The sequence below is a fragment of the Tasmannia lanceolata genome, unplaced genomic scaffold, assembly GCF_043159265.1.
Source record: "Tasmannia lanceolata isolate RefF3 unplaced genomic scaffold, GAP_Taslan_0.1 ptg000037l, whole genome shotgun sequence".
NCBI lineage: Eukaryota > Viridiplantae > Streptophyta > Magnoliopsida > Canellales > Winteraceae > Tasmannia > Tasmannia lanceolata.
In genome coordinates, this window is record NW_027518714.1 from 59,116,790 (window position 1) to 59,169,201 (window position 52,412).

The 52,412-nt window shown below is 39.6% G+C and overlaps 3 protein-coding genes across 4 annotated transcripts; 2 read left to right on the forward strand and 1 right to left on the reverse strand.

Annotated features, from left to right (window-relative positions):
- The first annotated feature begins 1,746 nt into the window (after nt 1-1,746).
- On the forward strand, nt 1,747-32,953 carry LOC143861157 (uncharacterized). Of its 2 annotated transcripts, XM_077372084.1 has the most exons (27): nt 1,747-1,939; nt 2,054-2,222; nt 2,351-2,454; nt 3,287-3,412; nt 3,576-3,716; nt 3,849-4,558; nt 8,174-8,295; nt 8,402-8,493; nt 8,953-9,181; nt 9,315-9,375; nt 14,802-14,950; nt 15,075-15,145; nt 15,242-15,415; nt 15,651-15,722; nt 20,431-20,532; nt 20,618-20,707; nt 25,743-25,818; nt 25,920-26,016; nt 27,119-27,188; nt 27,384-27,563; nt 30,692-30,814; nt 30,898-30,981; nt 31,055-31,239; nt 31,393-31,531; nt 31,624-31,683; nt 32,227-32,331; nt 32,434-32,953. In XM_077372084.1, exons 1-27 carry the CDS (start codon nt 1,838-1,840, stop codon nt 32,545-32,547), a joined length of 3,747 nt encoding a protein of 1,248 aa, XP_077228199.1. In that variant the 5' UTR covers nt 1,747-1,837; the 3' UTR covers nt 32,548-32,953. The 2 variants fall into 2 exon arrangements, with proteins under 2 accessions (XP_077228199.1, XP_077228200.1); XM_077372085.1 differs by lacking the exons at nt 1,747-1,939; nt 2,054-2,222 and having other exon boundaries at nt 3,545-3,716.
- A 3,550-nt stretch (nt 32,954-36,503) lies between these two features.
- LOC143861640 (uncharacterized) lies at nt 36,504-37,145 on the reverse strand. Its single transcript, XM_077372528.1, has one exon. It carries the CDS (start codon nt 37,143-37,145, stop codon nt 36,504-36,506), a length of 642 nt encoding a protein of 213 aa, XP_077228643.1.
- A 5,143-nt stretch (nt 37,146-42,288) lies between these two features.
- Nucleotides 42,289-50,207, forward strand: TOC90 (Avirulence induced gene (AIG1) family protein). The gene is made up of 4 exons (XM_077370445.1): nt 42,289-42,399; nt 42,511-42,555; nt 46,638-46,756; nt 47,599-50,207. The coding sequence occupies exons 3-4, from the start codon at nt 46,639-46,641 to the stop codon at nt 49,860-49,862; spliced, it is 2,382 nt and encodes a 793-aa protein (XP_077226560.1). The 5' UTR covers nt 42,289-42,399; nt 42,511-42,555; nt 46,638; the 3' UTR covers nt 49,863-50,207.
- Nucleotides 50,208-52,412: the final 2,205 nt, after the last annotated feature.

The following is a 52,412-nucleotide window of genomic DNA, read 5'->3' on the forward strand; positions in this document are numbered from 1 at the left end:
GTGCAGATTCGGTTCGGTTCTGGGTTTCGGATTCCGGAACCGAAAACCGAACCGAGAACCGACTCTCACCTTAAGTTCTTAAAATCACCCCCTGCCAATTTGATAAAATCACCTCACTATCTATATAAAGTTATAAACACTCTGGACTGCCAGAAAAATGGAAAATGGTACAATAAAAAAGTGCATGAGAGGCCTGATATGCGCCCACCCATGTCAGATAGTGTGATCTGAACCCTTTATTTGGTAGATCCTGTTGTGAACATGACATGATCAGAAAGTTAGTCTCACCGGATGATCCCAAACATCCAATCAATGCCTACAAACAGACAGCTGCAAAAACAGAGTAATATCCACAATCAGGTTGTATGAATGAATTGTTAGAAATTAGGGGTGGACATGGCCTAATAAACAGGGCCATTGGTGAAGGTTGGGTAAACCCAGAACCGAACCGAACCGAACCGATTATATATGGTTCTGGTTCGGTTCGGTTCCATACATATATGGTTCGGTTCTGGTTCCAATTTCAGGGAACCGATTATATATGGTTCGGTTCTGGGTTTAGCCCAAAACCGAACCGAACCGAACCATGTCCACCCCTAATAGCAACATCCTAATCTAACCTCATCACTATGTCTGGTTTAGTTGCTTAATCGAACCAATTACCTAATCTACCACCCTTACAATCAACGTTCAAGTTCTCTTCTATTCTAAACCCGGCTTGTTATTTACAGGGCATATAGTAGAAACACAGTACGCATCGGACTCATACAAAAGCATCTGTTAGACCGAGAAATCGGTAATAGGTACGACAGTGACGTAAGAGCTGAGCTGGATGACCAGAGGAGCTGAGTCATGAAGGACCGGAGTGAAGGGGAGCGAAGTGGCTGAGTCCTGCTACGAGGGATGAGTCCTGCACAAAGGCAAGCGAGGTCAGAAGACCAACCTGGGTTTTACTCCGGACAGGCCTTTCGACACTCAAGTCAGTATGAGCAGGAGTGCAGAGCTAGTCTAAGAGTGAGGGTGGAGAGGGTTTTTCGTATTATCCGTTGTTTTGAGCTTTGAACCCCATTTTATAGAGGGAAACTAAGTGACGTGTCCAGGACAGGTGGCGGCCTGTGATAGGCTGGAGTTCACCTACTCCAGGACAGGTGGCGGCCTGTGAGAGGCTGGAGTTCACCTACTCCAGGACAGGTGGCGGCCTGTGAGAGGCCGGAGTTTTTACACCCCATCAGCATCTAACCTAATTACCATGTATGGCTTAGTTGCCTAATCTGCCACCTCAACAATCAACGGTCAATATTTCTCGAGATCAAAGATCTCATCTATTCTAACACTATCCAAGGATGAAATAAACCCCTTGGCTTCCTATACAGGGAGTGTATTAATAGAATACCCATCGGACTAACCTACCCACTAAGGATACAAAAAGAATCCTAATCTAACCTAATTACCATATATGGCTTAGTTGCCTAATCCAACCGATTACCTAATCTACCACCCCCAACAATCAACGGTCAAGATTTCTAAAAGATAAATATCTCATCTATTCTAACACCATCCAAGTATGAAATAAGCCCAGTGCCTTGCTATGCACGGCGTATATTAGAAATACAGCACCTATATAACTAACCTACGCACTATGCCTACAAAATCACGTTGGAAGATGGCAGTAATAATTTTTACCAATTAACATACCAAACCGGGCAAAAAACATAAAAAAAACAAAGGAAACTCCCTTTATATCATCTCTTCTCCTGTCCCCTCTCTCTTATATCTCTCTCTCTCAAAGGAAAATCGGATCGGTGAAAAGAGACGAACAAAGAACAAAAAAGCAGCAATGGTTTCCACAAGGAGAAGCGGATCTATCTCCAGTAACCCTAACCCTAGCAAAAGATCTCCTACTTCTCCTGACAAATCCTCTCCCCCCAAACGCCAAAAGGTCTCAGCTTTTTTTTTTCTTTTTTCTTTTTTCTTTTCTGTTTTTTCCCCAAATTGAATTATTTTATAGGGTTTTCATCTTTTAGGGTTTTCATATTTTTTATTTGATTTCTAGGCTGAGAAAAAGACAAATTCGTTAGAATCTGTCGATAATACAAAGGAAATCCCTTCTCCTATTGTATCGGATCGTGTGGAATCTACTCCTCTCGATCCTCCGATCTCTGATTCCGTCAAAGGAGAGAAAGTTGGAACCCTAATTCCCTTACCCACGCCTTCTGTTGATGGTAAGTGTTTTTTTTTTTTTTTGGGATCTCTAGTTTATCAATTTCTGGATTTTTTGTGGGGTTTTTTGTTCTTGGATTTGGATTTTTTTGAATTAGGGTTTTGTTTTGTTGGTTTTTTTCTTTTGAAGGATCGGTGGAGAAGCCGAAGAGTTCTTTCTCTTCATGGTGTTTTCATCAGAGTAAGGCGGTTGGATTGAATGCATGGTGCAGACTTTTGTCACAGTACTCGCAGGTAATTTTGGTGAATTTGGTATTTTGCATGCAATTTCTGCTGAATTATTGTATATAACTAAGATGGCATCTGTTTTTTATTTATTTTCAAGGAGTTACAGATACCCGTTTACTAACTAGATTCTTACTGTTGATTTCTTTAGGCCCTGTTCGTTTAACATTACGTTTAAGATTGCGGCAACTGATTGTAAGTGCCGAACCGAGTCCAATAATCAGTTCGGCACTTACAATCAGTTGTCATAATCTTAAACGAACAGGGCCTTAATGGTTATGGTGTCAACACATCTCTTTGTTGTGTTTATATGAAAACCCGCATGTTTCTGTTTGCAGCTCTGAGTTATTGTTTACAATTGTGATGGCATCTTTTTTTTGGGTTCAAGAAGTAATTATAGATTTGCAGGAAAATTATATTGAATTTACTTGTTGTTAGCTCTCGCCTTGTTTTTTGTCTGCTTCCAAGGAGTTAGGGATACCCATTTATGATTTAGATTCCTACTGTTGATTTCTTAATGGTCAGAGTGTCAACACATCTCTTTGTTTGGTTGTCATGATGGGTATTTTTCATGCAATTTCTGCTGAATTATTGTATACAATTGAGATGGATCTCTTTTTTTTTGTTCAAGAAGTAATTACGTATTTCCATGAAAATTCTACTGAATTTGCTTGTTGTTGGCTCTTGCCTTGTTTCTACTGAATTTTCTTGTTGTTAGCTCTTGTATTGTTTTTTGTCTGCTTCCAAGGAGTTATGGATACCCATTTACAATTTTGATTCTTATTGTTGATTTGTTAATGGTTAGGGTGTCAACACATCTCTTTTGTTGTGTTTATTGCAGAACCCGCATGTTTCTGTTTGCAGCTCTGTTTTCACGATCGGCGGGAGCAGACAATGCGACTTGTCTTTAAGGGATGGAAGGGATCCAACCGTAAATGGAGTCCTTTGCAAACTCAGGCGTACACAGGTATTATTTGGACTTTGTTTTTTTGTAGTCTAGGTTGTCATCGTCAATGGGTCGGAGTATAAACCACGGGGCAGTCTACTTAGATGCTGTTTCCTGTATTGTAGACGTAAACTTTCTAATGTGTATATGCAGTATAATACTCATTGTTTGTCGACATGGTCAGCGTGATGGCAATGTTGTAGCCGTGCTAGAGAGCACAGGGAGCAAGGGTTCTGTGCAAGTGAATGGGAAGGCTATCAAGAAGAACACAAGCACTACACTTACAGCCGGGGATGAGGTCATTTTCAGTTCGTGCCATGCTTACGTATCCTTGTGTCAATTTCACTGTGGTCCATTTCATCACATGAATCCTTTAAAATAAAAATAAAAATTCATCACATGAATACTTTCCTCGACAGTAATTCAGGAACTTTCCTTAATTTAATCTCATTTATAGATTTATCAGCAACTTGTGAACGAACATTTATCTGCATCCGGTGTACCTTCAGTTGGCATGGCAGAAGGTCAAATAAATTCAGTTAAAGGCCTGCACTTTGAAACAAGGTCTGGAGATCCATCAGCTGTAGATGGAGCGTCCATATTGGCATCTCTATCCAGTCTAAGGCAAGATTTATCAGCTTTGCCACCTCCAGCTCGAAATTCAGACGAAACCCAACAAGGAACAGATATGACCCCTCTGCATCCTGCTTGTGACGACGTATCAGATGGATGTATTGAGGCGATGGATCTTGATGGCCAGGAAAGAAAATGCGGGTCTGATCCAAGTCCAGTGTCTGATGAACCATTGGGTGAGAAAGCTGCTGCTGTGCTTTCTACTGACGTTGGAGCTACCGGAGAAGACCTTCATCTCGACAGTGCCATCCCAGATTCTACAGTAGAGGCAGACATTGTAAAAATTTCTGGAGTGAATGATTCACTAAGGCCTTTTTTACGGATGTTGGCTGGCTCAACTAGTTGTGACCTTGATTTGGGTAAAACTATCATTAAACAGGTGTTAGAGGAAAGAAAGGAATTGACAAAGGATTCCCAGTCAACAACTTCAGGTATGTCTGCCAAGTGTGCGGCATTTAAGGAAGAACTTCAAGCAGGAATTCTTGATGGAAGAGATATCCAAGTCTCTTTTGACAAATTTCCTTATTATTTGAGGTACAAATATCCATTTTTGATGATTACCGCTCTCTTTTGTATCTTTTTCTATTGTTGATGAGTTGCATAGCATCTGTCTTGCTAGAATGGATTGAGTATGTGATAGTATTTTCCAGCGCCTGAAATCACTCACTGCTGGTGCATGCTATGCTGTCTTGTTCATGGTTTCCAAAAATATTCTTTTCCTTTTTTTCAACTATTCTCACTCCAATGCTGTATTTGTTTTCAGAGCCCTTGCTTCTTGAGCTTTAGGCCTAATGTTTGTCTATGTACTTCTGAGAATGGACTTGAAATTCTTCTATGTTTATGTTAGCTCTTGTTAAATACTTGAATATATAGATTTAAAATGTTTTCTGTTGAACTTCAAACTTGAGGACATTTGGGTGAAGAAGGGAACTTGAGTATGGAATTCCATCTGAGAGTAGTAACACTGGGTAGAAAGAAACTCAATAGCCTATCAAAATTGATGGTCACTAAAGTGTTTCTCAACGGGAGAAACATTATTGAGGTGGTCATTACCAACCTTCTTGAAGGAGGTTTGGGTGCCTTTTGAGTTTTGATCACTTCCATTGGCAGCTTTTGCTCGTATTAATGGCTGGAGTCTTGGAGAGACACTGCTCAAAAGAGTGTTCAAATCTCAAAGTGTTCGGCTCTTTGTGGGTGGACCTCATAGGCCATGATGGATTATTGTCTCACTTCTTGGAGTCTTTATATGTGTTTTGAAATGACCTGCGACTTGTCAGATTCCTCAAGGACTTTGTAAAATATTTGTTTATAGGTTGAAGGCTTTGAATTTGCGACCTTTATTTTTCTAGTTCCTTATGGAAATTTCTTTGTATAACTCTCTTTAGCTCCATGCATTTTCTCTTCAAATCAACTTGCGAGTCCTCAGTCCATCATCTTTAACTACTTTGGCTTTGTTGACACAATTTGAACTTTATGAAAAGTAAGGATACAAAAGCATTCGTAGGTGGTGATACAAACTTCCCATTCTTTCATGTTACTATCCCAACTTGTGGAGAAGAATTTTTTTTTTTTCTAAACTTATTGTTGACAACCAAGAATTAAAAGCTAGACACGACTTGGAGGTGGCCATCTTCAACTAGTGTAGGAAACTTGACCCAAGTAGAATGTTACACTGAGCTTATAAATATAAACTAGTAATTTTCTTCTTTTCAATGCTGGTTGGAGACGAAACCTTGAGGTGAATTTAGGCTAGGGTGAGTTCCATAGCGATTTTCATGGAAACATTCTCACCTTGGCTCACTCTAGGATTGCTGAGTTGTGTTTTACTTGAGGTTCATGTTTCCATTTTATATCATTACTCTATTTAAGACATGATGCAGCAATCACTTCAGGAATATAACTCTAATTGCTCTTTTAATTGTAGAGAAACTTAAGAACCTGAAAATTCCAGCGATGAATGAGAGATCTTACTTGATTAAGAGATCTAATAGCATCACCTATTCATATGCAACATCATACCACAAAAAGTTGATAAACTCTCAAAAGAAGTTTGATTCATCAAAGCAGTAAAAACTAAAAAACTATCAAAACTACAATAAAAGAACAGTTTGTGAGCAAATTGTCAGCGGAAAACATTATCTACATTATCTCTAAATCCGCGGATTTGGGCTTCATTTATGGTGCGACACCCTAATTTCTCACCTTCAATATGTACATGATTCCATTATATTGTCATAGGTGTCAATGGCCCATGCTGCTTCGATTAGTGTCTCATATCCCTTATGAAGGAAGGACCGAATTGTTGTGTTTGACATCAATTTGGAGTTCCACAAGGTGGGATCTATTGCATCTATTCTTCAATTAAGTGCGTTTTCTCTTAGTCAGCTTGATTGGGACTCGGTACTCGAGAGAATTGAATCTTGCCTTGATTCTTGGGAATGTAGGTACCTATCTGTCCCTGTCAGGATTACCTTATTGAAGTGTCTCCATCTAATATTCCCAAATACTATCTTGTATACGGTTCCATCCCCTCTGGCAAATATAACAGAAATTATTGTTCACAACTTCTTGTGGAATGATGATTCTTTTGTTAAGAAAATTCATCTAATCGATTGGGAGATGGGCAGCTGTACTAAAAGTGTGGGTAATCTTGGTATTAAAAAGATCAAAGCCCAAAATGATGCCCTTTTCATTAGATGGTGGTGGAGAATTCTAAAAAAAATAAGGGAGAGCGTTGTGCTAGGGTGGTCAGCACAAAATATAAAAAACTGGGCTTGTGCCGAAGACTTGGGGAATGGGTGGAGGATGACTCCCTGTTATGAAATTGGAAGATGGTGTTCCAATCTTTGTTTTCCCACCTCTCATCGAGTGTCGGTAACAAGTATAATACTTTCTTTTGGTTGGATAGTTGGTGTGGGGAGTCGCTAGGATGGGTTTGGTCCTAGGAGTGTAATTACCCCACTTCAGAGGGAAGGTTTTTCCCTTAGAATCTTCGATTAGTTCATAGGTTGATTTGCAATCATTATTTCTCTTTGGTTGATTACAGGGATGAATTGATTTGGCATCCTGAGAAAAATGATTCATTCTCGATGAAGTCCTTTTATGCTTTATCCAGTGTTAGTCTGGTCCTGGATTTCCTAACATTTGGAGGTCACATGCATACCCTGGAGCGACAACTTTTTTGTAGTGTGTCCTCGAAGGAAAAATGTTCACAGTGGATCTGAAGAGGAGTATTTGTGATGATTGTGATTGTGTCCTCTATGGTGTGACTAGTGTCACTATGGAAACTGCCACTCATCACTTCATCCAACGCCCAATTTTAGGTAGCCTTTTTTTCGGGCTATTTAATGCGAGTCCGGGCGAATCTGATTGTTCATTGGTCTTATCCGTATGGAAATGGTGGTGTAAAAAGCTACCTTAGAGTCTTGGATGAGTTCTTAGGTCTCTCGATGAGTATTTGCAATCATTATTTCTCTTCGGTTGATTACGAGGATGAACTGATTAGGCATTAAAAAAAAATAATTCATTCTTGGTGAAGTCCTTTTATGTTTTATCGAGTGTTAGTCCTACCGGTCCTAGATTTCCCAACATTTAGAGATCACATGCATAGCCTAGAGCCACAACTTTTTTCTGGTGTGTCCTCCATGGAAAAATATTCACAGGGGATCAACTCTTTTTCTTTTTTTTGAAAGTTTCAGAGGGGATCAACTCTTGAAGAGAAGTATTTGTAATGATTGTGATCTTGTCCTCCGTGGTGTGATTGGAGTCACTATGGAAACTACTACTCATCTGTTCATCCAATGCCTGAATGCGGTTCAATTATGGAGCCTTTTTTCGGGTTATTAATGCGAGTCCAGGTGGATCTGATTGTTCACCGGTCTTAGACCTTGCAAATGCATTATCTAAATGGTTTTTGTCACTGGTAATTCCAAATGTATTGCCTAATTAGCCTTGGTCATTGGTAATTTTCTTTTCGTTTCTTATGGCATTTAATTTGGAGTCCTGAATGTTGCTGACTGTGTTTCTTTTGTGTAACATTTTCACTTGATATTCTACTGTTCCCTACTTCTCTCTCTCTAGGCTAGCAAAATTATATGATTAATTTGTTGATGCAAGCCAGAATGGCATTTGTTGATTCTTTTGTCACAGTGAGAGCACGAAAAATGTGTTGAACTCTGCTGTATTTATACACTTGAAGAAGAGAGAATTTGTACAATTTACGTCAGAACTACCTACTGTAAGCCCACGAATTTTACTGTCTGGTCCAGCTGGTGAGTTACGACAATCCACCTCAAGCTTTCTCTAGGAAATGCTAACTCTTTTTTTGAACTTATACCAAGTGCAGGGCTTATTTATTGTTTGTAATCATCTGTGCAGGATCCGAGATATATCAAGAGATGTTGTCAAAGGCACTTGCTAATCACTTTGGTGCTAAATTGCTTATATTCGACACTAACTCATTTCTGGGTGTAAGATTCAAAGCATCCCAAGTCAATCTTTTCTTCATGATAGTGAAGCGCTTTCAGCTTTTATTTATTAACTTGTTCTGTGGTCTGAGCTCTTCCTGTTATATTTGCTTGACTGCTGATAGATAAATCATTTGCCCTATGTCACAGATATCTCTGATATTTTCAAAATATCATGTTTTTATCCTGAGATTTTAAAAATGTAGCGATATTTTCATTTTTATCATAAAATATCGTGACAATATTACGATATTTTTATGACATTTTTATTTTATATATTTTTCTTAAATTTTATATATTTATGTATTTTTAAATAATTTTTTATCATTTTCCAGATTTAAAGCCTAAAAAATAAAAATAAAATTAATGTATCCCGAGATTTTCCCTTGCCAACAAATTCCTGAGAACGATATTTGTGACATAGCATTTGCAAATCAGTCACTAATTAAAAATATGTTGCAGGGTTTATCTACAAAGGAAATAGAATTTCTTAAGGATGGATTACGAGCAGAAAAATCCTGCATTTGTGCCAAGCAACAACGTTCAGGACATGGTGGCACAATCGGGTCAGCCACAGAAGCTGATATACCTGGCCCTTCAAATCCTCTTTCTTCTTGTGGTATGGAATCTCAAGCAAAACTAGAGGGACCTTCATCTACTGGGCAATCTAAGAATCATCTATTTAAAATAGGTAGATCAAGCTATGTGCTACTGTGAAAGGCTTTTTCACTGACTTTGTCCATTTACTTTAACTTTTAATTTTGGGGTATCAATGTTTTTGGGATTTGAAATTTAGCTAAAGTTTTGAAATTTGAAATATTCAGGTGACAGGGTGAGATTTGTGGGTTTAGTTCCTGGTGTGTATACAACATCATCTCCTTCAAGGTAACATTCTAAAATTTGGAAACCTTAGCAGTACTTTTCTCAATTGTTTCATCTTATTCAACATTTCCATGTAGATGCTGATAATTTGTTGTGAGTAGTTTCTATAATCATTGTAAATAGTCAGATGAGTTTTATAGTTCTCCATTGAGTTTTGATTGTGTAGATGGTTTTATATTGCTTCTCAAGTATACTGTTATTTGACATAATTTTAACAATGAAATTTTCCTACTTCTAAGATGCTAATAAGCCTTAAACTAGAGATATTTTAGATTTCCCAACCCTAGAGGAAATTGAGAGATATCTTAGATTTCCCAACCCCAAAGGAGGGACTTCTCATGTTATAGAGGCCCGGTCATCTCGATTCAATTTGTCTCAAAGGACAAGTTGAGTTCATCAGTCTGGTCCAGTTGCATCTAGGAGTAACAATAGTGCCTCTAGATATAGTAACAACCCTAGTCAGGCAGTTACCACTAGTAGGAACAAGGTTTCAAATTTCGGTTTCGGAATGCGTTTTGGTCCTCACTGAAACCGAAATTTCGGCCAAAATCCCACGGAATCTGCTCGACAGCTATTTTTTCTCCAACTTTATTTCAACCGAAATTTCGGAAATTTCGGCTGAAATTTTGGGATATTATTAAATAGTTATAAAAAATCCATAGTTTGAGTGAAATCCCTTAAATTTCGGACGAAATTTCGGGGTAAACGAATTTCCGATCGAAATTCAAAATTTCGGCCGAAATAAGCTACAGTTCGGGTATAATCGATTTTGGTTTCGTTTTCGACCGAAACCCGAAATTTTGAGTTTCGGTCGAAGTTTAAAACCTTTAGTAGGAATATGGTACGTGCACCTACTAATTCACGTTAATCTCATCTGGGTCCAGAGTGCTTCAACTGCCACATTAAGGGTCATAAAGTTTCCTGTTGCCCACACCGCATTGTGACCACCGATGAGGAACAAGGTAACCTGTTTGAGGTTAAAGATGACGAGCAAGACATTGTGCTGTTAGACCTTGTAGATTTGGCAGAGGATGATGATGTTGATGGTACACATGCTGATTTGCATGTTACTGTAGTAAGGTGTGTTTTTTACACGCCTGCAGAGAAAGAGGATTGGCATCACAATAACATTTTTCACACTTATCCTAAATGCAGAGACAATGTGTAAGATCGTCATCGACAGAAGGAGTTCAATGAATGTTCTATCCTAAGCGGGTGTTGCTAGAATTGAACTCAAACCCAAACTGCACCCGCAACCGTATAAGGTCGCCTGGGTCGATATGAATCCCTGCCAGTCTCACATATGTGTCTTGTCTCCAGTCAAATGGGTGAGTACTCAAACAATATATGGTGTGATGTCCCCCATGAATGTTGCCCACATCTTACTTGGCTGCTCGTTGATTTATGATATGGACGTAGTTCATTACGGGCGATAAAATATGTATGTCTTTAAGCAGATAGGATAGAATGGAAGAAAATGATCCACGTAGAAGAACCCAACTAGAGCCGGGTAGATTCCTTTCACCTTCATGAAATTTTTCTAAAGGATTCATTTTAGCCGACCCCAACTAGTTTGGGACAAAGGCTTTGTTGAGTTGAGTTGAGTCTTTAAGCATATAAGAATCCCTGCTAGTCTCACAATCTCACAAATGTGTCTTCTCCCCATTCAAATGGGCGATTACTCAGACAAGATATGGTGTGATGTCCTGCCCATGGATGTTGCCCACATCTTACTTGGCCGCTCGTGGATTTATGATACGGACGTAATTCATTACGGGCGAGAAAATACGTATGTCTTTAAGCATTGTGCTAAAACAATTAGGCTAAAACTTGCCCGACCTACGGATAAAGATAAGGGTTCCAAGCCTAGTTCATCTTCAAAGCCAACTAAACAAAAGAGGAGCAGCATTGCCTTTTGGACCCCGTCATATCGGAGCAACACCACACTCTTCACTCTCCGGAGGAGTGCTTTTTTCAACAGGGGGAGTTGATGGGGATCATAAACGTCCATTGTGGACTTATTCTAGGCGGGGCCGCACTCAGAGGCCCTATAGGGATATTTTTGGTATTTAATTGTTTGTAGGGATAATTTGGGGATATTTTGGGATTATTAGGGTTATTTTGGTCTTTTAGGGATTTTAGGGGTACTTTAGTCTCTTAGGATTGTCATTTGCCTATATATAGGCTAATGTATGACTTTTTGATTAATTTTATGATTAATTAAATGATTATTGACTTTTAGTTCTCCTTCCCCTTGCAACTTATTCTTCCTCTGTAAAATAAAATTGTAAAATACTTGCTCCTCATTATGAATATTTCCAGATCAGCTATCAAGGATAAAACTACAAAACTCGTTGGACTTTGATCTGTTTCTCTTGGATGGATGTGTGGAATCACAACAAGCCTCGTAAATTCATGATATAGAGTTTCTCTTGTGAAGATTGGGAGAGGATTGGACAAAATTTCTCTTTTAATCTGGTCAGTATATAGGTCACCTCTCTCCAAAAGTGACTGTTGAGAGTCGGCCTGATTTCCGGCATAGACATGACCTCTCCGGCTTCTTTGTATAACCTTCTTCGAGTTACCCCGCGCTTCATTTCCTCGACCTCATAGCTTGTATTGTGGTAGCCCAAACCAGTGGTACCAACATTAGGCGGGAATAGAATATTCTATATAATTCTAGAAACTGTTAGATATCTCTAGAGCCTCCTACCTATCTACTGGTACTCTTTACATTCCACATAATTCTAGAATCTTTTAGACATCTTTAGAGACATGTACATGATACTCAGATTCCATTCCCTCTCGTTTTGGTTCAGATCCAAAACTAAGTTTATTATATTCATGTAGACCCTATTGAGAATCAACCTAAGTTGTAAAATTCGTTTTGTTCGCCGTTTCGTTTTGGCGACCGGAACGGAACGCTTCGGTGTTTCGGCCGTTTCGTTCCTCATTTCGGTCGAAACTTTTCATTTTGCTTTCCAAAGGGAATTTTTTTTAAATAGTTAAAAATATGAAACAATGCAAAAAAAATCAGAAATTGTTAGAAAATTAGAGAAGCTTGAAGAGTTTAAAAGAAGATTAGAGTATATCTTAGTTGGTGGGAAAGTGTGTAAATGAAGTTTGTAAGAGAATGGTGAAAGAGAAGAGTGTGGAAAAACAATGGTTAATGGGGTATATATAGTGGTGTGAATACTTGTGGATATGGAAAGACGGAAAATACCCTTCCAACGGCTATAAAATTGTCATAAACAGTCATAAAATGAGGGTAGAATGGTACAAAATCAGTCCCAACGGCTATAATGGCATTCCCTTATTTTATTTTAAATTAAAAAATTTCCGCCCTTTCAGTCAATTTCAGCCGAAACGGAGCGAAATCCGGAATGAAATGAATTCCGACCGGATTTTGTTCCTGTTTCCAAACCGAAACCGAAATCGAAATTTCAGCCCGTTTCGGCTGAAACGAAACGAAATATACAACTTAGGAATCAACTCAAAAATATATCAAAGTGGCTGCTTGAGCTTCAGATCCAAGAATTTGAGTTAGAAGAAACGGCCTAAATAGACGATCCTTGATTAAGTAGCTGCAAATGATGTAATGAGACAAGCCATTGCTAGAGAGGGCTCTTGCTCCATTTTCTAAAAGATCTTGGCTTTCGTGCTTTGGTGGGTCGTCCGAGATCCTTTCGATGACCTATGTTGTGTTGAAGGGATATCTATATGATCCGATCGATTGCGTAAGGCCCGCGGTAGCAATGGAACTGGGGAAAGTATACAGAAAAGACAGTTATCCACCAGCCAATCTCTATGAAATCTTATAGATCTTAAAAGTTAAAAGGCTACAGCTTAAAAGCTCATTAAAAGCAGATCCAATAGACATTTAATGTAGCACCTACACACAGCTCACTGTCCACACGGATCAAGGTAAAGTGCTACACTCATTCCTTCAGATCTTGCATAATGGCTTAATTTCAGCTTTAAAACTCATATAAAATGAAACATAAGATATTTGAGGATCGTTTACTTACACAGATGGAGTTTCAACCGTAAATTCTCACAAAAACTCACTGGCTTTTTTTGAATTCCAGCAACTTGCTCATTCAACACATATTCTTGCAATCAGCACCTTCTTCGTTGAATTCAATCCAAAGCTTTTGATGGAACTTGGTGTGGTGACACCAAGGCTCAGATCTGGTGAACTTCCTTGCAATTTAAGGATAGATGAAGAAACCAAGCTCAAGAAACCTTCCTTTAATTGCTTGAAATTTCCCTTCGAAGGGAAAATTTCCCTCCAAAAGAGCTCTAGATCTAGATCTAGATTCAAAATCAAACAAAAGAAATCTCAGCAAAAATTTACAAAAAAAAAAAAAGAAAAAAAAGAGGGAAAGGGCTTTATATAGCCAGCCCATACAAAGTGAAATGACAACATACTATGTGAAATGACAACATTACCCCTATTTATGCCAAATGACTAAAAAGGGCATGTAAAAAGACCAAATGACTAAACTACCCTACATGCTCAATACTAATAAAGCAAAAGGGAAACTTCAGTAATCCTAAACTAACAGGCTATCAATGGGCCGATGTAAAGTGTTCAGGGGATGCTCCTGCATCAGGAAATCACTTCCTTTGAAGCTTCTTCTTCTGATAATCCCCTGTCCGATTCCTGGATTTGCAATTTTCTTTTGAGGAGTTTTGGCTCTTCCTCTGCAATCTTTGATGAAACTCGTCTGTTTGGGATATTGTTAGTTACTCAATTGCTTCTTTCTTATCTCCCTCAGCTAGTGATGTTTGCATTCTTGGCGGGTCAATTTATTTTATTTTATTTTTTACAACGCCAGCACTCCAATCTCCTCTTAAAGTTCACCGATTTGCAGCAGGAGCATAGCCAGTCTCTAACTTTCTCTCTCTCCTTACCTTCGTCGCTTTCTCCTAACAATTTCCTCTTCCAATCCTCACATCTACTTCCCTCGCTATCAGAATTCTTTTCTGGTCCCTTTCTGTTCGAGCAATCGCCTCTTGCTCCGTTAACATCTTCCTTCAAAGTAACACACAACATAAAAATCGTTCAACTATCACTGCCTTGTCTTCTATTGCAACGTTGGAGCTTGCTACTTTTCTTTAACAAGCACACACAATCTTCTTTCTTAGCTTTTGAAGTACTTTTTTTCAACTATATATCTAGCCTCTTTTGCCCAATTTTTGCATCCATGCTCACTTTGTTTGGGGTTGGCTCAGCCTAGATTTTTGACTGCATCACTTTATCTCTTATGGATATATGTAGCTACCTATCTTAAATGTGGATATTTTGGGATTTCTTTATTTTTTCTGATGGCTTACTACTTTTCATAGTGAATCTTATGCCTTAAGATCTTTATTGGAGTTCTCATTATTTGATTATCGTGTTGTCTTTCTAATTACATACTTAGAGGACCAAGTTTTGGGTATCGAGGCAAAGTTCTCCTACCTTTTGAGGACAATCTTTCAGCTAAAATTGGCGTGCGATTTGATAAACCTGTTCCTGAAGGTGTTGACCTCGGGGGCTTATGTGAAGGAAATCATGGATTCTTTTGCAATGGTGATTTTCTAACTTATTACCTGTTATCTTAAAACTTTGAAACTTGTAGAATCATTAATTTAATCTCTATGTTTATCGCCATAGTCTTTTATGTTGAGTTGCTCGAGTTTCTTTTCTTTTGTAGTTGCTGATCTTTGTTTGGAAACTACTGTTGGAGAGGATATGGACAAATTACTCATAAACACATTGTTTGAGGTGGGCACATTTCTATTTTTAGTCAAGTGAACATCTAGGACTCAGGTGAGAACTTTCTAGTAAATGCATTAATTACATTCTATTTGTTGTTCCCAGGTTGTATGTAGTGAAAGCAAAAATGGCCCTTTCATATTGTTTATGAAAGACGTTGAGAAATCTATTATAGGCAACTCGGATTCTTATCCAACATTTAAGAGCAAGCTTGAAAAGCTTCCTGATAATGTTGTCGTAATCGGCTCACATACCCAGATTGACGGCCGGAAAGAAAAGGTAATATTATAGTTCAACTGCTTTGGGGAGCTTGGTTTGTACCTCGTTACATTTTTAGATACATTCATAGCTACAAGATGAAGATAATGCTGTTTTTTTCTTTCTATAGTTTAGCTGCTATTGTTGGTGCTTTATTTGTACTTCAGTTGTTTTTTATTTGTCTTGTGAATGAATTTTGCTATTATTACAGAAATTTTTTCCTTTACTTGATTTCTGTACACTGTTTACCATGCAGTCACATCCTGGAGGTCTCCTTTTTACAAAATTCGGAAGCAATCAAACAGCTCTACTTGACTTTGCTTTCCCGGTAACAAAATTTCTATTATGACTTCGATTTTCCATGGTATTTATAGTTGCCGAGTTTGCGTGTTGCCTTGTTTCTGCTTATATGGTCTAGCTAATGGGTGTTCAAACTCGTAGTGTTGTCAGTAATCTCAATTTTTTTTGTTTAGTTTAATTATGGATTAATGTTCTGATTTTTGCCTTCTTTTTATTGGCTTTTCATATGGGACATCGAAAACTATTGGTTGGTGACGTGTGCTCCAATTAAATAAAAACTGATCTTCTAACCTTGACTGATATTTTTCTGTTATAGTATAATTTTTGAGACGGATGTTGATGCACCAAGCTGTGATAAAGCTGTAAAGGCATTTTGTCCCTTGATCAGTGAATATTTGGGTTTCACTTGGAATATTCATTGAAATACATAGGGCTTACTAATATAAGGCCAACATGAAAAAGTTGGGAATAACTAACTATATAGTTTCACAGCCGCACAACTATTCGCTAACTCATTTACATATTGCTCACAACTCTTTGGACTATATAGTCTATAAGATCTTCATGTAAGTAGCAGATTTGAAAGAAATCATGGGTTCTTGGATGGCCTTATGCTTTTTCTTTTTTCGATGAGAAACCTTTTATAGGTCTTGCACGAATTTTGACAAATTTTCTTCTCCTTTTTTCGTTTAATGATCCAACAATTTGAAAAGATTGTTCAACAGTAACATAAAAGTTTCCTTTCATTATTGATTTTTGGGAGAGTGTTGTGTCACCGGCAGTAATGGGTACGACAAAACTATTGCTTCAAGGAGTGTTTTGGTTTTGGTGTCAAAAAAGAGTTGCGGGGTTGGAAGAAGGGCAAAAGCATGAATACTAATGATTCTAGAAATGTGAACAAAACTAATGCCATCATAATGAGAATATTTTCTCCTGTGATCCTTCCAAATTTGATCATGCCTGAAATTCTTTTGGCCTGCTTTTTCTTCCAAGTTTCTATGGGACATCTGTAAGGCAATTTAGACCATTTCTTTTATGTATCTGTTTTGTTACATGTAAAATCCCTAGCCCACGAGGCCCAAACTCTCCTTGGGAAGGTGTCAACACGACTTTTGTTGACCCATGACTGTGGGAACTAATTTTGTTGCTCTTGGTAGACATAAATGTAGGACCGGGAAGAGAAATAGAAGACAGAGGAGAAAGAAGAAGAAGAAGAAGAGAAGAATATAGGTAGAAGTAGAAGAAGAATAGGAGGAGGAGAAGATGAAATTAGGGGAGAATAGAAGAGGGAAGAAGAAGAATAGAATTAGAGGAGGAAGAAGAAACCTGTAGAGGGGAGAAGCCAATCAATTAATCATCCAAAACTTAAAATCTCTACTACATAAGGCCTATTTATAGGCAAATAAATTCCATGGAAAATAAAAGCCCTAAAACTAACATGGAAAACTAAAAAAAGTAAATAAATATTAATTGGCAAATATGCCACTTATTTGGCCTATTATCTGCATCAGTATGGTTGGTTTGGGGAGGAGAGATAAGCCTCCAATTAAATTTGAAAGGCTTATGCAAGCCCGAACTACTATGGGAACTAATATTGTTGCTTATGGTTGGGTATGGTTGGGTTGTGGAGGAGAGATAAGCCTCCAATTAAATTTGAGATGGTTATGCAAATATGCATTATAATGCATGCAAGTCCGAACTCTCGAGGTCCTTTCCGGGCTTGTGATTCAATTTTATGCTCATGACTTGGTGACTCTTTAGTGTTCCGCTAAAATTTTCTTCAGTCATTTTGGCATGACTGGGCCATGTGCATGTTGTGTATGCCTTCAATTCTAAGGTTAAGCTTGCTTAAAGATATGAATGTTGGTAATTTTTGCCATCGTAACATCGGTCACCATATGAGTGAGATCAGCAAATGACTATGATTATACATAAATGAAAATCTTATTACAAATTTGGATGGGGCTAATATAATCTTGAATACCCAATCTGGTTTCCTGGAGATCCTTAGCTATTGTCTTAGTGGCTCGAAGCCCTTAATGGAGATACACGATGGAAGTTAGCATCTCTCCCACTAATTCGATCAAAACTCATCCTATTCATTCTCGGAAGATGGCATGTCATTTGGTTCGAGTGAGGAGAAAATCTGCTTTCCTTTAACCTTGCTTTCTTAGCTTTATCTTGGTTTCTTTCTTTTATATCTTCTAATCTGTTTTTCTCTCTCTTAGATTGAATCGAAAAAGGGATAAGATCACTCGATCTTCTCTCTGTGATTTTTCTCCTCGGGTTGAGGAGGTATTGATTAAATTGGTCGTGTCTAAGTCTGTGTTGACGTGTCCACAGCTGTGTCTGCGTAGCCACGTATCGACATGGAAAAAAGTGTGCATCACATGTCTACAAATCATAGCAAATTTGAATAGGCAAAAACCATATGAAATTGCACACATCACATTGGACCCCTAAATCATCCATTTCTTTTTCAATGAAGCTTAAAGAGAAGGAAAATTGGACTCTTCCCAAGGAAATAGCCTACAGACAATTATCTCAAGAACCACGGAATCTTCCTAAAATGTCCGATTAGACATGTATCCCAGGAACCATGGACTCTTCTCAAGAAAATAAACAATTAGACGGGTATCTCAGTAACTTATCTTTTTTCACTCTCATCTTCTGGGAAAACTACAATCTTAATCCCATTTAGGATTTAAATACAGTTTTTGCTGAAAGTAATGAAGCTGGGAATGATCATTAAAGATGGAAGCAGGTTAAATAGATTTCTCCAAGAGAAGGATCCATTTGGGATCAATTTAGATGCGTAACTCGCCACAGAAAAGTTGAGGAAAGGGCCTTCTTTTCGACAAAATCTGTGTTGACCGAACGTTCTGTTGCATTCCCAGCGCCAACGTGGATTCCTGCCATTTTTGTCATGGTTTCGTAAAATCTGACAGCCTCCATCTGTCCTCTCTCTCTCTCTCTCTCTCTCTCTCTCTCGTGGATTTTGGTGAGAAAACAAAAGGAAAACGAATGGCCACTGCTGCTCACTGCCCTCTCTCTGTCTCTGTCTCTGTCTCTCTGTCTCTCTGTCTCTCTCTCTCTCAGCCCGTCCCTGGTTTTTTGTTCTGTTTTTTTAATTTCCGACAACAGAAAACCCTAGTAGTTTTCCTTTTCTTTTTTACTACATCTGACCCGAGGAACGCAGCTGAACTGAGTCTTGGAGTTTCGGCTTGCATAGAAATCTTATTCTAGGAATAATATGATCCATTAGTTTTTTGGATCAATCTTGAATCGGATCTGAAGCAGAAGAAGTGCTTTGAAAGGAGTCTCCTAAACAGAGCATTGAACATTAGCAATGTTTCCAAGCATTCCATGCAAAGTTGGCAATGGCAGAAAACTAGCACAGTTAGTCATTCTGTGATTTGAGATTTTATGAGCAATCCATTTTAAATGAGGTCAATAGTGGATAGCAAGGAAGATGAAACTCGTGAGTTAAGAAGCAACAATGTTCCAGAAGAATAAAACAAGAAACTCGAGTAGCAGAAACCAGTGTGAAGGAAGGCGAGAATCAGAAGATTCAGAAGAAGCTGAAATAAAAGAGAAGAAGCTAAGAAAATTGATCAGAAAAAATGAAGTAAGAGAAAATAAAAGGAGGGAAAGTGAATAGGAAACAAAACAGAGCCAGTAATGATCCAAGAAGAGACGAAAAAAAACTGTAACTAGAGACCTTAATACGTCTGTTTATGGTGGATCCCATGGATGGAATTGTTCAAAATTGATCCATCAATCAGATTAAAAAGCTGAAGTGAGATGTGCTTTCCTAGATCCAAATAAGATCATCATCAACATCACAAAGTCTCTCCTCATGGCTCTTGAATATTTTGTTGAAATCCTGGCAACTACCATAACCGCCGCAGAGCGAAAAACCTAGGTTATTAATGGGGTGATGATATCCAAAGCATTAATGCTGCTGTGTTCGCACCCTTCAAACTGTTTGGTGAAATGCCATAGAGATGTGATATTGAACATTGTTCCCTGTATGGTACATTGACCAGTGAGTCAAAGCTATTCTGCAACTTGCCGGGGGGGGGGGGGGGGCAATAATAGTGGCGAGCCTTCTGATTGGTGCTATGGTGGAAATTCATGCCCCTGTACTTAAAAATCAGTAATATCTAAGGGAGGTTAATAAAACAGTTCAGGACGACAGCCATGTCAAATCACAATTTCTTAGGATATTCAAGTGGCTATTTTCAATTTCATTTAGTTTTAGCAATTTATAAATTTACATCCACACGCAGCCTTAATGATAAATGTATGTTGAGCTAGCTAATGCATTCATCATTAAGGGAGAAGTCTCTGGTTTTGTTGCAACGTGATGTTGATCGAAGTTACATCTTTTGTTGGCATCAAAGATTTCAGTCTACTTTTCTGTAGATTGCATCCATATTGAGTAATGTATGCATGCCCAGAAACTTCATATTATTTAAGGGGCATAGCATAAATTTGTCTTGCTATCAACTTTTAGTTAGTCTGCATGGTACTCTGCTAAGAAAGTTTCTTCGATACACCATCTCTACAGACTCTATGTTCATAGTTTAAATTGTGGATTTTACAGAGGGAAGGAACTTCTCTCGTTTCCTGTACATGCTTGATCACCAGGTTAAAAAATGAAATGTGTTCAGCTTGTGCCTAACCATTTTGTAAATGGTAGATACATGACATCATTTGTTGAACTTTCTCAGGATAGTTTTGGGAGACTACATGAAAGAGGGAAGGAAGTTCCAAAGACAGCAAAGCTATTGTGTAAACTTTTTCCTAATAAAGTCACCATACACATGCCACAGGTGCTTAATGTGTAAATTACATGGTTGGTCTCTGTTATTGATATATTTGTTACAATATCTGATGGTTGCTCATGAAATAATGCAGGATGAGGCCCTTCTTGTTGATTGGAAGAATCAGTTGGATCGGGATGTTGAAACCCTTAAAGCAAAGGGAAATCTGAATAATATTCGTTCGGTAAGTTCAAAAGGGAAAATTCTCTACACGCATGTACCATTATTACTTTTGAGCATATTATGTATGTCTCACACACACACACACACACACATATGGAAATGGTTTGTGATTAGCTGCTCAGACAATCAGATCAATAGGATCATCCTAACCCAATCAAAGGTGGAGGGGCAAATGGACAGACTTTGTGTGTCCATGTTTCTGCCCATTTTTCCCTCCACAAATGGCAGGGTTAGGATGATCCTATAGGGATGATTTTTGGTACACACCCTATCCATGGAAGGGCCTCCCAAATGAATGCTTTGGACCACCCCAAAAATGTGGGGCCGCATTTGTTTGTGAGCTCCTGCTCAGATAAGTTAATCTGAGCAGCTGCTCACAAACCATTTCCTCATATATATATATATATATATATATATATATATTTGAATGTAGATATATCTATCTATTGTGTTCTTTATCACTGTTTCTTGTGATTTCTCATACATAGATATGCTACTTCCTAGGGATGTCAATGGGCTGGCTCCCAACTTATTGGAGCCAAAATTTACCTTGTATTTGGGCCAGTCCTGGATTAGAGTTGTTCATTATTTTGACCAAACCAGTGATCAAGTCTGGCACATGGACACACTACTGCTTTGCTTGTAGTCGGTGATTTCTTTTTCATGTTTTTTTTCTTGTGGGTTCTCCTCGTCCCCATTTTTTTTTTAATTATCTTTTGACCCCCTTAATAAGGTTCTTTATTGTAAATCTCACTCTAAAAAAACAGAAAAAGAAAAAAGAAAAAGTTGCCTCGTCGGATGTGCTCATTTTCTCTTAGGAATCCATTTAACTAGAGGATAGTTGAGACATTGATAACTGAAGAGGCACTGACATCCACCCTCACTTGTTTTAATATTGACACTATTTTAAACTTCTCCTATTGTTTGTTCATAACTTTTCGGGAACATTACACCCGATGGAAACGTTTTAAAAATAATGAGTGCCAATATCAAGACAAGGGAGTGTAGTTTTCCTCTCTCTTGGAGAGGAAACCATTAGATGCCTCTTTGGTTGATGGGATCGCTTAAGAACAATCCCAAGCCACTGGTAGAAATGGTAACATTAGATATGCACTAAGTAGGGTGTTTGTTAAATCTATGCAAGGACTAAGCAGATAAGGCATGTAATTGTAAGAATTGAAAGCTTGTGCTGTGAGTCAGTGAAAAGTGGGGGATAGGGATCATCTATGATTTGTTGCTTTCAAGCACCACTCATGTAGAGCAGTAGAGGTAATTAGGTAAATTGGAAATTAAGGAACTTTCAGCAGAATATAATTGAATTAAGTATGGAATGGGGCTTTTGTTCACGGTAGTTTATAGCAGTGTTTAAAAACAAGGCTGCGGCGCGGAACGCGGCCGAAGAAAATCCTGGTCGACTCGGCACGACGTGGTCGAGTACTTGGTTGATGCGGCTGAGTACTTGGTTGACGCTGTCATAATTCGGGAGAGTCAAAGGAGTTTTTACTGACTCTGTAGGGAGAGTCAAATGAGTTTTTATTGACTTTGTGTCCAACAAGTTGCATGTCCAACCAATGTTACCGAAGTCGCCATCCACACTCTGAAAAATATGATGAAACACTATCCCAGACTAGGGTCAGACCTGGATCGCCAAAAATGCCGACACGAAGGTTCGTACTATTACAAAAAAAAATTATGAAGATGTTGGCTTCTAGCACAAGACCCTCTCCTCCAAGTTCAAGCAGGCCATCAATTCGTCAACCCGGACTACAACAAACTCGCATATCCAGTTTTGCAATAGCGAACACTTCGGTGGACCAGTGAAAGAATGCCACATAATAGTTTGTTAGGTTGATCATTTATCATGTTTTTATTTCAGATTTGGATAGTTATTTTCATTTTCTTTCATTTAAGATTGAGAATGCAATATATGCTGATACTTAATTTAGTTATACTTGGAGATCTTCAAATTTTATATATTTTAGGTTTGGATTGGAACTAGAATTTTCATTTTGAATAAATATGAATGACATCCACGAGGTTTTGTGTGTGTGTGTGTGTGTGTGTGCATACATATGAGAAAAGAGTTCCTACACCCTAGTGTAGATAACTTATCTACACCCTAGGCTTAAAATACAGTGGGGCCACTTTGTTTGGGTGATCCAAAGCATTCATTTGATGGGCCCTCACAGAGATAGGGTGTGCCAAAAAAATCACCTCCCTAGGATCATCCCAACCCTACGATTTGTGGAGGTAAAAATGGACGTGTATAAACCTTCACAAATCTGTCTATTTTTTGCCCCCATAGTTTGAAGGGTTAGGATGATCCTATGGAGCTGATTTTTTGGGCACACCCCATCTATGTGAGGGCCCATCAAATGAATGCTTTGGATCACCCAAACAATGTGCCCCCACTGTATTTTAAGCCTAGGGTGTAGATAAATTATCTACACTAGGCATGGTTTTAAAAACGTTTCGGCCGAAATATTTCGGTTTTGGTGGAAAACGAAACGAAATTCACAGTGAGTCAGAAAAGTACCAAACTTCGCCGAAACGTTTCGGAAATTTTGGAACGTTTCGGTAAAATTTCGAAAATTTCGGTGAAACGTTTCGGAAATTTCGGTGAAACGTTTGGAAATTTCTGAAATTTCTCGGTGAAATTTTTACAAGATTTTGTCCGAAATTTCGTACCGAAACCCAAACGTTTCGATTTCGCTGATGACCGAAACCGAAACCGAGATTTAAAACCTTGACACTAGGGTGTATGAACTTCTCTCTCTCTCTCTCTCTATATATATATATATATATATATATATATATATGTGTGTGTGTGTGTGTGTGTGTGTGTGGAGAGAGTGAGAGAGTACCGAAGCGACCCAAATTACCACTCCAAACTGGCGCACAATCCCAAATAATGAACCACCTTAGCCTACCCTTATTGTACCAACCAAAAAATCACCTCCATAGGACCATCGCAACCCTACGATTTGTGGAGGTAAAAATGGACGTGTATAAACCTTCACAGATCTGTCCATTTTTTGCCTCCATAGTTCGAAGGGTTAGGATGATCCTATGGAGCTGATTTTTTGGGCACACCCCATCTATGTGAGGACCCATCAAATGAATGCTTTGGGTCACCCAAACAATGTGCCACCACTATATTTTAAGCCTAGGGTGTAGATAAGTTATCTACTCTAGGGTGTAGGAACTCTTCTCTCTCTCTCTCTCTCTCTCTCTCTCTCTATATATATATATATATATATATATATATATATATATATATATATATATATATATATCGGAAAAGTGTTTCTACTCGGTCTTGTAGCTAAGCTTATCTACTCGGTCGGGTTAAATACAGTGGGGGCCCACATTGTTTGGGTGATCCAAACCATTCATTTGAAAGTCCCTTACTTAGATAGGGTGTCCACAAAAAATCAGACCCATAGGATGATCCTAACCCATCCAACAATGGAGGGGAAAATGGGCAGATTTGTGGACAAACTGTGTCTGTCCATTTTTTCCCATTTTTCCCTCCACTGTTGGATGGGTTAGGATCATCCTATGGGTCTGATTTTTTGTGCACACCCTATCTAGGTAAGGGACTCTCAGATGAATGGTTTGGATCACCCAAACAATGTGGGCCTCCACTGTATTTAACCCGACCGAGTAGATAAGCTTAGCTACAAGACCGAGTAGCAACACTTTTCATATATATATATATATATATATATATATATATATATATATATATATATATATATATATAGAGAGAGAGAGAGAGAGAGAGAGAGAGAGAGAGAGAGAGAGAGAGAGAGTTAAGTGAAGCTACACATACGTGCAGCTAACTTAGCTACACCGACGGCTTAAAATACAGTGGGCCCACATTGTTTGGGTGATCCAAACCATTCATTTGATAGGCCCTCACATTGGTAGGGTGTGCCCAAAAAATCAGCTCCATTGGATGATCCCAACCCTTCAAACTGTGGAGGCAAAAATGGACAGATTTGTGAAGGTTTTTACATGTCCATTTTTGCCTCCACAAATCGTAGGGTGGGATGATCCTATGGAGCTGATTTTTGGGCACACCCTATCTATGTGAGGGCCCATCAAATGAATGGTTTGCATCACCCAAACAATGTGGGGCCCACTGTTTTGTAAGCCGTCGGTGTAGCTAAGTTAGCTACACTTTTCTCATACACACACACACACACACACACACACACACACACACACACACATATATATATATATATATATGGAGAGAGTGAGAGTACCGAAGCGACCCAAATTAGCGCTCCAAACTGACCCGCGACCCCAAATAGTGAACCAACTTAGCCTACCCTTATCGTACCACCTACCGGGCTACCATCGTACCCTGTACCCGTTTCCGCACCGCGTACCAGAACAGACTGCATTCCAGGTAACATTTGTGTCCAACTTGTTCAATCTTTGAATTGATCAAAACAGACAAGTTTTAGCCCAACTCTGCCAAGAACTGGCATGTTTCCTTTTTTTCCCCCCTATTGATTGCTATGGTCCTCCATTGAAGTTGGTGTGGCTTGATTCCTGTAGAGGCAGTGGGTCTTTATCATGTCTGTCTTTTTGTGCCTCTCGAGTCATGATTATTTTATGGAAGGGATTCCCCTAAGGTGATTTGTCAGGCTACTTATGATGCCGAACCACCTTGGAGGATTCACAGATGTAGTTGATGATGTTAGTATTACTTGCATGTTTGGGGAGACATTCAATTATCCCACGTTCATAAGGAAGCCAATACTATGGCTTATAGGCTAGCACATATGTTTGTCAGTTCTAACATAGTTGGTGCATAGATATTCTTGTAATTTTCTGCCTATTTTTATCAATAGCTCTTCCCTTATTGTTAAAATGGTCACTAACATGTTTATAACTTCACCCATATTTTACAAGGTTGCTTTGTATTCATTTATTCATTTGTACTTGTAATTGAACTTACAGGCATGGATAATGATTGCCGTACTTCTAATCGTAATACATTTTGGTTTATTTATATGCAGGTTTTGACTCGCAGTGGGCTGGATTGTGATGGACTTGAAACAGTGTGTCTCAAGGATCATGCACTAACCAAAGAAAGTGCGTGCTATTTCTATGATACAATAAAATGGAAAAATCCTCCTTTGTGAAATAATTATTTTCTAAAATATTTACATATTACATGATTGCATATATTGCAGGTGCCGAGAGGCTTGTTGGATGGGCATTGAGTTACCATCTCATGCAGAGCACAGAAGCTGATGCAAAAGATGCAAAGCTTGTTTTGTCAAATGAGAGGTATTTGGCCTTGATGCTAGTGTGTGCTGTCTTTTTTTTTTTCACCACACACACACACACACACACACACACACACACACACACATATATATATATATATATATATGGGGAAAGTGATTGTGAGCGGCTCCTCATATAAGCTTATATGAGGTGACTGCTAAAAACATGGTGGGCCCACATTTTTGGGGTGATCCGAACCGGTCATTTGATAGGCCCTGACGTAGATAAGGGGTGCCCAAAAAATAAGCTCCATAGGATCATCCCAACCCTTCGTACCGTGGAGGTGAAAGAGGGGAAAATGGACGGGTAAGTGGGCAAATTTATACCCACCCATTTCCCTCTCTTTCACCTCCACAGTTTGTAGGGTTGGGATGATCCTATGTAGCTGATTTTTTGGTCACTCCATATCTATGTCAGGGCCTATAAAATGACTAGCTCGGATCACCCCAAAAATGTGGGCCCACCATGTTTTTAGCAGTCACCTCATATAAGCTTATATGAGGGTGCCGCTCACAATCACTTTCCCCTATATATATATATATATATATATATATATATATATATATATATATGAGGAATATGATTGTGAGCTCGAGCGCATATAGCTTATATGCTCTCGAGGGCACAAAACTCATGTGGGCCCACATTGTTAGGATGATCCAAAGCATTCATTTGAAAGACCCTTACATAGATAGGGTGTGTACAAAAAATCAGCTCCATAGGATCATCCCAACCCATCCAAAAGTGGAGGGCAAAATGGACAGACACCGTTTGCCACAAATCTGCCCATTTTTGCCCTCCACTTTTGGAGGGGTTAGCATGATCCAATGGAGCTGATTTTTTGTACACACCCTATCTATGATGGGGCCTTGCAAATGAATGGTTTGGATCACCACAAAAAATGTGGGACCCATGTGTTTGGGCCCTCGAGCGCATATAAGCTTATATGCACACAATCATTTTCCTCTCTCTCTCTCTCTCTATATATATATATATATATATATATATGTGTGTGTGTGTGTGTGTGTGTGTGTGTGTGTGTGTACATAGGAAGTAACTGTTAGTGACAAGAAGAATAAGATTGGAAATGCATTTCTGGCAGCATCCAGTATGGAATTGGAATCATGCAGGGTATCCAGAATGAGTCTAAAAGCTTGAAGAAGTCACTTAAGGTAATTTGATTTGGTTGCTTGTCTAAGAGCTTCACAAAACGCGGTATTCATTTTATCAGTTTCTGAAGGAATAAATGTTGGTCACTGAGTGCAAAATATTTTGAAGAAAGAATTCAAAATTTAGGGTAGAAATATTTCTTATTGAAAAGCTATTTATCGAACAGTTCCCGAATAAATTATTCTGTACACTGTCAGGATGTAATAACTGAAAATGAATTTGAGAAAAGGCTCTTAGCTGATGTTATCCCGCCTAGTGACATTGGGGTAACATTTGATGACATCGGAGCTCTGGAAAATGTCAAGGACACATTGAAGGAGTTGGTGATGCTTCCTTTACAAAGACCTGAGCTATTTTGCAAGGGGCAACTGACAAAGGTTTGCATATTACTCATTTTAAAGCTCTGTTGTCTTTAATATCTTTTGGTGAATCCTTTTCACAGGAAATTTCAATGGATAAAGAGTTGCTATTTTTCCATATTTGTCTTTGTGGCTCTAGTTTTTTTGTACTTTGTCATGACTTGTTATTCTCTTGACATTTTTATATTATGTTTCTGCCTGGTTCTTATTTTGGTATTCTTTATATTTTTGAGTTAAGATTTTCTACGCTGCCTTATTTGATTCGACCAGGGGTTTGTGTTATTCATCTTAATCAAATGAAAATAAACCCACTCTAGAGGTCACACAATGTTATTACCTATGATTTCGCCGACACTTCGAATTTATTGCCGACTCACAGGCCCGGCCGTGTCCGACACGACACGCGTGTCCACACGTGTCAACACTCCTTTGGACACTTTTACTAGTATTGTTGGAAGTGTTAGACTTAATGTGGGTGTGCGGACTTGTTTTTATACTGTGTCAAGTGTGACATTCTGTTTTTTTATTGAATATTGTGTTTACCTCATTTAGACAACTCGTATCCATGTCGAAACTGGAGAATTCATCTCCACAAATCATGATTGCATATACTTTCTATTTTAGCCGTGTCCCCGTTTCTAAAGTTTGGGAGTTTGCCGTGTCCGACACTCCACGTCCGCGCTGACACGCGACACTCGTGTCCGTGTCCACAAATCATAGGTTATTAAAAAAGTAAATATGCAAATTTGCCCAAACTATGGATCCAGCATACAGTGCCATGCTTTCAGGGAATTGCATAAAACGCAATATTTTTTCTGCCCAGGAGTCACCCTCTCAGGGGTTGTAGGAAATTCTTTCAATAGAGAAGGTGAAGTGGGAGGTCTGCTAAAGTGGGGAGAGTTGTCCTTCAACAATCTCAGTGCACTGAGGGAGTCTCCCTCATCCATTAGTTCACATAATGAACCTCACGTGAAAGTGCAAGGTACTCTATAATAATCTTAAGGCCTTCAATGAGGGCCCTTAGTACTGCCTCTTTCGAATCAGTAATGTCTATGGAACCTGAAAAGGATCAGCAATGACGTCGGATTTCACTTGTTTATAATTTACTATCTTATCTTGTCCAGTGAAGATTTGCTTTTTTTTTTTTTTGAATGATGTTTTGTCTGATTTTGTACCATCTCATAATGATGTGTTTTCTGCTCAAATAGTTTTAGTGTCCAGGAGGTCAACAATGGTGCCAAACCAATCAGAGAATGAGGTTTTTGCCCTGTGAAGGGCATTCTTTGGCATACCATTTCAGGATCAAATAGGGTGTGGTGTGCCGATTCGACAGAGGGACTATTTGTTTGCTTGATTCATGATTTCAGTTTCGATTTTTAATGCACGATGCTGGTGGAATATGGTGTATGAAACTTTCCAACGGGTGGAAGGGAAGCTTTTAGGTAGGGGTGCAACTTGGGCGGGCTCAACCCGAACCCAACAGGTTCAACCCGGGAAAAAGTCCGGTTGGGTTGAGTTCAGGTCGGGTTCGGGTTCGGGTTGGGTTTTCTCAACCCGGGCTGAGTTCCGGTCAGGTTTGGGTTGAGGGCTTGGGCAACCCGACCCGAGTGAACCTGACTTTTTTAATAATTTTTTTAATTTTTTAAGCTAAAAATCTCGGGTTGGGTTGGGTTTGAAGTCGGGTTGGCAAAAAGGGTTCCTCAGGTCGGGTCAGGTTCATGTTGACCAAATGGTTGCTCGGGTCGGGTTCGGGTTGGCTTCAACCCGACCCGAGTTGCACCCCTACTTGTAGGGGGGAAAATTACAGAAAAATAGGCTCTATGTGGATGAATTTAAGAATAATTTGTGAGATTTAGCAATTTTAGATGCTCATGTGGGCAGGCATGATGAAAGAATAAAGGTGAGGCGAGAATGATTGGAGTTCTCTCTCAAGAGGAAGCACATCGATGGCAAAGATGTGGGGATGTTATGGTTTCCATTCCAAAATAGACATATTACAATGCCTGGGGTAATAAAAGCACGCTTTGTTTCTTGCAATGATGGAATCATGGTTTAAAATTTCGACCGAAATCCAAAATTTCGGATACCGGTGGGGACCGAACCCGGAATTTTCCGAAATTCCATTTTTCGCCCTTTACCAAATTTCGGTTTAATGACATTATTTATTAAAAAAAAAAAGTGATACAAAATTTCGGCCGAAATTTCGGAATTTGGGTCCGGAATTTGGAACCAAATTACCAAATTTCGGACCGAAATTTCGGCGAAATCCGAAATTTCAGTTTTTTTGGGGTCCGAAATGGTTACCGAAACCGAAATTTTAAACCATGGATGGAATTCAATATAGAGACTAGGATTGATGGAAGAATTGACATTGTTTACTTAACACCCTCATTTTACTAGCAAGGAAGTTAGGAAAGTTTTATTTAGTGTCCTGAAAGATGTGACCCCTAATTGAATGCAGACATTGTTCACTTTTGGAAAGCTGTATTTAGTTTACTAAATGATAAGGCCCCTAGTTGAATCAAGCCATTGTTTGCCTCTTGGAGTCTCTGTGTTGGAAGGCGAAATAGATCTTTTTATAGATGAATTCTTCTAATATTAGAGCTACATTAGAAAATACTGCGCTTCTTATTGGTTGTTTCTCCAAAAGATAGAAACTAGTTTATAAATTGGGCTAACTTATTATTATTATTATTATTTTAAAAAAGAAGGGGTAACTTATGAATGGTTTGGATCATCGAACTAATGGGCTCACTTGTACTTTTGAGTTTTGACATCATATTTTTCCTCGGAAAGATATGTGCATCCATTGTATATGATCCCTTTTTGATGGGTACCTTCTCTCAGTTTTCTATTCCATATAACCTGCACTGGATTAAGTAATGATTGAATTCTTGCATGAGCTTCGTTATAGCCTAAATGTTAAAGTTGCTGACTTAATACATAGGAGAAACTGTTTCATTTGATAGTTATCTGTATGAGCCATCTAGAAATATGACCCGTCTTTAGATATTTTTGGATGACAAGAGTTGATTGTAGTTCAGGATATTTCTGCAAAAAGTTGATATGCTTGAAAAGTCATCAAGTATTCTGTTAAAATAACTGTCTATTAAAGACAATATCGATCGAATTTCTTTCTTGTTCAGCCTTGCAAGGGCATACTTTTATTTGGACCTCCTGGTACGGGAAAGACGATGCTTGCGAAAGCTGTTGCCACTGAAGCGGGTGCCAACTTTATTAACATTTCAATGTCTAGTATCACATCAAAGGTAGCTGTTGAAATTATTATTTCATTTTTTTTTATCTCTGATCTTCATTTCAGAAAATCATTATATCATGTCTTATATTGCAGTGGTTCGGTGAGGGCGAGAAATATGTTAAGGCCGTTTTCTCACTAGCAAGTAAAATTGCTCCTAGTGTTGTGTTTGTTGATGAGGTGAGCTTGTTGCATCTCGTCTTTATGTATGCCTTGGGGTATATCAATCTTACTCTCTTTGTTTCTTTCAAAGGTTGATAGCATGTTGGGCCGTAGAGAGAATCCAGGAGAACATGAAGCTATGCGTAAGATGAAAAATGAATTTATGGTGAATTGGGATGGCTTGCGCACAAAAGATAAAGAACGAGTTCTGGTGCTTGCTGCTACTAATAGACCCTTTGACCTTGATGAGGCTGTTATTAGAAGGCTTCCACGAAGGTAAATGACATTTCATGTGTGCAACAGACAGTATTATTTTGTACTATCTCAAGTAGCAGTTTTCTTTTTTTTTTTCTTTTTTTTGTGCCTTAAATATATTGGAACTCCTGGACAGCTCATGTGAATCAATTTCTAACATATTGTTTTCTGCAGGTTGATGGTAAACTTGCCGGATTCCCCGAACAGATCAAAGATCCTTAAGGTGATTCTTGCGAAAGAGGATTTGTCTCCCGATGTTGATCTGGATGCAATTGCAAATATGACAGATGGATATTCTGGAAGTGATCTGAAGGTTGTCCTACTTTTTATGACAAGTCATCACTTTATCTTATAATGGCTCGTATCTTCCTTTCAAATTCTCATACACACTTGATACTATTGCAGAATCTTTGTGTTACGGCCGCTCACTGTCCGATTAGAGAAATACTCGAAAAGGAAAAGAAGGTCAGTTTAATTATCTATTTTCCTTCACTTTCCTTTATCCGAAAACAATATTTTATCTTCATGGGTTGGTTCAATAAGTTTAACCATGTCTTTTAGTTGAAACTGTGCCAACAACACTGACGAGATCGCCTCTAAGCATGCCGTAGTTTATTTGGGATGTTCTAGTTTATGGTATTTATAACAAAAGTTCACCATGGGTGCATCTTATCAACATCCAATCAAAAGATCAAATGATGGTGGGAAGTGGCCATACTTGCTTTGCCATTTTAGGAACTGGTGGGATCTAGTGTAATCCATTTCAATCCACCCATGGTGGAATTCAATTTCATGCCGGGTTGCTGCCCTGGCTTTTCTGCACTAATTCAACTTTTACCCTCTCTAAGGCAGCACCTATGAATTAACTGTTGATTGCATTAGTGGATTACTCGTACGATATCTAAACGGAAATCCAGATTACAGATGCCCATTTTTATGATTTCATGGATCAAGACCAGAGGCGTCCAATGTTTTGAATATTTTTCTTTTACATTGAATTGCTGGCAGGAGCGGGCCTCGGCAAAAGCAGAAGGCATACCCCCTCCACCACTGAGTGGCAGTGTGGACATACGACCTCTAAGTTTCGAAGATTTCAGATACGCCCACGAGCAGGTAATGCAGAAGCACAACTACAGTTCCCTGCTGCTGCTGTTATATAGAATACACTATATCTCTCAATTTTCACTCCATCTCTAACTTGGTTTCTCATTTCAGGTTTGTGCGAGTGTATCATCAGAATCTGCAAACATGGGCGAGCTGCTACAATGGAATGAATTATATGGTGAAGGGGGTTCTAGAAGGAAGAAGGCCCTGAGCTATTTTATGTAGCTTATTATCTGTACAGAGGTTATTCTTCTCTTTCCTTTTTCCTCCTTTCCATGGCCAAAATAGGCTGCAGCTCTCTTAGGCCGCCAATGATTGCCGGGCATTGTCGGCCTGGGCATGCCATGTATAATATCAAAATGCATACATAATATATGAGTAACTTATACTGGTTAGTTTTGGATCGGTTGGCCCCGGCGGTCTGTAGAAAGGGTTGTGGCCTTCTAAAGGTCCGGCGTGGCCTCTTATTTTCTGTTCTGCGCCCTGTTACCAACCGACATTTGTTCTGCCTACTTTAAGCATCTGTTTTCAACCTTTAGCTTGTGTGAACATTTTATCAACTCAACTCCATTACAAACAACTATGGAAGTGCAAAATGTTTATATCCCAGAGATGTGCCCATTTCTTCTTCTGAGCTCTGTTGCCCATTTCTTTTTTTATTATTTATATTGTATTTCTTCCCAAGCCTACATTTTATGTATGCTTGAAGATTCTGATGTTGTATAAGGTATTCTCCGGGCTGAGCTCGAAGCATATTGAGTATTCATGTGCCCTTGGCTTTTACCTGCTTTTATGATGGGATGTTGGTATATCTTTGGGGACTGTAGGGGCCCAGGTAAATGGAAATGTATGAATTGAAGAGTGCCATTATCAATTAGGGGACTGCAAATATCAATTCAGTGTCTTTATGATGCAAATTTTTATAGGTTTGGTCAATTCCAAGCCTCCAGACTATTAGATGGAGAATTAGAAAAGGAAAAAACGAGAGTTTTACATCACAGTTTTAGAACTCCCTGACTCAATCGCCAACTCGTCTGAGTCTGAGTAGCTTACCTTGGCAGTTCTCATCTGATTTGCCCTACCTAGTCAATCAAAACTCATTGACTCGCCCCATGAATCAGTATCTGACTTGAGTTGACTCTTTTTCGTGGCAAGTTCTTGTCAGAGTTCGAGTTTTGGAACATTGGTTTAAGTTTGTAAAATATGCCCATGCATCATATAACAACGAGAAATGAGAAGGAAATAATTAATACTTCAAAACATGGCTTAAATATGCAAGGCTCATATTAGGCTCTTTATTTGATGTGGTTTATAGTTAGTCATGGTCATCACAAATCTAACCAATTACCTCTTTTTTTTGAATGGTAACTGATTATATTAAAAGGGAGGACTGAAAAAATCCCCCCTGCGCCCCACTGGGCCGAACTTACAAACTGAAGGAAAAGAAAAAGAACGAAACAACAATAAGCAATTAGGGGGGAAGATAATCGAAAAGTTCCAGAGACTGCTTGACCACCCCCGCTTTAGCCAACCTATCAACGATTTCATTGGCTGATCTCCTCACATGCAGGAAGTCTACCGAGCATCCGGCCGATAAGTCATTTATTTCGTCAAAAATACGAAGAAATCTCGAAGGAGGAGAGACCGAACCCTTGAGCCACCTTATAACGTTGACAGAGTCTCCTTCCACCATGGTGTTCGCTAACCTCTCGCTTCCTAGCATCAAGAATCCTTGATACGCAGCTCTGACTTCGGCTTCGGTAGAATCAGCGACTCCTATAAGCCCAGAAAAAGCCTTCACAACCTCCCCCTCTGAATTCCTTAATACGCCCCCGATCCCTGCTGGACCGGGGTTACCCAAGCTTGATCCGTCAAAATTCAGCTTAGAAAAACCCACAGGAGGTTTGACCCATTGCTGAGAGATTCTAGGAACGGAGACATGGTTGTTGCATACCACTTTCCAACCCGCCCACAAGTCGAAAGCCAAAATAAATTTGAACATCGGCAACGTCCTTGCCCATGAAATCGAAAAGACAACTACCTTGATATATAAGAAATAGGGAGAATTTGATCGCCCATCGAAAAGCCTATTGTTCCTTTCCGACCATAAAACCCACAGCGTAGCCATTAGTGGAATTGACCACAATACCTTGCCTTTTGACTTCCATGGAGAAAAAGCCCACCCCTCAAAAAGATCTTTCAGTTGGGAAGGAAATACCCACTCAATGCCGAATCTTGCCAGGACCCTTCCCCATACCTCACGAGCGACTTTGCAATGTATAAATAATGCGCGGCGGATTTTCCGTCTTCGATACACATGGCACAATGATTGACTATGATCATATTCCTATTCCTCAAAAAGTCTACCGTTTGAATACGGCCGAGAATCGCCATCCACCCGAAAAAACAAATTCTAGGAGGAACCTTCATCTGCCACACTTTTGCCACAGACCGATTTGCTGCACACGGATACATACCTTTGTAAAAGATTTAACCGAGAAGTAACCCGATGATTCCCACATCCAGATCCTTTTATCGGTCCCCGAAGAACTAATGTAGTTGGCTTCTAAGACCTGAAGAAAAGAGACCAACGAGAGCAATTCCCTGTCGAAGAAATTTCTGCGGAAACACAGCTTCCATATCACCTTATTGGCCCGGAACTCGAAGCAATCTCTGACTAAAGCTTGTTTGTCCTTGGCTACTATATATAAATCAGGGAACATGTCTTTTAAAGGGATGACAGAGCACCAGGCCATATTCCAAAAAGAGATTCTATCTCCCGAGTATACTCTATATCTGATGCCGCGGTCGAAAGATGGACTCAAAGGTAAAATATCCCTCCACAGAGTCACTCCTGGTTTCCTAAATCGATTTAGGGATCTCCAATTTCCCACGTCCGCTCCATATTTACTGCCTATGACTTTTGCCCAGAACTGAGATTGCTCTTCGCCGAACCTCCATAGCCATTTCCCCAAAAGGGCGGCATTTACCTGGTTAATTTTACGGATTCCCAAACCTCCGCCGCGTACCGGCTTGCATACATCTTCCCAGGATACCAAGGAGAAACTCTTTTTTCCTGTAGATCCGCCCCACAAAAACCTCTGCTGAATTAGTTCAATTCGCTTTGCAATAGAAACAGAGCACCTGAATAATGATAATTGGTAAATAGGAAGATTCGACAGCACTGCTTTAATCAAGGTCAATCTACCTCCTTTTAATACCAAATTCCTTTTCCATGTGTCTAGTCTCCTTTCAATTCTTTCCACAATGGGCGCCCACGATCCTATTTTCGGTCTGCCACCTCCCAGAGGGAGGCCAAGATAAGAAGAAGGAAACTTATCCAAACAACAACCCATTAGATTCGCCAAACACCTTGCTTCCTCCTCCCCCACATTCACGGCATACAGTCTGGATTTTGAGAAGTTCGATCTTTGACCCGTGATGACTTCGTAACACCTCAAAACTGCCTTAAGATTCATTATTTTAGATAACTGGGGGGAGCTAAATAAAAGAGTATCATCTGCAAATTGCAAGTGAGACACATCTAGCCCGCTCGGACCGCAATGGATACCTTCAACTAGACCCACGGTTTTGCCTTTCTCCATTAAGAGACTCAAAACTTCAGCAACAATAACGAACAGGAAAGGAGATAAAGGGTCCCCTTGCCGCAAGCCTCGAGACGATCGAAAAAAGCCTTTAGGAGAGCCATTAATAAGGACGGAGAACCAAGCCGACGATACGCAACTCTGTATCCACCCTCTCCAGCGATTCCCAAACCCCATTTTACCAAGGAAATGGTCCAAACACTGCCATTCAACTCTATCATACGCTTTTTCTATGTCGAGTTTGCATACAACCCCCGCAGATCCCGACTTGATCATCCAATCCACCGTCTCATTGGCCACCAGAGAGCAATCCAAAATCTGCCTCTGGCTTACAAAAGCACACTGATTCAACTAGATAATGGAGGGGAGAACCACCTTTAGTCTGTCAGCCAAAATTTTAGACAGAACTTTATATAGACAATCAACTAGACTAATTGGACGAAAATCCGAGACCTTCACAGCTCCTTTAATTTTTGGCACCAGAGCTATGAACGACGCTCCCGTACCTCTATCCAGCTCCATCCCTTCGAAGAAGGCCTTGAAAAAAGAAAAGATATTTCCTTTAACAAACTCCCATCAAGATTGGAAGAAAGCCAGACAGAAACCATCCGGTCCAGGAGCTTTGTCGCGATCCATCGAAAAAACGCCAGCCTCTACCTCTTCATCCGAGAAAGGCCGTTCCAGCACACTCATGCTCTGCTCATCTAGGACCTTAAATTGCACATCGTCTAATACCGGTCTCACAATGTCTTCTAAGAAATATAAAGACTTAAAGAAATCCAGTATTTCCTTGGTGATGACACCCCGATTGAATGATGAGACACCGTCTACCTCAATAGCCGCTATATGATTGTTTCGCCTCCTCGCACTAGCGATGCTGTGAAAATATGCTGTGTTTTTGTCCACCTCCTTTAACCATACTGCTCTTGATTTCTGACGCCACAATATTTCCTCCTGTAATAGAAGATGTTTATGTTCATCCTTGTGGAGACCCAACTCTGTCAGCTTTTCCTCTGTAGCGATCTCCTCCTCATCCGCCAAAGAGATCTCTCGAATGCGATCCGATAACCACAATTTCCTACCTGACCGTTCCCCCAGACGATTAGAGTTCCAGTCTTTGAGTTTCTTTTTAACCGCTCGGAGCTTTTCCCTTATAACAACATCCGCCGCCCCGTCTGCTTGGTGAGAAACCCACCATTCCCCCATCAACTCCACCATCTTAGGGATTTCCAGCCAAGCCAAGTCGAATCTAAAAGGGGAGGGACCCCACGAACTCAGACACAGATCCAGCAATAAGGGGCAGTGATCCGAGACCGAGTGAATAAGAGCCTTTTGAAAGGAGTCCGAAATATGGATAACCACTCTGGACAGAACAAAAACCGATCAATCCGACTCTTCCTGGAGTTTCTAGACCACGTAAATTTAGCCCCTGATAACAGAATATCAATCAATTCATGCCTGGCTATGAAATCTGAAAAGTCACCCATATACTGATTGGATCTGCTACACCCCTTTCTTTCTTCCACCCATCTCACTTCATTAAAATCCCCCCCCCCCCCCCAAAACACCACGGGTGATTCCACTTATTCCTGACTACGGATAATTCTTCCCATAACTTGACCTTGTCATGCCTCAAGGTTGGACCGTAAATGCCTGTAAAAGTTACCCAGATAGGTTCCCCCACTTGCCTCAAAACGGTTGAAACTGAAAACTGGTCTAGCCAAGAATCTTGCACTTCCCACCTTGATTGATCCCACATCACTAGAACTCCCCCTGCAGCTCCAATGGCGTCCAAGGCCATGAAGTCCCAATTCGCATTCGCGCCTAAGCTCTTGATGAGAGACCAATTCACCCCCTCCAACTTTGTTTCTTGAATACAGACTACCATTGGTTTATTCACTTTTACAACTGCTTTAACTTGGGCCTGTTTTTCCAAAGACCCCAACCCGTTTACGTTCCAAGAAATTATCTTCATGGACATACCGATTGGATAGGTAACGGACCCCTTGTACTTCCTCTTCTACGGTTTTTCCTACTTGAAGATTTAGTGGTACTGCAGGGAGACCCTTCATAATTCACGTCAGATTTAAGTTTCGCCAGTTCCCTCAACATCTTCTTAATCCCCTCTAAGCTGGAAGGGTCAGAGAACCTGCGATGATCTAACTCTCTGCCCTCTGCAACCCTGAATAGCTCAATTAACTGATCCTCCGATCCGGAGTAAGATAAACCCAAAGCCCTGCTTGTAGATATGATGTGGTTTACAAAAACCTCCAAAATCTGATCTTTAGGATCCACCCAGGATATGGGTTTGGGATCGACCTCCGGAGAAATAACCACCGCCAAGTCATTACTCCTGTTTTTGGACCCAATAAAGTCTTCGTGGACCCTAAGATCCTCCCCTCCAATGCCCTCCCGCCAAGCCGGTTGCCCGCAACTAATGGAAGATTCATTTGAAGAAGGAAGATCCACTATCCCCTCCCCACTTTGCAACAGTAACTGGCCTTGCTTACCCTGTTGCACAACAACATTGCCCGGATCTTCCACCTCGAAGTTACATGCTCCCTTAGAGACTTCTGCGAACTCGTCCAGAAGGTTAGAGATAATATTAAGTTTGCCCAACCTCCCTACTTCTCCTCGGGTCCCCTTACTAGGTGAGAGGCAGGACGTAAAACCCTTGGCTTGCACAGACCAATTGACTAGAAGCGAGGGAGAATAGAAAGAAGGGACTAACAAGTGACTATGGGAAACTTCCGCCCTTTCAAGACAGATCTGATGGTCGATAGAGAGCCCATGGACCGATATATCCATAAAATCCATCAAATCACGTGGGCTTTGGGCCTCCAGACAACTCAGGTTAAAAAGATCCACCCCTCGAGGATCCACCAGTCTTCTCAACGGAGAGGATTCAAAAGGAATGGATGGATGGCCAGATCCATAGATAGACTGGATAGGAGAAAAAAGCTTCTGCGAGGATGGGCCCATCACCGAAGATTGCACAGCTGGCGGCAGAGGATTCAATTGCATAAAAGGCTCAACCAATGGCTGAAGATCTATGATGCTGGACAAAGGAATAAGCGACTCCACTGCTTTCGAGATATCTGCCTCTGACGAGCGTCGGACAGGAGACCTTGGAGTTTCTTCCACGCAAACCCGCTGCATGGCCATCTTTTCAAATGTTGAATCGCCGCCTATTATCCCTTTATAGCTCAGGCTATTTCCACGTACAGAGGACACGTCCCCTAGCCTACTATAATAGGAAGAGGCGCAAGGAAGTAGATTTACACATGGCTTGCTATACTGCACACTCCTCTTCTCCGGCAAGACAATTCTGCTCCGACAGGCCTCCGACGAACCAGATGACGATTGGAAGAACAACTCTGCCGTTTCCTCCGATTCACGAATATCCTCTAGCCCTGGGCGAGAAGAACAACGTTCTATCGCCACCCAGAATATAGATTCGTCTATATACACTGGCAGTTTGATGACTTCTGGAGTGGAGGCAGATACCATTAATAAGATCAAAGCTGCCGCATACCCGTGCCCTTGTTCGCAAGACCCGTCTGTCGCTAACACCCTCCCGATTCTGCATCCTACTTTTTTGAAATTGACCACCGACCACGCGTGAGGAGGCAAGCCTTTAATCATCCACCACGAAGATAAGAACTTCCCTGTGAATCGATCCTTCCACGCCGATAACCTTTCGAAAGGACTATCGTTCGCCGATGCCCATTGTTCCTTATATGTGTCCAGCATGAGGATGAGGGAGGATGTAATTGCAAACTCCCTATTAGCCACCTTGTAAACCTGTAGACTTCTGGTGTTATCTGAAGTGCTGTCCAGCCACCTCTGAATCTCCTCTACTTCGAGATTAATACCTCCTTTAGTCCTTCGCCCTAGAGTGTTCACAGTACTGAACTGGGCCTCGAGGTTGATTGATTCCGCCCAAACTTCTTCTGGAATGAATTCTGAAGCCGCATTGTCTTTTGGCTCATCAGCACAGTTACCGGCCTCCTCTTCAATATGCTCTACGTTGGAAAAAACCCCGAAGCACTTGGGCTTCTTTGCACTTGCCAGTGCCTTAGGCTTGGATCCTGGTAACTTTGCCTTGGAAGAGATAACCGGGGAGACTTTTGCATAGGAAGAGGGCATTTCTATGTCAAAACCTGACCAGACTTTGAGGCACCTGTAACATTCCACCCGTCTTCGGAAGTTGATAAACTTGCATTTGGAACATTTCCAATCCCATAAGTTGCTATCTTTTCTGCGTTGTGCCACCCGAACCAATCTCTCATCTCGTTTAGTCAGTTTAACTTTCCAGACCTCCGGATGGATTTTCCTCCCAGCGAGGACCTCATTTGCCGAGGTATACCGTTTGTTTCTCCAGGAACGGGGTTGGAATGCGAACCGATCCAGATTCCGCTCGAGCCCATTTGAGTTCATTCTCTTGACAAATTCCTCCATCCTTAGTAATAGAAATCCACACCGCTCACATACAGACCGCCCTAAAAAACCTCCACCTTACAGAAAAATGTGCAGACCAGTTGACAGAATACCTCCACCGGATTCCGATTCCGATACCCACGAAGATTCAGAAATGGATAATGACTCCGAAGCAGAATATACTGAAGAAGAAGAAACTGAAGGAACAACAGAGGAATACGATGAACCGGAGGTATACACCGTAGAAACCTCGGCTTCGGAAACTTCCGTAACAGGATCGGAAAGGGAAGAGTTCAAGGCTACAATGGAGAGATATAGGAGAGTAGACCAAGCAGCTACGACCCGACGGAGAAGAACTTCCAGTCCGATACCACCCACCTCCGAATCTCTTCGAGACGCTTACCTTCCGCCCGACATTCGCCAGAGAAGGAGATCACCACGGCCACCAAGTCCCTTAGCTTTCATAGATTTATCCATAGAATCGTCCTCTGATTCATCTTGACACTACCGCCTACTAGAGCACACCAGAGAACCGGAGAATCACTCGCCGAAGGCTCTCTCGCCGGAGAGCATCAAAATAAAGCTTCGGACCCCTTTCAGCATGTGTTTGGATCTAACCAATTACATTTGATCCCACTTTTGGGCTAAGGCTACTTAGGGGGATTTGCTAGGAACAATCGCAGAAGACATTTTGCGCCTGGGCTGTTGCATGTGAAAGCAGCCACACGGGCTCAAATTTTGTCTTATTCATTTAATTCATCCTTGGTGGCTGCTCTCACATGCAACATCCCATGCACGAAATGCCTTATCCTAGGGTCCCTAGCAAATCCCATATTTAGGAGCCCGGGCGAAAGAAACTAAACTATTTATTTAGAGAAATGATTTATTCGCCCTTGTTTTTTACTTGGGATGGCCCCCTCTAGTGTAAATGATAGAGAGCTGTCGCAATTAAAATAAAGAGGGCCAATGTATCACTTCCCTTGATTTTCTTTTGTTTTAAGCTTTGGATTCTTCAAAACTTAGTATATAAACTACATGTTTTCCACATGAATCACGTTTGCACAATGCATTCTTTTTTCTCATTTTCTATCAACTTAAAATATTTTGGCCATTTCATAATGGGAAATGTTAGGCACTCCACACTTTATTAAAAGTACGGTATGGACTTCACCATAGGATGATCCAAACCGTCCATTAGATGGACCCCCAAAAATCATTTCCGTAGGTTGATCCTAACCCTCCGATCTGAATGTTAGAGGGTTGATCGGAGGGTTCGGACGAACCTATGGAAATGATTTTTGGGGTACAACCTATTTAGGCTGTGGCCCATCTAATGGACAGTTTGGATCATCCTATGGTGAGAGCCATATCGCACTTTTAATAAAGGGAGGAGTGCCCTCATAAAAATACAGTAGTGTAGTGCGGATAATATTTCCCTTCATAATTTGCAATGATTATTTGGAAAATAACTTAAAAAATAGGAATTTATTCACGAAAACACCAAAAAATAGAGAAAAAATAGCTTTTACCATATATTATCTGGGCCCCACTTGTTCCATGTCTATGTTATTGGATCCATTGGTCCAATCGGCGACCATAAGTCGGGCCAAATGTCATCAGATGATCCTAGGTCCTTGATCCATCAATCCTCTTTTTAAGGTTTCCCAAAAAAAACTGAGCCGTTGATTTTTTTTTAGTACTTAATATGATCAACAGTCTAAGATTGCACGTCCTTAATCCCTGTGTTTGACCTAGAACTGATCTTCACCATTGAACCTTAATTAGATTTCATTCTTATGTGGACCCCACTTTTATTTTTTATATAACAGATGGGTCCCACCCTATAGAACCTATTAGCAGCTATGAAATGAAAAATTTAGGTGGTCTTGTCTTTGACTCTTGGAGGACCACCAAAACGGTAGTCTCTGTTATAAGTTATAAGGAGATAACATTTATGAGGGAATCAAACGGTCTCACCAGAAGAAAAAATACTTCATCTTGGAAAAGCCTCTAATGGGTTCAGACTGATTAAGTCTGTAATTTCTTATTCTTCTTGCATTTTTTTTTCTAGGGTTTCATTTCACCTTATTTAATTTATGTTTCATTTGATTGAATTGGGTTCCTTTTTTTTTTTTTTTTTCAGTTAGGTTTTCCATTTGCTACTCACGAGGAAGATTGCTTTCTTCAGGTATCTTTTCTTCATCCCCTCTTCTTCTTTTTTTATTGAGAGAGGAATTTTTAATTTTGAGGCTTAATTCCAAATTGGTTTCTTAGAATGAGACTCAAAAACTAGTTTCTTTCCATATAACCCATGTATCATAAATTAGTAATGAGGGAGTGAGGGCTTAGGTGTTGAAACCTAGTTATGAGAGGTCAAATTGATAATTAGTTTAAGTAGGGTGGAAGCAACTTTTAATTTTATTGTTAATACAGTTCAATTACCTGTTTGAATAGAAAACCAAAAAATGTCCCAGAAACATTTCATGATCCTCAAGATGTTGGTGATGTGATTTTATTCATTTTTCTTAACCTCGATGGCGATCTTTGTTTTTTCCCCTTTATAATTATACTTGATGCTATTCAATTATTGATAGAATTTTCATTGAACTTAAATTGGAATGGCCATGATACAGATGTAAAGATAAGTTAGTTGGATGAGTCCAGGTCATATTGGGTGGGGTGAGTATTTGTTCTGTGGGTTTTTAACCAAATTATCTCTGAAAGCTATTTATTGGAGTTGGTGGGCAATTCAAACTGCTATCACTAGTCTATATGATCATGTAGATATGATGGCACCCCACTTTTGTCTGTTAAAGATGTTATGCCTTCATTACTGGCGATCATTCAAAAAAAAAAAAATAGTATTTCTATTATTGAAATGATGATAATTTCTATAAAAAAAGAAGAGAGATGATGATCCTTTTTAACTTTCGTCACTTCATTCATTATTATAGATATATGCTGTTCTAATATCAAGAATTTCTTGAAAGCTTTTCATGGTATCTGTTGGTCAGCATTAACTTAATTCATGCTGCCTTTGTTTCGATTTTTTGGCACTTCAAATTTTTTAGGATATCTAATTTATGATATCAACAATATTTTGTATTTTTTGAAAATTTCCCTGTACTATACTTCTACTGTGTATGCTGTATCGTAACTTTTGATATCTAATACTCCGGGTAAATTAGTAGCTGTTTTTGCGCTCATTCAGATATTGCTATATTTTGCTTTCTTATTTTCCACTTCCTGTAGTTTCTTCTTAGGAACTTAGGGAAATGCTTTCCATTGAACCCCTCAGAATTTTATACATATGTTACCTCCAGTTCTGTTCTTTGATATAAGATGCTCATTTATCTCATTGATGCTGTCATGGATGGACCTACCTTTCAAAGAACCTTACTCTTCGACTCTAACCTTTGGAGTTTAGTCCTGATGAAGATGATATGGAAATGATTTGTATATTAAGTTTCACTAGCTTATGGACTTTAAACTTTCCATTCATTTCTTCTTTGGGATCAAGTTGATGCAAGCGTTATTAACCTATCTTAACATGTTCTCGGAAACAAGAACTCTCATGCACTCATGAAATCATCCTTACAAATATCCCATGCTAATAGAGGTTATTGGGTCCTGTAGCTTGGTTGGGTGGAAGGAAAAACACTGTTCTTTGACAGTTTGATTACACTATCTATAACCATTTGAAAAAAAAAACTTGGGAAAATTGGAATCCACTAGGATTCCTCTTAAATCAAATATGACTAAAAGGTCCCATACCTTGTAAATGTTACAAGAATCCGTTCCTGCCTATATTTACAATTTTTATTGTTAATAATTATAATCATAAACATTATAGTTAATCAAATAATTTGACCTCTTTAGATAAGGTAATACGACTGTATAAAGATGCCTGTCTCTTTGCTCTCCGCTTCAAACTGTTCCTTGTTGATCAAGTTGAGGGCCTCATTTGCCATATGCTTCACTTTTGCACGGCTCGTAAGAGCCTCGACCGACATGGGTTTCAAGATGACTTGTCTTCCGTTGCGCATAAATTTATAAGTGTCGGCTCGTCCACTATGATATGTTTCTTGGTCATACTTCCAAGGACGTCAGTATATGTTTCACGTTCATAGGCACAACGTCACACCAAATAGAATCACTATATGCACCAAAGAAAGCGTTAAATGAGGGCATCCTGAGTTACCAGGATGGTATTGTCTACCCACGCGATTTTGTTAGGCCACAGATGCGGCTGAGCCCTTACTTTTAGTCAATCAACGATTGATTCGGAGACAGCATTCATACTGTTTCCTCCGTCTGTGATGAGCTTGCGAACTCTATCGCTACTCTTGACTAATGTATGGCTATGGTGGTGTGAAGCAAATTCTCCTCAGCTTCCTCCGTCAATGCGGTTAGTATTCGCCTCATCGTGCAAGTGAACGAAATACCCGCATCATCTGGTGCCTCATCATCATCATCATCGGTGAGTTTTCCCTTAAAGATCTTGCTACTTCGAGTAACCATTTGAACCTAAGCTTTGATACCAAGATAATGCAAGATGGAAAAGAGATGCAGGATTACCAACGGTATAGACGATCTTTAAGGAGTAAAAAAAAGATCAGTCACAATCGAGAGAACAAAGATTAAAATTGGAACAATTAAAAAAAGTCCATCAAAGATGGGTAAGAATGTAACTTCCCCATCATCTTTTACTTTTCAAAAGAAAAGATGGGTAAGAGCATACTTAAGAATATGGAAGGAGGCTCGAGTTAAGTTGGGATGAGTAATGGATAATGGGAAACAAAGGGGACTGTTGGTGCAGGAAAGGTAACAGAACAAGAAAATGGAGGACTATTGAAACTGCAGAAAGTTTTAGATAAATATTTTAGACCACGAAGAAAACTGTTCTGAAATTTCTGCGTTGGGAAATAATCGACTAGGTTAAATATAAGCTTCAAATGGGATTCTGGGTTGGGAAATAAATTTTAAAAGTTTAAAGTTAATAGCTGTTGCAGAAAAATTCTATAACAGAAAAGGTCTTGTTAGTGTTCCGAAGATGGTTCTTGAAGGATTTGGGCGGTAATGGCTCTAGGTTGCAGAAAAAAGGTTTCAGAGGTCTAAATTGAGAACTGGGTTGATCTCCGGTTAAAACTATGATCTGGGTGTGTGTGTTTGGTTGGCTGTGGGCTGAATATAGGATGTGGAGGGTAGGCCCGGGGTGTTAGCAGGGTTATAAGCAGTTCGTAGATAAAGGGGTTGTGGGGTCTTCATGGGTATGCAAAGGTGAAGATGTTATGTGTAGGTCAGCATATTGGTGATCATGTTGATGGAGGACTCAAGCAAGCGATCGATGGTTGCAAGATTGGATTATAAAAGAAAAATAGAAGAGCGAGGAAAAAAAAAAGAACCATAGTACTTGCAGGTAAATCAAAGGTTTACCAGGGTCTTTTGAACAAAGGTATCACACCAAGCTCGGGAAAAAATCACAATATCATCCAATAGTTCAAAAGGCCAATGGCCATTACAATTTATAAACTAAGTCCCATGAAAATCCAATGGGGTGTCTTAGTAGGACTGCTCATCATATTGGAAGTCAAAACTCTATCTTTAATCACCCATTCCAATGTAAATAAGTACTCTTTCTAATATCTACCAAAGTAACATGACACATGTCACTTGACTTATTCAACTTATAAAATAAAACTTGGAATCTCGTATTACATGGACTCCATAGTATCCAACTACAAGCAAATTACTAATCCTTGTTGTAATCAAACTCCTACCAACACTAGGACTTACAAACCCATTAGTACTAGGATTCCCTTTGGAGCAAGGAAACCCACAACTCAACCCTATGAAAAATTTAAGTGGGCCCTCTTGTGACTTATGTGATGTGATGTCACCTTGTGTCGAGTCTAGTGGATCCCAATTGAAAGTGATACTGACACCCTCCTTTATAATTTCCTCAGGAATTACAAGGACACCCTTACATGATATTGGAACCCCCTTTGATAATATCCTCAGAATTGATAAAGACACTCCATGCACATAATAATAAAGACTCGAGAAAAAATTAGGAACCAGGGATGGTCCCCCATTACCTGTGTTGTCAGGTTTTGATCTGTCTGAATTGATTACGTAAAAACAAAAAGAAAAGAAAACAATACTGTTTTCTTAGCTTTTATTTAATACAAAACAAGAATCCATTTAGTTAATTTGTATATACAGTTTAAAATATTGAAGGCATAAGCTTATATATATATTTTTTTATAGGATGAAAGCGTTTAAGGACTGGATTTCTTCATCACAGTCTTTGCTTTCAGTGAGACCTTTGTCCAGCAGCGCTGACTTCGTTGATGAGGAACCTCTGAATGAAGAATCTGATGGTCAAGGTGTGCATACTTTCCCTTGTAGAAATGTTGATTATCTAATGTCCGGTCCTTAGTTTTTTCACTGTATTGTTTTCCCCTTCTATTTGATTTTAGTTCCTTGTCTTATATTGTTTTAAGGTAATCATATTGTTTCTTTGTTCCATTAACCAACTTTCCTGTCTGAATCCTTTAATTTATCAACTATTTTAATTAGTCAGAAGATGCATACTTTACCTTAGCACTTGTGATGCAATCTAGTTAGTCTTTTATGGAATCAATAGATTTTGTATTGCATTAGGTGCTTAGTTGTTGCTGTTAATGTTCAGTGGTAAGATTTGTGGAATCCTGTTTGGCAAAACCTTGACCAATTGAGCTAGAAGGAGCTGTCACAATTGATTATTTTCTTTTTTCTTTTGGATGATGACAAACTGTGGATATTATGAACCCAGGGGTAAGGTCTCTGCAAACCTGTCAGTCATTATCAATCTTGTAATTCATTGTAAATGTTAATTCATGTAATCAGGGTTTCTGTAGAGTAACGAGTTTCTATTATAGTCGTGTAAAATCTAGAATTCTTGTACGTGGTTTCTACATCATAGCTTATTTGCCAGGCTTCAATATCATCCTTTTGATTGAAAGTTGATTTTAAATACTTGAATCTGGGTAATGCATAGTATATATATGAGGCTGTTTTTTTACTCGTGTAATTGGAATCCCACCAGCTGTGCTTAAGGTTAGGTAGTTCAATAAAACTGGCTGATTGAAAAGCTCATTTGGCGTTGAACTGAACTCCATATTGTGTATTGAAACTTGTTCAGTTGATATGTTTTCCTGCACTTACAATTAACTATTTGCTTTTGCAGTTTCTGGTTCAACATCTACGACTAGTTCATCAGTGCATCCATCTCCTGATACTTCGACTCATTATTCCATTGATAATCAAGTAAATGAAGTTCCTTCCCCTCCACAACCTGTTCCAGTTGAGAGTTCTCATCTATCACATCATATTGCTGATGGTAAGAAGGGAGATCCATTGGCCAAAGTTGAGGCGCTCCAAATTAAGTTCTTGCGACTTGTCCATCGGCTCGGACAGTCACCGGAAAATCTTGTGGTCGTCCAGGTTTTATATCGTTTACGCCTTGCATGCCTTATACGGGCCGGGGAATCCGATATAAAAACAACTGGTCTTAAGAATGACAAAGCTAGAGCAATTGCAGCAGAGCAAGAAGCATCCGGCCAATCCGATTTGGACTTCTCTTTGAAGATTCTTTTACTGGGGAAAACAGGTGTGGGCAAGAGTGCGACCATAAATTCAATCTTTGATCAAACAAAGGCAGCGACAAATGCATTCCAACCTGCCACTGACCAGATCCATGAGGTTGTAGGGACCATCTGTGGAATTAAAGTCACAGTAATTGATACTCCGGGGCTTTTACCTTCATACACTAATCAACGTCAAAACAGGAAAATCATGCAATCAGTGAGGCGATTCATCAAAAAATCCCCACCAGACGTTGTTTTATATTTTGAACGACTAGATGTTATTAACATGGGCTACAGTGATTTTCCATTGCTTAAGCTTATCACAGATATTCTTGGCTCTACAATTTGGTTCAACACCATTCTTGTGATGACACATTCTTCTTCAGCTCTTCCAGAAGGACCTGATGGTTATCCAGTCAGTTATGAAGCATTTGTAACTCAGTGCACAAATCTGGTGCAACACTATATACACCAGGCAGTTGGCGATACCCGGCTTGAGAATCCCGTCCTTCTAGTAGAGAATCATCCTTTGTGTAAAACAAATAATAGAGGGGAAAAAATTCTCCCTAATGGCCAAGTTTGGAGGTTGCAATTCTTGCTGTTATGCATGTCTACCAAAGTCTTGGGAGATGCTAACACTCTCTTGGAATTTCATGACAGCTTTCAAGTAAGGCAGAATCGTACTAGGTTGCCATCACTGCCACATCTTCTCTCGTCTTTTCTCCGCCCTCGAAACACAAATGGTTCTGAAGATGAGGTGGATGAAATGTTAGACATGGATGATGAAGATGATTACGATCAGTTACCTCCTATTCGCATCCTTAAGAAAACCCAGTTTGAAAAATTAACTAAAGCTCAAAAGAACGATTATCTAGACGAACTAGATTATCGTGAGACCTTATTTCTGAAGAAGCAGTTAAAAGAGGAGCTTAGGAGACGCAGAGAAAAGATACTTTCCAAAGATGAAGTTTCAGCCAATGACGATAATTATGAGAATGGAGAATCTCCAGAGGCTGTGCCCTTACCAGATATGGCAATCCCACTAAGTTTTGACTCCGATTATCCAGTGTACAGATACCGTTGTCTATTAAGTAACGACCGATGGCTTCTGAGACCTGTTCTAGATTCTCAAGGTTGGGATCACGACGTTGGGTTTGATGGGATTAATTTAGAGATTTCTGACGAGATAAGAAGGAATCTCCATGCCTCTGTTGTGGGACAGATGAGCAAGGACAAGCGGGATTTCAATATTCAAACAGAATGTGGTGCTGTATACACGGATTTAAAAGGGCCGTCTGTTTATGCGGGCATTGACATTCAAACTGCAGGAAGAGATCTTGTATGCACCATTCGCGGGGATACGAAGTTAAGGAACCTTCAGCGTAATGTTACAGGTTGTGGGCTTTCTCTGACGTCATTCGGTGGTAAGTATTTTATCGGATCAAAGATTGAAGACTCTGTTTCGATAGGGAAAAGGTTGAAGTTCGACTTGAATGTTGGCCGTATGGGAGGCCCCGATCAAAAAGCAGCATATGGGGGGAGTATAGAAGCAACATTGAAAGGGAAAGACTATCCAGCAAGGAGTGATAAAGTCAGCTTGGCCATGACTGTTATGTCGCATGATAAAGAGAGGGTTTTCGGTGGAAGTTTACAATCTGAGTTTCGCCTCTTTCGTGGTACAAAAATGTCTGTTAATGTCAATTTGAACAGCAAGAGATTGGGACAGATTTGTTTGAGGACCAGTAGCTCTGATCACATTGAGATAGCTTTCATCGCTCTTGTTCCGATTGTTCGAGCCCTGTTCAGGAGAAAGACAATTGATGATGACTCACCTGTTAATGGAAGCAGAGAGGATCTGTATTGACTAAAAGATGAGATTTTGGAGGACCATTTGGATTCAATAACAGACATTAACTTCCGGAAGAAGTGGAACCAAAAACCTGCCTAATCTGTTTTGAGTCGGCTTGGCGAGCCTGCTCGGTTTTGCCTCCTTGAATCAATGGAAACTCCAGAGACCTAGACAAGTTTAACACAAGTTTTCAAATGTTGAGATAAGGTAGTAAGTAGATCCAAGTTGAGAATTTGTACAGTAAGCCTGTGAGATGAGATTTTGTGAGTCATGTGACCAATATGTACTCATAAAATACCATCCATCTCTTCCCAGGGTGTGCTTAAATGCATCCCAAATCATAATCTTTTTGCATTTAAATTCGCAATTTTAGTGATCTAATTATAGAATTGTTTGTACTTGAGGCATGTGGCATCTTCCTACTGAGATATGGGGCATAAGACCATCAATGTTATATAAATGGGAAAAATCACAATCTATGCAATGATAGTTCTTTTAGATTTGTTCTTTAAGAAAAAATCTGATAGTTCAGAATTCTTGAATACAGCTTTAGCAGGAGAGATCTCATGATAAATTTTGATTGTATTTTATCTAACTTAGAGATTGAACTGGGAATTGAAGGCATCGGAACCCTTCTTAACTTTGGACTGTGTATGTTTACGTTCATGAAGTTTGGGCATCTTGAAGTTGGAGTCTTTTGTTTTTCATAAATAGCCGAATTACTAAGAGTTGAAATGTTGAATCCTTGGGAACAACCTTGTCTTTTTTTTCTTCAGAAATCCTCTTTGAATTTGAGTTCCAAGTATTTTTTTGCTGCAATGCCTCTTCTGCCATGGGATGCTAATCCTGGTAAAAGCTAGAATGTTCAACAACAAAAAAAATGGTAGAAGCAAAATGCTTGAAGGAGAGAAAATTGGATAAGGAAATTAGTTCCTCTATTGAAGGGATCTGCAAAGATGTGGCAAATGAGTTTAAGTACAATGACAATATAGTAGTGAAAAACAGAAAGCCATGCCTATGGTTAGCTTGGATGATCAGGTGGTACAATGGATGAAGAGTTAAGAGTTGGGTTTTGGGGCAGATGTGGAGATGATGGGTGTTGAGATGCTTTAAGGAAAATACATTACGTCTCATCTGGTTGGGCAACCGGAAATAATTAATCCATGGAATATTCATGGGCCCAACTGTAAAAGAAGAGCTGCCAAGGAGGGAGCAGAGGGAGGAGATAGGAGCACAAGAGTTGTAGAGTGCATGCAGAGAGAGCATTTGAAATCCCTAAAAATTAGAGAAAAAACTACTGTTGTTTAATTTGGGTTTTGTTTTTCCTGTTTTTCAAGGGCTTTTCATGCTCCTCTCACTCCCACCCTCTCAAGCTTCTCCCTCTCAGCCTATCTCTCACAACTGGCCCCACTAACATTCTATAGAATATTTTTTCATGGTTACAAAACATGCCCAAAAGGGAAAATATTTTCATGAAAAATGACATAGCAGGTAAGAAAGATCAAAGATAGTGAGGGAGTCTTACATCGAACACCCAGTAGGTCTTTTAAGCAACTGGATTTCTAGTAAAATTTTATTTATTGGCACGGGACTCAAATTCGTTGAAATTATGTGCAAGGATGGATTCATAACAAAGAAAACCAAATATCCGTGAGTGTATGTATCCAGGTGATTTATTGAATACAAGCGTGATGGAGTTTTACTAGATTGAAGGGGTGTAGGCATATGATTAATGAGACATGTAGCTATTAAAAGTAATTTGGGTGCTTAACACAGAAGAAGAAGAAGAAGAAGAAGAAATTAACACAAGAACAAGAGAATAAAGGGAAAATGGGAGCAATATTCCACTAAATTGAAATAGGGAAATGATATGTGCGCCAAGTGTTTCAATAAACATGCGCTCCACTTGTTTGTCGTGTAGTATTTAAAGGGTTTAAAGAGCTTTTTGAGAACCGTAATACCCTTTGAAATCCCTTTAAATACTTCACGACAAACAAGTGGAGCGCTTGTTTATCGAAACACCTTGGCGCATATATCATTTCCCTTGATATATTATGAGTAATCTAATTTTGTACAAAATCCCCCTCTAGGCATGACGTGACTGCCAAGTTGGCAGTGCATCAATATGGCACCTTCACTTAAATTTGAGAGGAATATGAACATGGAACTCGAGAGGATGGGCTAATTTGTTTGATTTCTCTACTGAATTGAGTTTCGAACATAGCAAAGGAGGATTTTTTAAACAAAGTTTGGTTTCAAAATTAATCTGCATGCAAGAAGTACATGTGGAACAAGAATAATAATCATCCATCAATTAAAAAATATCAAGCCTCATGATAATCACCAATGGATAGACATGGCCCACGCACCCAATGAGTGGGACCCACATGAACAAAGACAGTGTATTTAATGAAAAAAAATCCTGAGTTAGAGAGGAAGTTGAACAAGGAAAAAGGGTGGGGTCCACCAAACCAGGTTGAGGATGGTGACCTTCAACTACACCAGATCTTAATTATTATTAGTGATGGGGCGCCCTTTCAGCTGATTTTGGAAGGGCACCCTGAG

Coding starts and splice junctions, on each gene's coding strand:
- LOC143861157 (XM_077372084.1), top strand. CDS start 1,838: ATGGTTTCCACAAGGAGAAGCGGATCTATCTCCAGTAACCCTAACCCT. Junction 14,951..15,074: donor TCATGGATTCTTTTGCAATG/GTGATTTTCTAA, acceptor TTTCTTTTGTAG/TTGCTGATCTTTGTTTGGAA. Junction 31,240..31,392: donor ATTAGAAGGCTTCCACGAAG/GTAAATGACATT, acceptor TGTTTTCTGCAG/GTTGATGGTAAACTTGCCGG.
- LOC143861640 (XM_077372528.1), bottom strand. CDS start 37,145: ATGGTGGAGTTGATGGGGGAATGGTGGGTTTCTCACCAAGCAGACGGG.
- TOC90 (XM_077370445.1), top strand. CDS start 46,639: ATGAAAGCGTTTAAGGACTGGATTTCTTCATCACAGTCTTTGCTTTCA. Junction 46,757..47,598: donor TGAAGAATCTGATGGTCAAG/GTGTGCATACTT, acceptor TTGCTTTTGCAG/TTTCTGGTTCAACATCTACG.